The sequence below is a fragment of the Lagenorhynchus albirostris genome, chromosome 3, assembly GCF_949774975.1.
Source record: "Lagenorhynchus albirostris chromosome 3, mLagAlb1.1, whole genome shotgun sequence".
Lineage (NCBI taxonomy): Eukaryota > Metazoa > Chordata > Mammalia > Artiodactyla > Delphinidae > Lagenorhynchus > Lagenorhynchus albirostris.
Genome location: NC_083097.1, coordinates 100,788,472 through 100,860,560, shown reverse-complemented (window position 1 = coordinate 100,860,560; position 72,089 = coordinate 100,788,472).

Sequence of the window (72,089 nt, the reverse complement as noted above, 5' to 3'; positions counted from 1 at the left end):
CTGGTAGGGTTTTGCCCTAGCCTTGTGATCAAGGTTTTAGTTGCCAGCTTCCAAGCTCACTAGTGTCCTCTGAGATGTTTGTGATCCCACTGGGTTTCCAGTCCCACGGTCCATGCTGCCCTTCACAGCTGAGTCCTTTCAACATGACCATAAGACCACTTTGAATCTTACGGTCTTCCATTAGTACTTCCTCATCTCTCTGGGGAATGGGAATGTTGAGCACTGTTGTCTTATTGAGCCATTCAGGGGCCCAAAGGAAACTTTGGTGGGGGCTGTGTCAGCCTACCATGGCTTCATTCGTACTCTATTGCTCCCTGTAGATTTAGCCTTGATGGCTGCAGGTGCGGGACCTGTTCCATGTCTCCTTCCAAAGGGCTGCTGCACCTAATCATCTTACATTTCTCTTTAGATCTCCTCCTCTCCCCAACTCTGAGAACCCAATCCAGGCAAGGGAGGGGGAGAATCACACAGCCTTTCTACCAACACTTTTGACTGAAGGGCAAAAATACCCACAAAAAAACAAAAACCCTAGGGTGTCTGTCTTTACTTCCTTCCTCACACTTCCATTCTGCCCCCTGGGAGCAGAGCTACTCTCAAGTCTCATACCTGAATAGGAGAGAGTCAGAGGAAAAGCATACAGTTAATTCCTCCCTTATCCCAAGACAAGGGATATCCCAGAGGAGGGTGGGGTGAAACTGTACAAAGTTTAAGGAGAATGAGGGGCAAAATGAGAAATAATATTTATTTGGAGATGAGGAGGCCATTAGTACCTTTAAGAAATAAATTTCAAGCCTCTGGTAGTCTGGGGATGGAGGAAGCATGGCTGGAAGGCAAGGGGTGTATGTGGTTGGTGAGGAAGTTTAACACCTCATATTTATTGAGCACTTACTATGTACCAAGCACTGTTTTAAGAGCTTTAGATGGTTTAACTCACTTATCTTCAAAACAACTCTATTTCCCCTCCACTTAGAGATAAAGAAACTGAGGTTCACACAGGTTAAGTTGGTTGTCTAAGGACAACCCACAGTTAGTAAGTGGAAGAGGCAGCCTGGCTCCTGAGTCCCTAAATGTTGCTACAGTGAGGACTTGGTAAAAGATCAGAGGGAGGACTATCTCAAGAAGAGAGCAGAGTTCAGGAATTTAATTTTTGAATTAGGATACCTGGACAACTGTAGAGAGAGAAGAAGGAACTGGTGGAGTAGGAAGAAAACCTACTTTTAATAAACATTTATTCAATCCCTAACACATGAGAGAGAAAGGGAATAAGAGGTGATAGAAAAAGTAAGTATGAGACAAGACCACAGTAAAGCAGTATGCCTGGGTAAGGGGTGGAGGTGCCTCTCCCTGTGAGAAAGCCCGAAGGAAAGTCTGAGTGAAGTACTGAGAAACTTTGAGCTCGGTAGGGTGTTGGGACAGCTGGAGAGGGGGCCATGAACCATTGGCAGGATGGCTTTGATTTCCTTGTTGTATAGACATCAAGGTGGCCAAGAGTGAGACGGAGAGCTGGGAATCTTAGGGCTGTGGAAGCTGTCTAGAGTACCTCCTGTGAGGAATGCAATAAAGTCAAACAGAAAGAAAGGAAAAATTGCTGAGTCACAGTGAAGTATTATGATTATGACCCAGTTATGTACCAGACACTATACTATGGACATTATATACCTTTCCTCACAGTGGCTTTCCATGATAAAGATGATTACCCTGATTTAACTGAGGAGGAAAATGAGAAGCAGAGAATTCAAGTAATTTGCTCATGGTTATTCAGCTAGTCAGTGGTGGAACTTATACACAAATTCAGGTGTTGTGAAATCTGGGGAGCTTCCCAGTCCAGCACAGGTAGTGGTGACACAGGGCACCAAGAGATGACATTTCAGGCTGTGAGAAGGAATAAGACCACCAGAAAGAGACTCTAGATAGGGTGGAGATGAGGGCCTGTCTTTTGTCAAAGTCCATGTGTTTCTACACCCTGAAGGTATTAACAAAGAATGAACCTGTAGTAGTCAGCACACTTTATGCCTTTTTCATGTGAGTCTTGGCAACTTGAGAGCAGAAAAAATAGATGGTAAGAGGCATCCAGAGTGGGAAACTGATGTGGAGGTAACGGGTAGAAATGCTGGAGACTTCTGGTAACTTCAGATCCTCTTGAAGTGTAGTAATGTGTTATGTCACTTCAAGTTAGTTCACATTCAGCACCTTTGAAATTTAAATTTTTGGTCTAAATTTTTCCATTGTGCTAATTTTTGGCATTTCAGATATTTTTCTCTGAATTTTTTCATCTTTGAGATCACACTGTGTAGCAGGAGACCATAGGTTTAGTGGCCATGTACATCTTGTAGACAAGACTGCATCTTCAGAACTGGTTGGGAGTATGTTTTTCTAAAAATTCCGTTGTTGATGTCTGTTTTCTTCTCATGGCCATGTAGATGAATACATTTTCATCCTTTATTTTATCTTTCTAAGCAAAATAAAATATGATATCTCTTCAAAAACATTTAAGAAGGAAAAGGAAAAGCCAGTTTGAAAAAAAGGTCAGCAAGACACAAGGAAGTGTGATATTTGCTGAAAGTGCCTGTCAGAAGAGTCTGAATAATGTGGATGGGCCAACGGAAACAAGATAATTAAGGCGAAACTCATTCCCCCAAGATAGCTGAAATGTGAGTTTACTAATCCTGAGAGGTAGGGGGCCAAATGAGGTCTAATTGTATCTTATTTAACTTGGCCTTTTAGATGGATAACCCTTGGCTCTCTTTGCAAATATCACACTTTTGTCAAACTGACCTTATTCTAATATATTTTTCTTCTTTTTGCAAATGTGAAGTATTTTTGATCATACAATAGTAACTCAACTAATAAGGTTTTCAACTACAAATGTAGACTATGCTCTAACAGAAACCATGTTATCAGCAGAAAGAGTTCCATTCCTTATTAGCATATTCTAGCTTGAATAGTTTTCACAGCGGGACTTTTAAAAGGGCCCGGAAAAATAACTCAAGAAATACTACTTTTGCAAAGATTCACACACTCAGTTTGAATATACTGGAAAAATACGAGACTAGGTCATCCAGATAAATAGATGTTCATAATTAGGAAAGAAATTTTGAAATATTGTCAACCCCAGGTAGTCTTCTAGTTGCACTACAGAAAAACCCAAATTAGACATAGTTCTCAAGCTACTTGTCTTAGGGTTCATACTGAAGTATATAATATTTTCTGAAGGAGATTTAACTTATTTTTAATTGAAGTACAGTTGACTTACAATGTTGTGTTAGTTTCTGGTGTACAGCAAAGTGATTCAGTTTTACATATATATTATATATATATATATATACACACATACACACACATATATATACTTACATATATATGCTTTTTCAGATTCTTTTTCATTAAGGTTATTATAAGATATTAAATATAGTTCTTAATTTTATTTTTCTGGTTAGGGTTTCCCTGGAAGTCTTAAGGTCTTGGGTCCAGGTGATCAGAGTTGGCCATCAACTCACAATGTGCATTTAGACAAATCACTCATTCTCTGTGGGACTCCATTTCCATTTCCCATTTACAAATGACTGTTCTGAATTAGATGATTGCCACCTACCCACACCCCCACCTTTAACTGTATATAACACTTATATAACACTATTTGACTTTGAGCCTTTGTGAATAATCTGAAGTTGAATTAAAGTTGAAAGGAGAAAGGTGGTCTCTCAACGTCTTTAGTTTTTATTCTATCTTTTTTTTCAGGGGGGTGGGGAACCTTAAAAAACTTCAAGAGAAGGCATTTCCCTTGAAAAACCAACATGTCATGTCCTAGGAGAACTGGGATCTGCCCTGGGTTCTTGTGGGAAATACTTCAGACCTGGATGAAAGAAGAAGAAAGGATAAAAATGAAGGCAGGAAGGACAGAGATGGTGGGAGCTTTGGTTCTGAGGATTCGTAATTGTCCTTACTCACATAGACTGAATTCTTCTCTGCCTATTTTCCTGGGTCTTGTGTAAGAATATCTTGAAGAAAATATTAACAGTGTGAGTGACCTTCGCTGGGTTTAATGATTCACTGATTGTAAAAAATATTTTACCTGGAATAACAACGAGTATGTATTCCTAGAGCCTATACTTGTGGACCTGGAAGGAGGCCGCCCAAAAGTGTGCTAAAAGGACAAGGGAAGCCTGGCTCGTCTATATTTATCTAACCAGATAATTGAGTGAACTAAAAGGTCTTTTATTATCCTTGTGTGGATTACGTACTTCGTAGGGTATCCACAGTCATTATTAAAACCATGTGTATTCCTGTCTTACTTCTGAGCACCTTCTCTGAAAATCAATCCATACATGCTCAGGAATACAAACCACACTCATTTTAGAGTCAATGTAAACAAACATAATTAAGGAGGCAAATTTACTTCAGAAATTATCTAATGCCTTCCACATTAAAATAGAAATAACTTTTGGCTGTTCCCTTCTATTTACGTGGATAATTGTTAAGTTCAGATCTGATATTTCTGGAAAAACAAGTTAAAAAATCTCAACAGGCTTGATCTAGTCCTTCATTCCCCATGTTTCCCACAGTGACAGGTAATTCACAGAAGTTACTATCTCAGAATTTTAAATACAACGTTCTTAAGACTGAGTCAAGATAATCTCATACAGATAAGATTATAGGTAAAACTCATAGTTAGAGAGGTGGTGCTGAAGTGACCACAAACTCTCACAGGATCAGAATACTTTTGTTATACAGGAAGAAGGGACTTGCAGTTTTAGTCTTGATTATCAAGAGGAAGGAAATCAAATAGCTTTGAAAATTCTCATTAAAATTGTACTTTAATATATTTTCCCCAAGACATAAAGACATATAAACTAAGTAAAATTTCTTGATCCACACTGGGGTGCATATTAGATCACGCTTCTTGTGTTTACTGCTATTTCTTAAAGCTAAAAAGGGGCTAGATTTTACAAGGTCTTACTTATCTCATGCCGCTATAAATATTTAGTCCACAACAGCTAATCCTTTTCATGGTCAAAACCATTTTAGGTTGTAAATATTCTTTAAAAAAAATTAATAAATTAATAAAATATGAAAGTGAGACCTATGAGAGTAATTTTATGAAACTGTATTTTAAGAAAATTTAAGAGTATCAACTATCTCCTTTAATAACCATTCTTATTTATTAAATATTCTTGCTTATTCTATTATGGATCATAAAATTCAACTAGTATGTCAATATCCTTTATATTTTGCTTTAATGCTATTAAAATATTTCAAGTTAAATTTGATTTATTTAAAAAATATTTAAATTTAGGATCCATAAATAAGAATTCATAAATCCATAAATATGTTGTTTTAGTTCATTTCATTTTAAAATTATTTTTAAAATATTTAAAGTTTGATTATATAAGCAACAAAAGAATATATTCTCACACCATTGTAAAGCAATTATACTCCAATAAAGATGTTAAAAAAAATATATTCTCCTGGTAAAAATTAAAACTCTAAAGATATGGGTCAAGTTTTTTTGACTAGCATGTGGAATCTAGGTCTCCTACGGAGATGATGTGAGCATTGCTGTCTGCTTAGTGTGTATCCTTCCAGATAACTGCTCTTTGTATATATATTTCCTTTGCAAAGTATAGAGTATTTTGGAGTATGTTTAACATAACTGGTATGAAATGGCTGAGCTATTCCATAGCTTGCTTTTTCAATTGGTAATATGTCTGGAAGAGTTTTCCCTGTTAGTACATATTATTGACTTCATTATTATAAGCTGTTCCTTAGTACTTTACGGCATAGCCGTCAAAAAGTCATTTTCTATTCTAATTTTAATAGGTATTTTGGTTGTTTCCATTTTGTTTACAGTGATGAAGAAAACTGCAATTCATTGTGTGCCTCCGTACGACTGCCAAGTCTGAACAGCATCATCAACAGGCTTTTCTTCCTGAAGCTTTGGCTCAGCCAATTCTAAGTCTCCTAAAGATTACTTTTTACCCTCAGCCTCTATCAAGGCATTTTCACAAACCAAGACCATTCTCTCTCTGAGAAGCATTTTGAGAACAGCTGTTAAAGCAATTTAAAAACTTCCCACCTCATTTTATCCTCAGTGCTTGGCACTTGAAATAGCAAATAGTTGATATTTGATAAACATTTTTGCTGAATGAATAAATGATATATTTGAGGCACTAAGAGCATTGAACTGGGAATGAGAAGAGCTAGGCTTTTGTGACTTGGGTTTGTGATCCTGGATATAGGAAAAATTGCTTCCAACTTTTTTTCCCTCCTCAGAGATAGAGGATGGTCAACCAAGAGGTTTCAAAGGTCTTGCCCATTGCTCTACCTTGTAGTTCTATCTTTTTAAAGGGGGCTAGGGGTGCTTTCCCCAGTGCTGTGCACTTAATAGATGCTAAAGAAGTATGTGAATATATCATAGTTTATCTAATATTCAATTAGATATCGAAAGTATCGAAATGTAGCCAAAATTTAAATACATGTTTATAAATTCACTTCAAAAGTGTGGGTAAGATGAAAAAGTCAAAGTTTAAGGCAATCTGTCACACTAAAAGAACACATATTTATGAATCTAGATATTAATCCTAAATATTAAAGGCAGAAAATATAGATTCTAGGGATCAAAGGGAAAAAAACCATTTGGTGATCATTTCTTAGGGAACTAATATACTTCTTGAAAATAGGTGATCCTTGGGGAATTCCCTGACAGTCCAGTGGTTAGGGCTCTGTGCTTTCACTGCCGAGGGTGTTGGTTCAATCCCTGATTACGGCGGGGGGGGGGGGCCTCCCGCAAACTGTGCAGCACGGCCTAAAAGAAAGTGTCCAAAAGGAAAATAAGCATGAAAATATTTTTTAAAAAGCCTTTAAAATAAGGAACCTGTGATTAACTTCTCTTTTTAAAAAAGAAAAGTATATTCATATTGGACTTGAGGCAATAAGTTGCTTATTAGGTGCGTCCTTTATTCTATACTCTTATATATTGATTTCTGTAAGAAGGTAACTGTCTACACTGATTTTTTTCTTTTTAATCAAATGCCCCCGTCTAATTGCTATACATCAAAAGAATCCATGACACTGTCTGTTTCAAGTAAGTTAGTTCCTTCAGAATTGCTCTACAATGCTCCCCAGAGCCAGGAGAGCTAAATTTAGATTTATAAATTATGAGGAAAAAAAGGGATACGTATGCATATATAAATGACTCACTTTCTATAAAGCGGTCTCCTACTTTGTTGTGAGAGTAGAGGTCAAAAGAGAGGAGGCATACTTTACATAAATTCTTTTACTGAAAAGAAAGTCTTCGGGAATTTAAAAAACTAACAAGTGAAAGATGTACAAAACCCCAAATTCTCCTATCATTGTGTAGTTGGGTAATTTATTTTTATGATTTAAAATATTTGAACCGGGCTGCCCTGGTGGCGCAGTGGTTGGGGGTTCGCCTGCCAGTGCAGGGGACATGGGTTCGTGCCCTGGTCCAGGAGGATCCCACATGCCGTGCAGCGGCTGGGCCCATGAGCCATGGCCGCTGAGCCTGTGCGTCCGGAGCCTGTGCTCCACAACGGGAGAGGCCACAACAGTGAGAGGCCCGCGTACCACACACAAAAAAATAAATAAATAAATATATATATATATATATATATATATATATTTGAACCTTGAGCATGTTAAATATTTTTACTTGAATGGAACTCAGTTATGATTACTTAAGTTACTATTTTCTTAAAGTCAATATGGCTCTGACTGAATCACTAGAGTTTTATTTGAAACTATATGATCAGAGAGTTCCCCTAAGGGTTTTATTCCTTCATCTTTCTTAGATTAGTGTATTCTTATTATTTCCTCAATAACAACAGTCTTTGCTTAAGAATTCTTGTGTAGGGCTTCCCTGGTGGCGCAGTGATTGAGAGTCCGCCTGCCGATGCAGGGGACACAGGTTTGTGCCCCGGTCCAGGAAGATCCCACATGCCGCGGAGCGGCTGGGCCCGTGAGCCATGGCCGCTGAGCCTGGGTGTCCGGAGCCTGTGCTCCGCAATGGGAGAGGCCACAACAGTGAGAGGCCCCCGTACCGCAAAAAAAAAAAAAAAAAAAGAATTCTTGTGTAAGAGTAACGTGGTAATTGTGTCAACACTCACTCTTATATTGTTTTTCATTAAACTATTAGAATTTAGCCTTAGGTGCTCAATGGTCTTTGAAAAGGTTAATTTAATAAACATGCAATAGTCTGTTAAAAGATAACTTTATAGATTTTAGAAAAGGGAAACAGAGGGATTCAGTTGCTTATTCGTGTTAATACCGTGATTTCATTGCAAAAGCAAAAAATATATACAATGACATTTCCTTCTTCCTGATTATTTGAAGGGTAGCTACAATTTATTGAGGGCTTACTGTGTGCCAGGATCAATGTTAAGGTAGGTTAAGCTACTATAATGAGACTGAACAATAAATTAGTGGCTTAAGGAATGTTGAAATTTATTTCTCTCAGGTAAGAGTCTGGACTAGTTGTTTGAGTCACTCAGGGGCTCAGGCTCATAGCAGTCTATGTGGTCTCCAACAGTCCCTCTGGGGCCATTCCAGTCAGCAGGAAGTGGAAATTCAGTGTGGCGGATTGTGCTGTGCAGTGTTTATGGTCTAAGAAGTGTCATTTTGCTTAAATTCTATTCGGTGGGGTTTAGTCCGCTGGCTGCCCCTGGCTGCCAGAAGGTCTGGGAGATGTAGTCAATGGCTGGGCAGGTATTTCCCAAGTACAATTCTACCACCAAGAAAGAAGTGGAGCACAGTTGGCAGGTTCTGCCATGGTGTTTTACATAATTATCGGATTTAAGTACTACTCTGAACAAATAGGATTTTTTTTTTTTTTTTTTTTTTTAGCGGTACGCGAGCCTCTCAGTGCCGTGGCCTCTCCCGTTGCGGAGCACAGGCTCCGGATGCGCAGGCTCAGAGGCCATGGCTCACGGGCCCAGCCGCTCCGTGGCATGTGGGATCTTCCCAGACCGGGGCACGAACCTGTGTCCCCTGCATCGGCAGACGGACTCTCAACCACTGCGCCACCAGGGAAGCCCAAACAAATAGGATTTTATAGAAACTAACCCATTACCTATCCAAGGTCATACAGCTTATAAGTGATAGAGTCAGAATTTGAACCTAAGCCTGTTTGGCTCCAAAGTCCATGTTCTTACTCTCTACGCCATACAGTATAACAAAAGTTGGAATATACCCCAGTCAAATGAATTGCAAATACTCCTTTTCTCCAGATTTCTTAGAGCCATAATACTTACTCTGCATAAAGAATGAACAAGTGTGTTGTTTGACTTGGCATTTAATTGTCAGGTTCTCATTACAACCACAGATGCTGCTCTAAAACAGTTCAGGACATTCTGGAAGGTTTCTAATTTAATTCAATTACTTTCATTTTAAATGCATTTGTTGCAGTCCATTTTGCTGAGCTGGGTTGGCCAAATCTACACCTATTCCCAATCATCTTCCTTGCTTTCCTCTAACTCAGAAGTGGAAATCTGAAATTCCCTAGACCTGTCTCATCCAGTGGTGATCACCAGGTACAGTTCTACCAGTGAGATATAGAGGGAAGTATTCTAAGACTGGCTTCCTTTTGCAAATAAAAAGACAAAGACCATCAACTAGAAAGCTTTGGGCCTATTTGCCTTACTTTTGCCTCAAATGTGAATGAGATTTCTTCAGGTGCTTGGTCACCTCATTATCCTGAGGATAAAGGTCTATATGCGAAGGATGAGAAGTGGGAAGATGGAAAGCTTCTGCTGGACCTGGATACATCCACCCTGGAGGGCTCATCTCTTATGGTATTTTCTATTATTTGCTGCAGAAAGCAAATACAGTGAATGTCTTACCTCCAATTCCATTCCCTTCCTTCCTTCTTTCCTTCCTCCCTCTCTTTGTCTCTTCCTTTCTTATTTTTCAACTTCAGACAATGGCAAGTTGAGATCAGTCCAGAATTTAGTGTTCGCCTCTGTCACGTATTTCAGTAGGTTTGGGCCAAAGGGTGGTGAGGTAGGAGAAATCGACAGCGTGAAAGAAACTACTCCCATTCTCCTTTTTTTCTTTGCAATTCTAGGGATTATAATCCTTACTTATCCAGGCATCTTTATATAATAACTTGGGGGGAGGAGCAATTCTTTTGCTTTTAACCTCTAGGAATGGCAAAAAAAAAAGCACAAATCCTTCCTCTTTTTGGTAACGCATCTTCATTTCCTCACTGGACTTTTGTGAATGGCTATTTAATTACCTTGTGGTAAATATTAAAAAACAAACTTCAGCTTCTGAGAGGAATTTTGTTAACTGAGTTTTAAATGCAAGTTTCTTGGAGAAAAGGAATTCTCCGTCTGAAAAGAATCTGAGTTTCTAAAGTTAATTTTTGTCCCTTATTTATTTATTTATTTAAACATCTTTATTGGGGTATAATTGCTTTACAATGGTGTGTTAGTTTCTGCTTTATAACAAAGTGAATCAGTTATACATATACATATGTTCCCCTTTATTTATTTTTTTTAGAAAACTATCTTTCTGTTTGTGAAGTTGTCCTTGTAAGCCACGTAAGGACACTGATTTGAACACTGAGAAGGAAGGAGCAGCTAGAACTCAAGGGGTGGGAACTGGTTTCTCCATGCTCTTAAGGCAGTTGTCTTTGCGTGTTTCTGATGAGGCAAAAATTATGGTCCATCAGAGGGGACTGGCACAATGGAGGTTTCTCTGCTTTGGTCTGTTAGGTGGTTAGCGGTTCCTGGTTTCTGGAGATGGGATCTAGACATTCCACTAGACATACTTCTGGGCAGCCCTTTTTGACCTCTCTCAATACTGTTCCTTTCTTCCAGGCTATCACAGAATAATGCTGAGGCTGGCAAGTATGCATGTTCTCAACCTAAAGAAACTGATTTGGTCCTGGGCCAAGTGTATTGCTATTACCTGAATGAATAGACCTTATTCTCTTCATTTGGAAGGTTTTTCCACATGCTTGGGGAAGGAAAATATTTAAAAAGGCACATAGTACAGAAAATGCTTTAATTTTCTTACATGTGTACAAAAGGTATTTCTTATTTTGCACTTCAGATAACACACGCACATATTTCTCTGCACAACTTTTGGATACTGGAGCAAAAAGGAATAAGAGAAAATGAGTCTAAGCAGAGTATAATAATTAATAATAGCAAAGGGTCAGGGCCACTGTGTGACTTTGAAGGTTGTACACTGCACAACTCTAGGGGGTGCTATTCATGTAGATTGTGGTGTGGAAAGTGTTCCATAGAGTTATGCAACATGGCTGCCCTGCAAACAATTCAATAGATTCACTATGTCATGCACTATTTTAAGAAGAGTCTACTCAATTTATCTTCACTACAATCCTATGAAGTAGATCCTAATATCTTAACTTTACAGGTAAGAAAACTGAGATACAAAAAAGTTCAAGGTCAAAGAAATGGCAGAGCTGGGATTTGAAACCAAATCTGGCTTCATAGTCTCGGTTCATAACCACTTTACCCTACTGTACCTGAGCTAGTTAGTACAGATCCAAGGAAAACATTCTCTGTTCACTCACTCATCACTCCAAAATGATTTTTTGAGTGTTCTGGGCATTGTGCTAGGTGCTGGGATAAAGCAGTTCAACAACCCCATTTTCAGCCCAGTTTAAACTCAGAAAGTTATAGGACTGTCTTTTCCTAAGTTTTTAAAACAGTGGTATTGTCATGAATTTCTGAGGTGAGCTGAAGAAAGAGAATAGTGTGACTGATTTGTTAAGGTCCTTTGCATGCACAAGAGCCAGACTGAGATACGATTAATGACATTCTAGATACTTCCTGCTGTAAGACTCTCTATTACTCTCCTGATTCCAAAGTGAATAAGCATGAATGTTACCCTCCGTCTTATCCTCCTCCTCTTTCTTTTCCTCTTATTCTAATACTACCTCTCTCCTCCTCCTCCCATCTCATCTTATTGTCTGAATGGGAACTCACAAGAATGACCCAAATCTTCCTTACTAGCGAAAAATGTGTCAATTCAATAATCTCAATAAATTTATAAAAATAACACTAACTGAAACATATAGACATTTGATTTCTGAAGGCAGAGACTCAAATTGTGTTTTGTTAAATAAACTGGGTGACCTAGACTCACTCTTTTATGGTCATACTAGTAAAATATGAGCCAAGTGAACTCACAGAGGGGGCAGTGTGGGAAAAGAACAAAAACATATATAGAGGCAAAAATCCATCTGTAATCACCATGTTCCTTGTGCATTATAGTCTCAGGCCAAAGAACTTCTCGGTGGACATATTTTTCCCCTTAGGTTGATCTATATTGACAACCACCCATGGACACTAATTTTTTAAGAGTAGACTGTGGCTTGAAGGAGGAAGAGGCAACCCTGTACTATATTTCACTGAAGCCATTTGCTGTGAAAATAACGGTATTGCCATCGCCACTCAATGGTCAATACCTTTCAGTATGAATGCGGGGAGTGACATAAATTATATTTATACCAGCTTCCTTGAAACTGTGACAAGGTGGAGATAGGGGGATGGGGAGGCCCAGGTTGAATTATACCCATGTTCTCTAGCTGTTGTTCAGGAAAAGAAGGTGAAATGGCAGGGCACACCACGGTGCAAATGTAAGCAATATTTAACCCAGTCTGTTAATAAAGAGCAAGGTTTGCTTGCTGGTGCCCCAGTAAGCCATGCCTCATAAGCACTGTGGTTTCCAAAATTATTCCAAGTTAGGCACTGCTACAAGTAAAATACGCTGCTGGCTGTGAAATAATGAGAGGGATAATAAATATATAAAACTTGGAATCTCTTGACGAAAAATGAAAGCGATTTACTGAACCTAACCAGTCAAACACAGATGAAAAACCCCCAGTGTGCTCACCATGACTAATGCCCTGGCCTTCCATATGAGAAGCTCAGATTCAATTTCCTATTCTGATATCTTGTTGTGGAGGCAGCTATGATTGGGATCATTACTGGGACAGCGAGTTCATCTGGTGTTGGTAAGTGTGTGGCTCCAAGGTCCAGGTGGGAAAGAATGAAAGTTCAAAGCCATGGTGTGCGAACACGTACCCCAGAAAATGTGTCTCTATTGTGCAGATATTAGAAGGGACAGTGAATGATGGTAACACTGAACTTGATATATCAGTATGGAATACTGTTGTTAATTACCCTTCTGTTCCTCACAACCCTGAGGGAAATAGTCAAATGGGTCTCATAAAATCATATAACAGTCGAGGAAACAGAGGCTCAGGAAGCCTTGCCTAAGGTCTCATGACTGGTAAGTGGTGGAGCTTAGAGAAAAAGCCTGATCTTACCGCTGTGTAGAGCTCTCCCTTCATCTCTTCATTGTTACTGTTTCCCTAACCTGCTCTTAAACCCACATGCACAGGCGCGGGCACTTGCACGCGCGTGCGCGCGCGCACACACACACACACACACACACACACACACACACACACACACTCTATGGGGTATGAGCAAACCAGGCATCCTGTCTAAATTAATTTATTTCATGAGATCATTTCTCCACACTCCATTTCACATTGCCTGTGGAGACATAAACCTAGTCTTGAGTAAAAGAATGAGGACTTTGGTCCCTAATTTGGCCCTAAATGTCATGCAGAAAATGTTTTCTTAACTCAATGTGAGCCCTGGAAGGCTTGTTTGCTTGACTTTCAAACACTGCCAGCCAGAAGACACATCATCCTAAAAGACTTTACAGAGAAGGCTGAATCCTGATGGAAAATTTATGCCTGGGAGGATGTTACTGTACAGAAAAGATTTGGCGGGGGGCACATAAGGCTTAATAAAAATTCTTCCTCAGCTGGAAATTCTGGCCCATGGGTTCCCAAGCAAGCTTAATTTTGTAGATGTTAGCTATTATGAATGACCATAATGGTTGGTACAGCCTCATCTCAAATTTCTCAAGTAGAGGAATGTTTCTTAATTAATCATTAAGAGCAAAATAGAAGAATAAAGCAAGAGGAAAATTACATGTTTGTCTTATTGTAGATAACGTTTTAAGCTCTTTGACCCTGCTGAGCCCACAGAAACATGTCTGTGACACCAGTAAGTAAAATAAATTGCCAGGTCATCACACCTTGCCCATATCAGACCTCCTTTCACATTCAATAAATGATGTGTCATTAGAGGTGGGCCATTAGCATTGTGAGGGAGGATGTTTTAGGAGCTCTTTTTCTTTCTCTTCCGAACATTGGAGCTGTGGCTGAGTGCCACGGTATTCTAATCTACCTGTCAGGAGCTTCAAACAAGATGTTCTGATGGCTTCTGAGTGTCCATTCTGAGGTCCCTGTTTGAAACTAGCCTCTCTGTCATCAGTGTGGTTCTCAGGGCCGTAGAAGCCAGTGGCTCCATCCCACGTAGGTAGGATGGTTAGTGGTACACAATAGGACATCTCCCCAGTTTTCACATAGCTATGCTTTTAGAAGAAGGCTCCCAGTGCCTCTTTAAAAAGCAGACACACGACGTCTGGAAGTGACAATAATCCACAATCTCTTATTTATACCCCATAACAGTGTTTCTCAATTATAAGTATATGTAAGGATCATGTAAAGTGCATCTAAAACACAGATGACTACTTCCCTCCCCCAGAATCCATTAGGTTGGAGATGGGCAGATATTTTACATTCTAGTAAATTCCCATGTTATGCTGCTGCTGCTGGTAGGGGCTTTACACTTTGAGTAGCACTGTTCTAGAATCAACTTTTCAGATTAACCAGTTGCCTAACGGGGATTTGAAGGAATGGGAAAGAGGTAGATTGTGATGCAGAAAGGAGAATGAAAATTTTTTCAGAATTTGGGAATGGTGTAATGGAGAACCAATATAAAAGCAGGTCACCCAGAAGCAAGCCCTGGGAAGCATGTGGGAGAGAAGGAAGAACAAGAGAGGAATGCAGATGGAAGAGGATCTCATCGAAAATGTCCACGCTTCACATATTTAACCAAGACCAATGCTGGTACTGACAACTGCCACCCAAGCCCTTCTTGTTTTCTCCACCTATGAATGGAAACCCTTCAGAACATTGAGTGCCATACCTTTTGACAGTAAACTTTAAGAATGACAAACCAATCAGCAAGATGTGAATCGATGATTATTCTTGAATGACTAGAAAATTCTACCTGCCTTTAAAGTTGAATCTATCCAGATGAAAGATGGGAGGAAACTGGAGTTGGGGGGGCATTGCAGGGGAGGGGGTGGGAATGGGTTTCTGGGTGCACTTTGGGCTGGGACGCTGGGATGCTGTATCCTGTTCTTCTGAATTCACTGAAGAACCTCAAACATGGATCTGCCTAGTCGGGGTCTTCAGTAAGCTTTGATTGACCATATTGTCCAGACTGGCAAAAGTTCAGTGCTGCTCTTTGCTGCTTCAGAAATAGAAAGATTGAGAACAACTGCCAAGTCTTTGAAGTGTGTGCCTGTGGGGCTGGCCCTCACAGCTGCTCAAACCTGAAAATAATTAAGTATTTCACCACTGCAATGACTCAGTTGGGGTTAGAACCTCACCAGATTGGAGCTTGACTATTTTTAATGCATCAATTTCAAAAATAGTTGAGAGGTGTGGCTCAGAATATAACCCATCCAGAAAAACTCATGCCTTCCTGTAGTTTCTGGCAACCCAAGGCCTCTATGGCAGCCCACGCACCCACCAGTCCTGTTGCTAAAGCAGCACCCAATTCTTTAGACTTTCCTGATTTTTCCCTGTTCCTCCCTCATCAAAAATTGTCTCCTATGCCCTAAAAATACACTAAAATAGTAAGTGACTTTGGCTAGGTAATTTGATGAACACCATGGTTGGCTTTTTCTTGTTGCTCATATCTTAGCTTACTAATTACCTTTTCACAGAAACTTTCCCTAATCATGCAGTGTAAAGAAGCAGTCCTTTTTAAAATCATCTCAAACTGTTTTATTTTTTCCACATCATTTACTACTCTCTGAAGTGGCCTTGTTCTCTTATTTATTTACTAGCTCCCTCCCCACTTTCAGTGTAAGCTCCATGTGGGCTGAGATCTTGTCACTCTTGTGACAAGCATCTCCAGTGCCTAGACCCGTGTTTGGCCCACGGCAGATGCTCAAAGCTATTTTTTGACTACATGGATGTATTCAAGCCAAGGTGGAGACTAGTGATGTCTACAGGTTAGCCCTACAAGATAAAGCACATTTTAATAAGACCCTTAATTCTCTAACTAAAAAAACAAAAAAAATGTGGACATTTCGGGTTCTTCAGGGAAGCCTGAGCGTAGCTGTACCACTTCACTCATTGCTCAGCCACATCATGGTGGTGACTAGCTCGAGCCCCATACGGATGCTGGCACGTTCCATCACAGAAAGCACTTTCTGGGAGTCTCATGAAGGTGATGGAAAGAGCTTGTCAGCCCAGAGTCACCCGCCCCCATCCTATAAGTGCCTCCCTAGAGGGATTTTTGTCTGACGGTCATTAGGTTATAGATTTTAGAGGAAAGTGACATCATTTCAAAGCTTTGTACTAGGGTAAAAATAAGCTATAAATTCCAAGTACACAAACTCTTCTTATCTCTGCCTAAAATGAGTCTCTATTCATCTGTTTTAAATTGAAGACATGCACTTTCCTTTACTGTTCATGTCCTTTCTGTTTCCCAAAAGACCAGAGAAGGGAAATAACAGGAGACAGTGATTGTGCTCTTCTTTAGGATCTGTGGTGATACCTTGTTTTGCTGATGGCCAGAACTCTTTAAAGAGTTTGAGAAAAGAGAAAAATCTAAGTTCTGAAAGGTGTTTCTCAGGGATAATACCTCCCCAAGACTATGGCCTAGAACAGTAATTTACAAAGTGTATCATTATCAACTGTGAATTTGTTAAAAGTGCACATTCTCCAGCACCACTCCAGACTCAAGGTGTTGGTAGGGCTGGGTTCCAGGGTGGGATCCAGGGGAGAATACATTTTTTCTTTCTTTCTTTTTGTGTGTTTTGGAGTTTTGGTGGCTGCCAGTGTTCTTTGACTTGCAGCTGCATCAGTCCAATCTCTGTCTCTGTGGTCATATGAATCAGAAACTTGGGTGTGGATAGCCATTTGTGTTCTTACTAGGTAATTCTGATGCGTGCTGAAGTTTGAGTACCACTGTCTAGAACCTTGCGACTCAACATGTGACCTGCAGTCTGGCAACATCAACATCACCTGGGAGGTTATTAGAAGCACAGAACCACGGGCCCTGCACCAGACCTAATGAATCAGAATCAACATTTTTAACAAGATCCCCAGGGGATTATTATGAACGGTAAAGTTTGAGACACACTGGATCTAGAATCTACTGGCATGTCCTGGTAATAAGTCATATGAAAAACTGAGGATATTAAAATATTGTACCTTGCTCTTGCACTGCATTTGTAGGAGGTAAGGTTTTACTTTTCTTTAACATTTAAAGAATAAGAGTAATCTAAATTTCTTTTTCCATGACAGTTTTTTTTAAGGTGTACTCTTCAGATAAATCATCTGGAGTACTTACTAAAATTCACATTCCTTGTCCATACCTCAGTTCTATTAAATTGAAATTTATGGAGACATGCCTTGGAATCTACATTGTTAACAAGCATCTTGGTGATTCTTATACATTTTGGTCTAAAGGTGGTAAGCTTTTGTTTTGGAGATAGTTTTCTCTATTTTAAGCCTTGAGATGTGTCCTTGAACATTAACATTTGTAAATTTCCAATGGCATGAAAACCAATGCTATTAAATGGAAAATACTGAATAAATTTTATTATAAATTAATAATTTGTTTATAATTTTAATAATTATAGAGCGTTACTCAGGGCTGTATCCTCTTCCTTTAATATTTCTGATATTAGCAGATTTAAAGTCAAAAAGTTAACTTTTCTGAGAAACATAGTAATCCATAAAGGTCTTGGAGAAAGGGCCCCCATTTGTGTTGGCTAAGAGTCTCTTTTTCTCTTGTTATTATTTTTCCATCAAATTGTTTTTCTATCAAGAATATAAGCGGTCATGAAAAATTAAAAATGTGATCCAGGAGAACTCATCCCTTCATCCTTGTTCATGCCTTCCTTCCTTCATTTTGTTGAAGTTGCATGAGAGCTGCCAAGACATCCACATTGGTTAACAAATGGCTAATTGAGAGTCACCCATCTGTTGATGTGATTTTGGCCGTTTTCAGATGGAGTCAATGATCATTAGATTTTGTTTCCCCTTATGGGGGAAAGCTGTGACATACTGATTACCTGACAGTGTTAGAAAGATTTCTGACTTATTGTTCATGTAGTCTAAATAGATCTTTCTTAAGGTTAGTGGTCCTGTCTCACTACTAGTTTCTATCTAAATCCATAGTTTAATTATTTTTATAATTGCATACAGATATTGTAGTTTTTAATGGTAGTGGTGTATAAATTGTGGTTCATACACTGAAGTATTACAGAAATAAGTAATTGGCACAATTTGATGATTTGCCTTTCTAAGCTTAAGGAATCCCCCCCATACTGTGTTTTCTCATATGCCTGTGATCTCTCTGCTATATAAAATATAGAAAAGCATTTTCAGGGTGAGAGGGAAAGATGTAAGAGTGATGCTCTAATATTTTCATGGTGGAAAGCCTTGACTATACTTGGCCCAGAGAGAGTAGCCATGAAGCAGTACACACACAGTGACAACCAAGCTTTGAGGCCTGACATGAATGTAGCTTTTCTGTTTGGACAGTATCTAAGCAGCATTAGTGTGGGATATTATAGTAGCTGTGTAGTGCTATTCTTGCTTCTCTCCTCTACTTTCTTGTACTTAACAAATGATGACCCCTTCTCCTTGTGAGATTGGCCTCTGATTAAGACTGTGATCCATATGTAGATGAGTCTACTTTCTAATAACTGTCTCTTTTTTAGAATGAACATTTGGGTCTTATCTAAGTCTATAGGATGACTTGGGTTTCTTCAAAAAATTTAACAGCTCATATAGCTCAATATCAAAAAAACCAAACAATCTAATAAAAGATGGTCAGAAGATCTAAATAGACATTTCTCCAAAGAAGACATACAGATGGACAAAAGGTACATGAAAAGATGCTCAACATCACTAATTATCAGAGAAATGCAAATCAGAACTACAATGAGGTATTACCTCACACCAGTCAGAATAGACGGCATCAAAAAGCCTACAAATAATAAATGATGGAGAGGGTGTGGAGAAAAGGGAACCTTCCTACACTGTTGGTGGGAATGTAAATTGGTACAGCCACTATGGAGAACAGTATGGAGGTTCCTTAAAAAAATAAAAATAGAGCTACCATATGATCCAGCAATCCCACTCCTGAGCATATATCTGGAGAAAACCATAATTCGAAAAGATACATGCACCCCAATGTTAATTGCAGCACTATTTACAATAGCCAGGATATGAATGCAACCTAAATGTCCATCAACAGAGGAATGGATAAAGAAGATGTGGTATATATATACTATGGGATATTACTCAGCCATAAAAAAGAATGAAATAATGCCATTTGCAGCAATGTGGATGGACCTAGAGATTGTCATACTAAGTGAAGTAAGTTAGACAGACAAAGACAAACATATGATATTGCTTATATATGGAATCTAAAAAAAGGGTACAAATGAACTTATCTACAAAACAGAAATGGAGTTACAGATGTAGAAAACAAACTTATGGCTATCAGGGAGTAAGGGGGGGAGGGATAAATTGGGAGATTGGGATTGACATATACACACTACTATATATAAAATCGATATTTAATAAGGACCTACTGTATAGTACAGGGAATTCTACTCAATACTGTTATGGTCTATATGGGAAAAGAATCTAAAAAAGAGTGGATATATGTATATGTATAACTGATTGACTTTGCTGTACATCAGAAACTAACATGACATTGTAAATCACCTCTCCTCCAATGAAAATTAAAAATAAAAGATACATGCACCCAAAGTTCATAGCAGCACTATTTATAATAGCTAAGACATGGAAGCAACCTAAACGTCTGTCAACAAATGAATGTATAAAGAAGATGTGCTATACAATGGAATATTGCACAGGCATAACAAAGAATGAAATAATGTCATTTGCAGCAACATGGATGGACCTAGAGATTATCATACTAAGTAAAGTAAGTCAGACAAAGACAAATATCATATCATTTATATGTGGAATCTAAAAAAGTGATACAAATAAACTTATTTACAAAACAGGAACAGACTCACAGACATAGAAAACAAACTTATAGTTACCAAAGGGGAAAGGTGTGTGGGACTGATAAATTAGGAATTTGGAAGTTACATATACACACTGCTATATATAAAATAGATAAATAACAAAGACCTACTGTATAGCACAAGGAACTATACTCAATATTTTGTAATAACTTATATGGGAAAAGAATCTGAAAAAGTTATATCTATATATATGTATAGATAGATAGCTGAGTCACTTTTCTGCACACCTGAAACTAACAAAACATTGTAAATCAACTATACTTCAGTAAAAAAATAAATCAATTAAAAAAACCGAAAAAACCCAACCAAACAAAAAATATATAGGATCATTAATTCTGACACAAAATAAGCACTTTATCATTAAATTATCTTATAACTATATATACAACATATTTTACTGAGTGTCTACTATGTGCCAGGAACTGTGCAAAGTACTGGGGATATCATGCTTAGCAAACCAGATATTGCCTTTGTTTCCATGTAGCTTAGACTATAATGGGAGAGATGGGCATTAATTGAATCATCACACAAATAAATATGAAGTTATAATGTGAACCATTATCAGGCTGGTTCAGGAAAATTTCTTAGAAAAAACAATATTTGAATTGAGATTTGAAGGAAGGGTGGGAGTTAATTAGGTAAAGGGGAAAGGATGAGCAGTTTGGGCAGTGCAGGCTCTGGGTGGGATGGAGATTTGCAGGAACTGAAAGAAGGCCAGTGTGATGATCAAGTGGAGAGCTGTGGGGAGTGTGACAGGAGTGAGGTTGGAGACACATATGAGGGATACATTGTGCAGGGTCTGTAATTCAAGTAAAGGACTTCAGTTTTTATCCTAGGATTAATAGGAAGCCATTCAAGTGTTTTAGGAGAGGGATTAGAGGGAAGCAAGAGAAAAGGACCTGTTTAGGAAATCATTTCAGTAGTCCACAAGGAAGAGGACAGAAGTTTGGTCTAGAGTATTTGTGGTGAATACCAAGAAAATTAAACAGATATTGTAAGCCATTTAAGAGGTAAAATTGATGAATTTTTATAATGGATTGAATATTTGAAATGACAAAGAGAAAGATGGTACTTTTTAATTTTGGAAAGATGGGTACTACGGAGTGCCTAGTTTTAGCGGAGGGGGATCATGAGTTGAATTTTGAGCATGTGGAATTTGGAATGCCTTTAGGATGCTTAAGAAATGATGTGAACTGGGCAAATGTCTATATTAAGTGTTAATATAAATTTGTATATAGATGGCACTCAAAGCAATGAAAGTAGAAAAATTTACTTAGTGAAATTGCTAGTGTACAATGAAAAGGCAAACTCCCAACATTTAATGGCAGAGAAGAAGCGATGAGCCAGCAAAGGAGAAAGAGAAGAACTAGCCAGAGAGGTAGGGAAAAACCCAAAAGAATATAATGTCTTTGAAGTCAAGGGCATGAACTGTTTTGGGAAGGTGCCAATACGGTAAAACATCCCCAGTAAAGTGATCACACGTACAGAAGATTTGAACATGTTTCATGTCAGTAAGAAAGATGGAGAGAGAGATGCTGAATATACAGGAAAGAGAAGGGATTCTAGACAGTGAAAAATTCCTGAGAACATAAGAGGGGAAGAGATCTAGAGCTTAGGTTGATTGTTGGCCTTTAAGAGGATGAGGAATAGTTCTGCTACAGTAGTAGTCCAACTCTGGGCTTATACCTGAATCATCTGGAAGGCTTGTTAAAATACAGATTTCTCTCCCTCTCCCTCCCAGAGTTTCTTATTCAGAGGGTCTGAAGTGGGACCTAAGAATTTGCATTTCTAAAACTCCATAGATGATGCTGATGCTACTGGTCGAGGCCCTACATATAGTAACTGGAGGTCAGGTTCCTATAGGTAGCTTCTTATGTTTTGGTTAAAAGTAGATCAGGGAGTCCTTGCTGAAAACTTCTGTAATTATTTTGAAGGAAGAGATGAGGCTCTTTTCAGAATAGGAAAGTTGTGGGCTTGAGAGCAGAGAAGTATGAAATAGCCTTTGTGGAGAGTAGGAAAGAAAAATGGCCTAAGAAATATGAAAGAATTGCCCTGAAGGGTTGAAGGTCCTCTTGAGGTTGGTGGTCATGAATTCAGTCATTTCCATCTGCCCTGTTTTGGGGTTTTCTGAAAAAAAAAAATGTGGCTCCTCAGATGCAGGCCTGGAGAAACTGGATTATTCGTTGTATCTAAGATGAGCATGTTGCAAAATGTGTAAGATGAAAATAGGGGAGCGCAAGGTATTTGGCAAAGGTTTTTACAAGAGTTATTGAAATGATAAAGAAAGCAATCCAAGCTGGATGTAGGGGAAAGTGAAGAGAGGAAAGGACTAGTGGGTTGGGAGAGAGTAGAGGCATCTTGAAGGCTTGAGGCTCCAGTGAGGTCAGGAGGCAGGTTTGGTGGAGGTGTTGAACAAAGGTGCTGGGAGAATGGAAATTTGTGTTTAAAGTGTGGGATATATGAATTAAAGATTGTAGAGGTGGGATAGCTAGGGGTGATGATAAAGCGATCCTGTGAGAAAGTGACTGCAGATGAGGAAATTAAGGAACTAAGGGGACAGTATGTTGAATGGACTCTTTTTTCTCTTTTTTTATTAGTGAAGTATAGTTGATTTACAATGTTGTTTAGTTTCAAGTGTACAGCACAGTGATTCCATTATACATATATATATATGTATAACTTTTCTTACATACATAAAAATTATAAATCTTTTTTAGGTTCTTTTCCCTTATAGGTTATTATAAAATATTGAGTAGAGTTTCCTGTGCTATACAGTAGGTCCTTGTTGGTTATCTGTTTTATGTGTAGTAATGTGCATATGTCCATTCCCAACCCCTAATATATCCCTCTCCCACCCCACCCCACCCCACCCCACCCTGCCTGACTCTTTTTTATTTATTGATTTTTTTATTTTTTATTTTTGCGGTACTCGGGCCTCTCACTGTTGTGGCCTCTCCCATTGCGGACCACAGGCTCTGGACGTGCAGGCTCAGCGGCCATGGCTCACGGGCCCAGCCACTCCGCGGCATGTGGGCTCTTCCCGGACCGGGTCACGAACCCGCGCCCCCTGCATCGGCAGGCGGACTCTCAACCACTGCGCCACCAGGGAAGCCCCTGCCTGACTCCTGAATACAGCACCTGAAGTTACCTGAAGGATGGGAATACTTGAGTTGGAGAGCAACATGGTGGCCTAGGGCCAGAGCTTTGATGACTGAGGGAGAATAATGGTGAGCGAGGGGGAAAATTGATGAAAAGAGCAAAGATAGGAGTAGACAGAAGTGTTTTTTTTTTAAATATAAGATTGGAGGAAGACTACTCTGAGAGAAATGTCCTCATTGGAGATCGAGGCTTTATTTAAGGCCTGTGGCAAAGGGGCAGTGAGAGAAGAGATTCAGGATTGGGGATTGTTTGCTGGTTATGGACTACCATTCGTAGAGAGGAAAGGAAAACAGGTACTATTGTCTCCCTTTTTCTTTTTAACAAATGAAGAAATAGGGGCTTAGGAAGCATGAATGGCTGTCTGAAGTCTGCTAAGCTAAGAGGCAGTGAAGCCAGGACCAGAACCCAGCTCCTGTGATTGCTAGCATAGTTCTTTTTCCACTCCCTCTTGAAGCAGCAAAGCCAAATGATCAGGCAGCAAAGCCAAATTTTGCAGGTCTCTGTGTCTTCCTGTCTCTTCAAAGACATTTGTTGTTTCATTTTTTTCTGATTAAAGTTTGTGATGACAAATTTTGGTTTGTTAACTGTAAACCCTTTTAATAAATGCTTTGAGTGGCTCTAAATGATTCTCTGAATTCTAGCATCATTTATTTCAAATGAGCACATTGGAAACTGAGAACTATAATAGCTATGAGTCATGTCTTGGAGAGGAAAGAGAAAAGAGCAGTGAGGATAATATTTTCCCACCAAAAAGCACTTAAATTCTCCTTATTCAAGGAGCTCATGTGCACATGTGCTTAACAAATACTTTTGAAGTAACATACTCTCCCCCCACCCCTGCTCAAATGAAGAGTAAACCAAATTATAGAGAACACATAGGTAACATAAATATTTTCTTAAAATAATTTATGGATTATTTTTCAAAACTATCTCAAAGTACTAGATTTAAATCCATGCTTTCAACAGCATCAATTTTATTTTATAAAAATGTATTTGGAGCCTTCCCATGCATAGACTACAGAGCCAATTAGGCTGGGGTGGAGGAGCGCTAAAAGAGGGACTGGAGTTTCTAAACAAACCTGAAGCTTGTGGAGCCAACTTGAGAATCTAGGGGGTGACCTTCAAGGTGGCAGAGGAGTAAGACATGGAGATCACCTTCCTCCCCACAAATACATCAAAAATACATCTACACATGGAACAACTCCTACAGAACACCTACTGAATGCTGGCAGAAGACCTCAGACGTCCAAAAAGGGTCTTGGTGCTCCAGCCAGGTGTTGGGCCTCAACCTCCGAGGTGGGAGAGCCGAGTCCAGGACGTTGGACCACCAAATAACACCTGGCCCCATGTAATATTAATTGGCAAGAGCTCTCCCAGAGATCTCTCTCTCAACACTAAGACCCAGCTCTACTCAACCATCAGCAAGCTCCACTGCCGGACGCCCCATGCCAAACAACTAGCAAGACAGGAGCACAACCCCACCTATTGGCAGAGAGGCTGCCTAAACTCAGACTCAGTTCACAGACACCCCAAAACACACCACCAGATGTGGCCCTGCCCACCAGAGGGACAAGATCTAGTCCCACCCACCAGAACACAGGCACCAGTCCCACCATCAGGAAGCGTACACAAGCCATTGAACCAACCTCATCTGCTGGGGACAGATATCAGAAATAAGAGGAACTACGAACCTGTAGGCTGCAAAAAGGAGACCCCAAATACAGTAAGTTAAACAAAAAGGGAAGACAGAGAACTATGCAGCAGGTAAAAACCCACCAGACTGAACAAATGAAGAGGAAATAGGCAGTCAACCTGAAAAAGAATTCAGAGTAATGAGAGTAAAGATGATCCAAAATTTTGGAAATAGAATGCAGAAAATACAAGAAACGTTTAACAAGGATTTAAAAGAACTAAAGAGCAAACAAACAATGATGAACAACACAATAAATGAAATTAAAAATACTCAAGAAGGATTCAATAGCAGAATAACTGAGGCAGAAGAACGGATAAGGGACCTGGAAGATAGAATGGAAATTCTGCCACAGAGCAGAATAAAGAAAAAAGAATGAAAATAATTGAGGACAGTCTCAGAGACCTCTGGGACAACATTAAACAAACAAACATTCGAATTATTGGGGTCCCAGAAGAAGAATAGAAAAAGAAAGAGTCTGAGAAAATATTTGAAGAGATTATACTTGAAACTTCCCTAACATGGGAAAGGAAATAGTCAATCAGTCCAGGAAGCACAGAGAGTCCCATACAGGATAAATCCAAGGAGAAACATGCCAAGACACATATTAATCAAACTATCAAAAATTGAATACAAAGAAAAAATATTAAAAGCAGCAAGGGAAAAGTAATAAATAACATGCAAGGGAATCCCCAAAAGGTTAACAGCTGATCTTTCAGCAGAAACTCTGAAAATCAGACGGAGTGGCAGGACATATTTAAAGTGAAGAAAGGGAAAAACCTACAACCAAGATTATTCTACCAGCAAAGATCTCATTCAGATTCAAAGGAGAAATTAAAGCCTTTACAGACAAGCAAAAGTTAGAATTCAGCACACCAAACCAGCTTTACAACAAATGCTAAAGGAACTTCTCTAGGTGGGAAACATAAGAGAAGGAAAAGAATGCAAAAACAAACCCAAAACAATTAAGAAAATGGTAATAGGAACATACATATCGATAATTACCCTAAATGTAAATGGATTAAATGCCCCAAGCAAAAGACACAGACTGGCTAAATGGATATAAAAACAAGACATGTACGTATGCTGTCTACAAGAGACCCACTTCAGAACTAGGGACACATATAGAGTGAAAGTGAGGGGAGGGAAAAAGATATTGCATGCAAGTGGAAATCAAAAGAAAGCTTGAGTAGCAATACTCATATCAGACAAAATAGACTTTAAAATAAAGACTATTACAAGAGACAAAGAAGGACACTACATAAGGATGGAGGCATCAATCCAAGAAGAAGATATAACAATTGTAAATATTTATGCACCCAACATAGGAGCACTGCAATACATAAGGCCAATGCTAACAGCCATAAAAGGGGAAATTGACAGTAACACAATAACACCCCACTTACACCAATGGACAGATCATCCAAAATGAAAATAAATTAGGAAACACAAGCTTTAAATGACACATTAGACCAGATGGTCTTAATTGATATTTATAGAACATTCCATCCAAAAACAACAGAATACACTTTCTTCTCAAATGCCCATGGAACATTCTCCAGGATAGATCATATCTTGGGTCACAAATCAAAACTCGGTAAATTTAAGAAAACTGAAATTGTATCAAGTATCTTTTCCGACCACAATGCTCTGAGACTAGATATCAGTTACAGGAAAAAGCTGTAAAAATTACAAATGCATGGAGGTTAAACAATATGCTACTAAATAACCAAGAGATCACTGAAGAAATCAAAGAGGAAATCATAAAATACCTAGAAACAAATGACAATGAAAACAAGACAACCCAAAACCTATGGGATGCAGCAAAATTAGTTCTAAGAGCAAAGTTTATAGCAATACAATCCTACCTGAGAAACAAGAAAAATCTCAAGTAAACAACCTAACCTTACACCTAAAACAATTAGAAGAAGAAGAACAAAGAAAATCCCAAAGTTAGCAAAAAAGAAATCATAAAGATCAGATCAGAAATAAATGAAAAAGAAATGAAGGAAACAATAGCAATCATCAATAAAATTAAAAGCTGGTTCTCTGAGAAGATAAACAAAACTGATAAACCATTAGCCAAACTCATCAAAAAAAAAAAAAAAGGGAGAAAACTCAAATCAACAGAATAGAAATAAAAAAGGAGAAGTAACAACCAACACTGTAGAAATACAAAGGATCATGAGAGACTACTACAAGCAACTATATACCAATAAAATGGACAACCTGGAAGAAATGGACAAATTCTTAGAAAAGTATAACCTTCCAAGACTGAATCAGGAAAAATTAGAAAATATAAACAGACCAGTCACAAACACTGAAATTGAAATTGTGATTAAAAATCTTCCAACAAACAAAAGTCCAGGAGCAGATGGCTTCACAGGTGAATTCCATCAAACATTTAGAGAAGAGCTAAACACCTATCCTTCTCAAACTCTTCCAAAATATAGCACAGGGAGAAACACTCCCAAACTCATTCTACGAGGGCAACATCACTCTGATACCAAAACCAGACAAAAATGTCATAAAAAAGAAAACTACAGGCCAATATCACTGATGAACATAGATGCAAAACTCCTCAACAAAATACTAGCAAACAGAATCCAACAGCACATTAAAAGGATCATACACCATGATCAAGTGGGGTTTATCCCAGAAATGTAAGGATTCTTCAATATACGCAAATCAATCAATGTGATACACCATATTAACAAAGTGAAGGATAAAAACCGTATGATCATCTCAGTAGGTGCAGGAAAACTTTTGACAAAATTCAACACACATTTTTGATAAAAACACTCCAGAAAGTGGGCATAGAGGGAACCTACCTCAACATAATAAAGGTCATATATGACAAACCCACAGCCAACATCATTCTCAATGGTGAAAAACTGAAACCATTTCCTCTAAGTTCGGGAACAAGACAAGGGTGCCCACTCTCACCACTATTATTCAACATAGTTTTGGAAATTTTAGCCATAGCAATCAGAGAAGAAAACGAAATAAAATGAATCCAAATTGGAACAGAAGAAGTAAAACTGTTGCTGTTTGCAGATGACATGATACTATACATAGAGAATCCTAAAGATGCTAGCAGAAAAGTACTAGAGCTAATCAATGAATTTGTTAAATTCGCAGGATACAAAATTAATGCACAGAAAACTCTTGCATTCCTATACACTAACGATGAAAAATCTGAAAGAGAAATTAAGGAAACACTCCCATTTACAATTGTAACAAAAAGAATAAAATCTGGGCTTCCCTGGTGGTGCAGTAATTGAGAGTCTGCCTGCCGATGCAGGGGACACAGGTTCGTGCCCCAGTCCAGGAAGATCCCACATCCCGCGGAGCGGCTAGGCCCGTGGCCTATGGCCGCTGAGCCTGTGCGTCCAGAGCCTGTGCTCCGCAATGGGAGAGGCCACAACAGTGAGAGACCCACGCACTGCAAAAAACAATACAAAAAAAACTACAAATATAACTACCACATGACCCAGCAATACCACTACTGGGCATATATCCTGAGAAAACCATTACTCAGAAAGAGACATGCACCACAGTGTTCATTGCAGCACTATTTACAATAGCCAGGACATGGAAGCAACCTAAATGTCCATCAACGGATGAATGGATAAAGAAGATGTGGCCCATATATACAATGGACTATTACTCACCCATAAGAAGAAATGAAATTGAGTTATTTGTAGTGAGGTGGATGGACCTAGAGTCTGTCATACAGAGTGAAGTAAGTTAGAAAGAGAAAAGCAAATACCGTGTGCTAGCACATATACATATGGAATATATAAAAAATGGTTCTGATAAACCTAGTGGTAGGACAGGGATATAGATGCAGACGTAGAGAATGGACTTGAAGGCACAGGGTGGGGGGAAGGGGAATCTGGGAAGAAGTGATAGAGTAGCATAGACATATATACACTACCAAATGTAAAATAGATAGCTAGTGGGAAGCAGCCGCATAGCACAGGGAGATCAGCTTGGTGCTTTGTGACCACCTAGAGGGGTGGGATAGGGAGTGTGGGAGGGAGACGCACGACAGAGGAGATTTGGGGATATATGTATACATATAGCTGATTCACTTTGTTATACAGCAGTAACTAACACAACATTGTAAAGCAATTATACTCTAATAAAGATGTAAAAAGAAAAAGAATCTATTTAGTACTCAAATTTCCAATTGCTTCATAAATGTTATTTTGTTTTCCAGTTTGCTCCTTTGACTTAGAGTTCAAATAAAGTCTACAACTTGCAGTTTAAAAAAAAATGTATTTGGGGAATGTTATGTCCATGTAAAATTTGGCATCATACAGCTTTCCACAGCTAAATATCTGGAAGGGTGATTAAAATGGACTATTTTAGAATGGATTTATCCCTGATTCAGGCATGTGCACATTTGTGTGTGTGTGTGTTGTGTGTGTGTGTGTGCCCGCACATGTATGTGTCCCAAAGTGCATGTCTTAGTACAGTGAAAACCATCTATGAAAATGTTGGCTACTCTTTGAACCAAACTCCATTGATAATTAGTCAGGAGTTACTTGTATATTTACATCCGAAGTTAGTCTAGGCCCGTTTGAAGCACTGATAGAACTCAGCTGTTATTCACAGAAGCATTTGGTTTGTTGAGACTGCTGGAATAACTCAACTGCTTCCATAGTAAATACATTACTCTGTGATGATATTTAATAGGCTCCTGACATCCATCAAACAAAGTAGCATGTCACACTTTGAGGCAGAATACTCCAGACAGTATTTCAAACTTAATTCTCCAAGTGGAATGAAAATAAGAAACTACATTTGATAAAAAGGAAGTATTGAGTTGGCAGGATTTGTGAAAAATTCTTTATACAGCTTGCTAGGCAAACTGGTAGTCTAACCTTCTGGAAAAAGAATTATGTTGCTCATTAGAGGTTCAATTCTACCTTCATTATTCACTCATTGTTCACGTTAGAATCTATGTTCTGTCCAGCATTGTACATGCAAAAAGTAAGAGAAACAGAATGAAGCTTTTAATTTAAAAATCCTCAGTGCTGGGCTTTATTTTAAACTGGTAATTTAAAAGCAATAAATATTTTAATTTTATACTTTGTAGAAGTATAGTTCATGTCCTTTCTTTTAAAGGCCGAACCAACTGAATAATTTAAAAACAGCAAGTTTCTAATTGGCAAGAAGATGAGACATACATAAAGTAAAAAGAACAAAATCAAGATTTTTTTTTTTTTTTTTTTGCGGTATGTGGGCCTCTCACTGTTGTGGCCTCTCCCGTTGCGGAGCACAGGCTCTGGACACACAGGCTCAGCGGCCCTGGCTCACGGGCCCAGCTGCTCCGCGGCATGTGGGATCCTCCTGGACCGGGGCACGAACCCATGTCCCCTGCACTGGCAGGCAGACTCTCAACCACTGCGCCACCGGGGAAGCCCCAAAATCAAAATTTTTAAAAGATGTAAGAGGTAGGATTTAGTATGGTGTGAATGTGACATGCAAGTACATTTATAGAACTTAGTTTGGACTGATTTGATTATTTCTACAACAAAATTTCTACCCTTACTGCTGAGAACTAATTAAAATTACATATATATAATTATATATTTATATATATTTATAATTATATATAATATATATAATTAAAAGTGGGTATATGAATGTGTGTTTATGTGGGTTTATTTACGTTTAACTCATACATTTTTTTAGTCCTTTTTTGTCCTTTTAGTAACATTATTGGTTTTTAAGGTATTTTTAGTTTTTCTTTTTTCTCTTTGGTACTTGAATTTTTCCTTTATAAACATTCATAAGCTATAATATTCTTGTGGCGGCTATCATTTAACTAGCTTTTTTCAGTCCTTTGACTCTAGTTTCCTAATTGAATTTAGCAGAGTCTCTAGAAGATGAGATTTAACCTGCTTGGAGCCCTTCAGAAAGGTAGATATTGCAACTCCCTTTATTCCCCCCACCTCCACCCCATTACCACTCCCTTTAGTAATTCATATCTTTAACAATTCTGACTCAGTAAAATTTCCCTCATTTCTTAACTAAAGCTCAAATAGGAATCAATCAGCCTTTGTCCATAAATCATCTTCTCCAATTTTTTGGATTTCTTTTGTGGAGTCTCTCCAAAGTAATCCTTTAATGAAATGTGAAAATAAATAAAACAAATGAATGCAGAAGAATCACCCTCCAATTCTTCAGAAATCTTCTCCTCTTTGGTATATCACAAACATGGGGGTTCGAAGGCTGAGATCTGAGGCCAAATGGACTAAACTCCCAATTCCAGGTTAGTCTTTTACTATGGGTGATCATGACTTTGTGAAGTCTCAGTTTTCTTATCTTGAAAATGGGGACAATAATTTTTTTTCCCATTTGAATGTTTGAGGATTAAATGAAGTAATGCTGATCATACTACTGGGAACTTCATAAGTGCTCAACATAAATTAGATAAAAATCCTAGTTCAGATTTTGACTTAAAGTATATAGTGGTATTTAATGTAGTTTGGAGATAAAATATCTGTGTAGAGAAATAAGAAGTTCTTATTTAACATGCTTCTGGGTGAATAAGTTGAATGTAGGGGATTTTAACTTATGAGTTCATTTTCAAATAAAGCCTTTGCAAACTACTAGGAATTACAAAACAAAACTCCCTTATGAAAAACTATACTCCATATATAAACTATATGTTGCAGAAGCTACCCAGAAGTGTTGTATAAAGATATTCACTTTTCTAAAGCTTATTCAACTACAATTGTGACACTATACGGAAGTTGAGTTCTCACTCCTAGGCAATAATATTTTCATTTATATAACATTTTACGAGGCATTTTTACATACATTAGCTCATTTTATCTTCACAAAATTCTTGTAAGACAGAGGAAATCCAAACTTATTATCTGCAAGATATCATCTTATTTTGCAGGTGAGGAAAACCAAACTCTGGAGAAGGTAAGTAACTTGCCTTAGGACACAGAGTTCCTAAGGAAGAAGAATTCACTTTCTGTCACTAGTTCTTGGATTCCCGCTCGTCCCCACCTCCACCTTCATGCTGCCTCTGCCAGCCTCAGCAATGACAAGGTTCAGACTTAAGTACAAGAGGTCAGAAAAGGAAAGGTGTTTGATCTTACTCTTACCATCTTCCAGGCCCTGTGCTTGGAAGGGGTCATGAGACAGGCAACCCTTTAATTTCCTGCCTCTCTGGACTATACTTGTATATAGAAATGGTTCAAGATGTCACATGAGACAGAAATGGGAGTGCTCAGGGGTGGGAAAGAGGGGGTAAGATAGAGTTTCAACATGGAGAGGGAGGAGGGCAAGGGTTTAGAGAAGGGGAGGTAACAGTAAGGAGAACATGTCTACCCTGCTTTTTTTTTTTTTTTTTCTAGCCATGAAAGATCCTCCATGCCTGCTAATTCTGAAGCTTCTGCTTCAGAATTATTACTGTAGCAGCTAGCAAGTAATAATGACTTGCTCCATCTTACAGAGCTGATTTTTTTCCAGGATCCATGGGAGTGAATAAAACCTTGTAATAAAATCTTTACCTAACCCAACAACAAAAGGATGAATAACCCAATTAAACCATGGGCAGTGTTGTGATTAGACAGTTCTGCTAAGAAAGTACACTAATGGCTAAACACATGAGAAGATGCTCAATATTATCATTATGGAAATGCAAATCAAAACCACAATGAGATACCACTTCATACTCACTAGGATGGCTAAACTAAAAAAAACCCAAAAAGGGGCTTCCCTGGTGGCGCAGTGGTTGAGAGTCCGCCTGCCAATGCAGGGGACGTGGGTCGTGCCCCGGTCCGGGAGGATCCCACATGCCACGGAGCGGCTGGGCTCGTGAGCCATGGCTGCTGAGCCTGTGCGTCCCACGCCTGTGCTCCACAACGGGAGAGGCCACAACGGTGAGAGGCCCGCGTACCGCAAAAAAAAAAAAAAAAAAAACCCAGAAAACAAAAAAAAACACATAATAAGTGTTTGTGAGGATGTGGAGAAATTGGAATCCTCATGCATTGCTGGTGGAAATGTAAAATGGTGCAATGGTTTTAGGAAACAGTTTGGCAGTTCCCCAAAAAGTTAAACATAGAGTTGACATTTGTTCCAGCAATTCTACTCCTAGGTATATACTCAAGAGAACTGGAAACATGTCCATACAAAACCTGTACACTAATACTTATAGCAGCATTATTCATAAAAGCCAAAAACTATAAACAATCCAAATGTCTATCAACTGATAAATGGATAAACAAAATGTATATGGTATATTTGCACAATGGAATACTATTTGGCCATAAAAAGGAAAGAAGTACTGATACATGCTATAACATATATGAAATCTGAAAACATTATGTTAAGTGAAAGAAGTCAGACACAGAAGGCCACATATTATATGATTCTGCTTATATGAAATGTCCAGAATACACAAATCTGTAAAGACAGAAAGTAGATCAGTGGTTGCCATGGACTGTGGAAAGGAAGAATGGAGAATGACTCCTAATAGGCATGGGATTTCTTTGCGGGAAGACAAAATGTTCTGGAATTAGATCGTGGTGATGGTTGCACAACTATATGTCTATACTGAAACCACTAAATTGCACACTTTAAAGGGGTGAATTTTATGATATGTGAATTATATCTCAATAAAAAAATCCTTTCCAATAGCTAACATTTATTAAGGGGTAGTGCTAGAGACGATGCTATGAATTTTATGGATTAGTTTATTTAATTCTCATAAGAACCACAGGAATATGTACTTTTACTATTTCTCTCTTACAGAGGAGGAAGCTGAGGCTTGCACAGACTCAATAAGTTGCCTCATGTCACATGAATTTTGATGGCAGACACTGGTTTTACCACATAGTGCTTCCGTGATAAGCATGGCTAGACCTTATATATTTCCTGTTCTCTCTGTACTGCAGTCACTGGGTTCAACTTTGGTGTTTTTAAACTTTTGCTATTTTATTCTTTCAGGATTCTACAATTGGATATTCTACCAGTCAGGAATAGGAATAGGTCTGAACAGTGGTCCACCTCCCACCCCAGTAAAGGATTTTATTGAAGGCTGGCTTTATCCCTCATTTGTTCAAATGTCATTCCCTTGGAGCAGCCATCTTGATTCCCCAATCTAAATGAAAGGCTTCCCATCAGAGACGTTCACTGAACTGTGCACTTCTTTTTTTATAGCACCTATCACAGCCCAGAGATTTAATATTTGTCTCCTTCCCTAGATTACAAACCTCATGATGTCAAGGACCATGTCTATTTTGCTCACTCAGCAAGTAGCACCAAGCGCACAGAGTAGGCGCTCAATAAGTATCAACCGAATGACTAAACACCATCACTGTAAGAAGACGCCTACAATCTTCACACTCCTCTACTGTCTCCCACTGTACAGAGTCCCTCTTCAGAAATTTTATATATCATTCCTCGGGCTTCTGGATCCAGTGCTTGAACTTGGCGTGGGAGTGCTTCAGAACCACAGCTGGCTCACGCTGTTGGAAAGTGACGCACTAGTGGAAAGTTTGGCTTTGGTTCTAACCTCAGGGGCTTCACTAAAACATTTCCTATGTGTCGTGCTCCTCCACTCTGACAGGGATTTTGGCTTTTACCTCATCTCTTGCCTCCGTTAGCCCTCATGACTGCTCGTAACAGCATTTCCCATTAACTCCCTCATGATCCTAAACAATTTGACTCCTAAAAATCTACAACCACCACTAAGTGGTTTAATATGTACATTGCAATCTTCCTAAGATATAAATAAGCAAAGTATTGCAGAAATGTTAATTGCTTTAGGTTATACAGCAAATAAGTGATAAAAACCAGAGTGGGAAACTACTAGATTCTGAACACTTTAAGCCCTCTGTTTTTGTTTGTTTTTTTTTTTTTTTTGGCGGTACGCGGGCCTCTCACTGCTGTGGCCTCTTCCGTTGTGGAGCACAGGCTCCGGACGCGCAGGCTCAGCGGCCATGGCTCACGGGCCCAGCCGCTCCGCGGCATGTGGGATCTTCCTGGACGGACCAGGGCACGAACCCGTGTCCCCTGCATCGGCAGGCGGACTCTCAACCACTGCGCCACCAGGGAAGCCCACCCTCTGTTTTATATAGTTAAGTTTTCCTAATCATGCCCAGCACAGTGCCTGGCACATATTAAGAGCTCATTAAATATTTGTTGAATGAGAACCCCAAATTCTTGCTGGAAGGGACTCACACTCCTTTCTACATCAGCTGATTCTTAAACTCCCAATATATCTCCCTTCTACTAAACTTTCTAAGCTGTATAAGTTTTTGGGTTGGAGTGTCCAAATTTTAAATGTACCTAACTAAACCCATCAAACCAACCCCACTTTCTCATTTTTTTGTATCACTAATATTGGCACCAACATTTGTTATCCATCTTTGGTTGAAATCCATCTCTTCAATTCTCCAATCTCATTACTACACACAAGCAATGGTCAAGTCCTATAGATTTTTCTTTTTGGCCTCATCATGGGGCTTGTGGCATCTTAGTTCCCCGACCAGGGATTGAACCTGGGCCCTCGGCAGTGGAAGTGTGGAGTCCTAACCACTGGACCGCCAGGGAATTCCTAAGTCCTATAGATTCTGCTTGCACAATACCTCTGTGTTTTCATTTCAGTTCCCACTGCCATCCAGGGCAGATTCTCATTACCTTTCAACCAGACTTATCTTAATAAATGTTTCTGATTCCGTATACCTAAACTCTCCCAACTCCAATAGTGTCTACATACCGTTTCTAGATTAATTTTTTTATTCTGATATATTCTTTAGAAAAACTTTCAATAACTCCTTACACTATTTTGTCCAACTTTAAATTTCATGTAATTCAAAGTTGTTCAAAAATAATCCCAACTTACCTTTCTACCCTTATTTTTCCCTTCTACGTACACAAATTTCTCTGAGCAAGCCAAAAGAAATGCCTCAGTATTCCTTGGACAGAACTCATTTCCTCTCTCCATGCTACCTATGATTTATTCCTTATGTTCAAATACCTGCACCTTGACCTGAACAACTCAAACGAAAGCTCTTTCAGGAATTTTTTCTTGACTCCTGTCACCAGATGAAGTCTTGCCATTTTTGACTCTTCTACAGATCTTTTTATGCCTCTTCTGTGGCTTATCTACCTGGTGTTATAGTTTGGTGCAAGTGTCATCATCTCTGGTAGATAATGAGGTCAGAGTCCATAACTTATACAACTTTGTAACCTGTACACCAAGCTAGTGTCTTGTATAGAGTGAGCAATTATGGAATTCAAATAGCTCTCTTTCTTTTATGATCCATTTCTTTTATTTACATACCAGAAAGATCTATTTCCTTGTATTCAACATGTTAGAAAGCTGATAAACCCACCTCATATATCTAAAGCTCACTGCTCAGCTCACTCACATGCTCCATGTATACGAAACTGTCTTCTAGCTTCATGTAATTGAGTAATAATTAGAAAATACCAACTTTTAAAGAGGGCATAGCATATGGTAACTAAAAACTTTAGATAGTTATTCCTAGTTCCAATTAATTTTTAACAGGAAAATAATGAGAGGAAAACTTAAACATTTAAGGGTACAACGGAGGAGCCAATAGACTAGCCTCAGTCTATCCAACGGAATGCAAGTTTCTGGCTCCAAAAATTATTTACAGTTATCTTTTTTGCTGCTTTTGAGCAGCAGTGACTGGCATTAGTGGGATTCTCCTCTTTTGGGGATGAAAAATGAAGTTTGAAAGAATGTTCATTACCATTCGGGTATGTGGTGACCAAACTGATTTTTCATCTGCCAAAATGTGTATACTGGCTTCTGTCTCATCTACAGACTTCTGGAAGTAAAAGTAGTTGATCAAATTAGCTCAACTATAATCTCCCACTAGTTCTTTTATTATTGCAGCTTGTTAACCTTAGTACACTGTTTATTTAAACCATGTGGATGACATCATGAAAACCACCCCCAGTTCATCAAAGCATGATGCAGACTATGAGAAACAATTTGGTTTCAAACCACTCTAAGATACCGTCTTTTTTTCTTTTCTTCTCTATATTGAAAGATAAAGTGTAAAAGTTCTAAGTTCCTAGTCATTTGATTTTTACTCCAGCTGTCCCTCCCCCAGTTAAATGGAAGCATTTTCATGTCATTTAGAATGAAGAAAACTAAAATATTAAACAACTTTGCTTCAGCCCTAGAAAAGGAGAATTGATGATAGAAATTATTTTGATATTCCTCTTATCCTTTATTTGCCAAGTTCACTTTTTCATGCTGTATAATGGTTTCCTGTATCACTGCCTGCAAGATAATGCCCAACAAGGTACTTATGCTAGAATTAGTCATGGGACTAATAAGCTCTTTTCCTTGGGCTAGGAAATATATTCTTTCTTGGCGTCCTTATGTTCCTCTATAAGCTCTGATCTGCTTTGATTAGAACGGTTGGTGTATGTATATACCATTCTCACCTCCAAGGCATGCTAAGTTCCTTGTCTTCTATGGTGTTTCTGCTGTCACAGTTCCAACATTATTCCAACACACAGTTCCAACACTATTCCACAACCCAGCTTCCTCCTTAGCATAAATATTAGCACTTAAGAAGCCTAATTTTTGAATACTGGTAGGAGACAAATGGATTGGTAATTCAGAAGTGAACTGTTGCTTTACTGGTGGCACAAGTATGAGCCAACACTCCAGAAGTAGACAAGGAATACAAATAAGTAATACAGTCCATGATAGATTTACTCTGTGGGTACTTGCAATTTCAATCATCTTGGATGATAAATCTACCCTTTAGATTCTGAGAATTTGTTAAACTAACTAACCCTATATGTGTTATTAAAATTGTTTTAGGTAGTATGAGGGGTTAAAAATGTATAAAGTCATGGTTATTGTCCATAAGATATTGATAATGTAGGCCAGCATTTCCAAAACTGTATTCTTTGGACCACTGGTTCTAAGATATGCTCTGTGAAAAAAGAATTCCACGTACAAAGAAGTTTGGATTCCCTCTTGAAAAATCATAACGTATGAAAGGCCCTGAGAAATCTGGAAGAGAAGAAATATGTTAAATCTGTTTAACCTAGAGTTTATCACATTTATTTGACCATGAATCACTGTTTTCATGCAATATCTCTAGACATCTCATGGAATGTGTTTTGGGAAATGCTAGCTCAGTACACTTGAGTACAGGGTACTTCTTTGGTATTGCCCACAGAAATATCCACAATAAGATTTTAGAAATATATGGTTAAATGAATATATTGTTAAACCCAGGCAGTTAGAAAAGAGGTTCCTATATTCCAGTCCAGAGACAGGTGTCTGCTGTCTGCATTAGTATTTCTTGGGAAAAGTGTTATAAATACAAATTCCTAGGCTCTGTTCCTAAAGTTTCTAATTCAGTAGGTTTGAGGTTGGGTCTGAGAACCTGCATTAAAAATTTCTCAAGTGATTCTCAGTCATGGATAGTTTAGGAACCTCAAATGAAAAAAAAATATGAAAAAAAAATGAGGCCCAAGTTGAGCATTTAGTGTCTCTTAACTCAGGTTGTACATTCTCTGGTCACAAACTAAGTCCTTTCTTTGAAAATATATGTCCATTGTAATCCATCTAGAATGTGAATGAACCTGGCCAAGTCCAAAACACCGAGCCTGCAGGTAAGTCAAGTTACCTTCACATATAGAAAGATTTCAGATTTAGCACAGACTCGGGGTTTTGAAGAACTTGGATTGGGCCAGGAGAAAATGGAAATAATAGTAATTATTTATTTATTTAAGGTTGAACATCCCCTCCCCAGTGTGGATTAATAATGCTGTAAGTTGCATCATTGCTATCTATAATGACTGGTAAATGCAGAAAGAACTAATGAAAAAGGGATGTGAAATATTTCTGGAATTGGGAGTTTTTTGGATTGGTCTTTAAGATTGCTACAATGATATTGCTGGCCATATATATCCTCTCCAGACTACAAGAAGGTGACTTTAAAACTTAGAAGTCTGGGACTTCCCTGGTGGCATGGTGGTTAAGAATCTGCCTGCTAATGCAGAGGACACGGGTTTGAGCCCTCGTCCGGGAAGATCCAACATGCTGTGGACCAACTAAGCCCATGCACCACAACTACTGAGCCTGTGCTCTAGAGCCTGCGAGCCACAACTACTGAGTCTGCGTGCCACAGCTACTGAAGCCCGAGTGCCTAGAGCCCATGCTCCGCAACAAGAGGAGCCACCACAACAAGAAGCCCACGTACCACAATGAAGAATAGCCCCCGCTCGCTGCAACTAGAGAAAGCCCGTGCGCAGCAACGAAGACCCAATGCAGCCAAAATAAATTTAAAAAAACCAAAAAAACCTCAAAAAAACTTAGAAGTCTGACCTGACTGTGAAATCAAACCTTGGGTGTTAAGACTAAGAAGATAAGATGACTCTTTTTTCGACATCAGCATTGTAAACATTATAAAACAGAAAACAGCAATAAAAATTTCTATAAGACCATAAACTTTATAGGGTCCCATAACCAAAAAAGTTCTCTATAGAAACATGTACTGAAATGGTCTCTATATTTTATAAGACAAATATCTGAGGTCATTCCTGATTTGGCTTTCTTCTTATTAAAATCTTTGTTATTTTTCATAATTGTTGATAATCAGAGTTAATTGATAGTTTACCTTCTGAAACAATCGAAAGCAAGATCTTATAGGTGGTCAAACCAACCAAAACTCACCTAACTTTTTTTGATAGCCTTTAAGATTATTTCCCAAGGATAAACAATAAAGAACATTATAAGGATTGCATATTAGTGGGTTTTAAAAAAAAGTGATCATTATGTGCTACCGCCTCCCCTCCCCCTTATTTTTCTTACATTAGTTTTAAAAGCCAGCTTTAAAAAACTTTAAAGATTTATTAGCAGGCTACAATTTTACTTTTTTTTTGGCTTATTAACCTAATTTGGACCTTTATCATGAGATTATATTATCGTAGAATAGATCCTTTAGAATTGTTTCCTTTGATTGGTTAAATAATTTGATTATTCCATACAATTGAATGCTATGTAGTGATTAAAAGTGATTATATAGCTCCATATTAATTGACATGGAAAGATATTCATGAAATAAAAGGAAAAGGAAAAGATGTTCGAGGTACATGGTTAAGTGAAAAAGCAGAATACAAAACAGTATGATTCCACACGTTTAGATTCTACGTATTTAAAGTATAAATTAAAAAAAGGAAATAATAGCTAAAGTTTGTTAACCTGAGATGATGTGCCAGGCATTGTTCTAAGCACTTCGTATACATTAACCTACTTAATTCTCACAACCACCTATTAAGGTGCCCTCTCTTATGCCTTCCCCCTGCTTTGAGAAACTGAAGCACAGAGATGCTAAGTCACTTGCTCAAGGTCACAAAACTAGTAAATGGTAGATCTGGGTTTTGAACCCAGGCAGTCTGTTTCCACAGCTCACATTCTTAACCTCTTGGCTATAAGAAATGTACCAAAATAGTAATGTTGTTAGTTGAGCTATTTTCATTTGCATTCCTTTATGGACTGTCACAATTTCTTCTTCAGTCAGCATGTATTACTTTCAAATTAGAAAAAAACAAAGTTTTGAATGAAAATGAAGAACTCCTCCTCCCCCACCTAAAGAACATAGTAATAAATACAACAGATCCTCGAATGACATCATACTATTTAATATTTAAGTTTCAGTCTAGCAATCTAAACTAAACTCTTTAAGGATTACATATTATCTTAGCACTACAGATAAGGATATAAAAACTTAGCAAAGTAGTGAGTTCTCTAGTTAAAGATGAGTCAGTGGCAAAGAATTGCAATATAATCCAGTATCTCTAAGGACCTGAATTATACTTTAAAACTTGGATAGTGATGAATGGATGATACAATTTTTTGAATTTATTATTATAAAAGGTCCTAGGGCACAAGCCTACAAGATGAATGTGCCATGCTCTGCTCAACTCCTGTGAACTAAAAACACTGCCTTCTACCTTACCTGCTGAGTGGGCTCCCGCCTACCGATCCGTGATAGCCTCTCACTGGACAACAAGAAAAGGTCTTTAAGGGTACTCTGAACTCAACCCCCAAGTCATATACCAACTCTAGTAGGAGGTTCTTATAAAATGCACCCTAAATTCACATTGTCACGCTTCATAATTGCTTAGTAATGTAGAAAAATAACTGTCCTATCAGTTTGATGACTCTTCTGTTTTATTATTTTCAAATGAGAGAAATCCCTTCCTCCTACATATTACAGTTTAGCTCTAATTAGTTCGATCTAGAAGAAACCTCAGGGAAATATAGTTTCATTCTTTAGATAATCCAATTTAGCCCTTAAATAGATATCAGATTACCATGTACAGCACTGAAAAGCTTCCAGGGTCCTTGAGAAAGTACAATTGAAGCAATATTTATTGAGTAAATATTATATGTATTTGTACCAGAACTGTGCTAGGAGTGTTAGGAAAAGAAAAGAATCAACTCTTCTATCACTCCAGTTGATTACTTGTGGTCACAGATCAAGGGACAGTTAGAAATTGCAATTTAGAAATTGGATGATTCTAAATAGAGAGAAGGGAACGGTTAAGGTGACAAGTGATAACCAGGAGGCTCAGTATTGACAGTTTGACTTGTACAGTCATGTTGTTTGCTATTCCTTAAGTTGAGGAAGAACGTGTAAATAAGATAAAGTTAGCTATTTTTCTAATAAGCATAATATATACATTGCAAAAAATTTAAACTATATAGAAAGATAGAAAAAAATTATACAAAAATTTTCACTGCTCAGAGATAAAAATGGTTTTTTAGTGTAACTTCAGACTTTTTGTTATGCATATTTCTTGCAAAAAAAGAAAAACAAGATGAAAACTGTTTTAAAAATTGGTTACTGGACTTCCTTGGTGGCGCAGTGGTTAAGAATCTGCCTGCCGATGCAGGGGACTGGGTTCGATCCCTGGTCCGGAAAGATCCCATGTGCCTAGGAGCAACTAAGCCCGTGCGCCGTAACTACTGAGCCTGCGCTCTAGAGCCCGCAAGCCACAACTGCTAAAGCCTGCGTGCCTGGAGCCTGCGTTCTGCAGCAAGAGAAGCCACTGCAGTGAGAAGCCTGTGCACCTCAACGAAAAATAACCCCTGCTCGCCACAACTAGAGAAAGCCCGCGCGCAGCAACGAAGACCCAGTGCAGCTCAAAAAAAAAAAAAAGATTAGTTACTCACTTAATAGCGCTTGGAGTTTTCCTGTTAATAAATATAATTCTACATTATTATTTTTTAAATAGTTGTTTATTTCATTGTAAGAAAGGGTCATAATAAATTATTTAATTGATCTTGTCCTTTTGGAGATTTGGGTTATTTCAACATTATTGGGACATTATATACAATGCCACCGCATGCATACAAACATACATATACACACTCGTAGAAATATGCATCTACGTATGTATATGTTGATATTTCTATGATATGTATATGCATACTTTTTGCTCTTTCATTTAATTATTTCCTTAAGAATTTCCTTGGAATTGTGGTTTCTGAGGGTAAGAACATTTACATCTTGATAATATTGCTGGATTGCTCTCCAAAAAGGTAGAACCAGTTCACCCCCTGGCCCACAAAATTAGAGTGCCTGTATTGAGACAAATCACTAATCCTTGGTGTTATCAGTTTCTAAACACTTGGGGTTGTTCTAGGTAAGAAAATTAGCTTTATTTTGGTTACAACTAAGGTTGAACATCTTTTTACATGTTTATTGGCTATTTATACTCTTTCTTTTGTGACTTGCCTGCTCCTGGCCTTTGCCCACATTCCTACTGAGATATTTATGTTTTCCCAATAGATTTTAAATTATTTATGTACTTATTATTTAATTTTAATTTGTCATATACATCATCAAGCTTTCCCAGTTCATTTTATCTTTACTTATGTGCTTTCTTTCTCTTTTTATTTTCAGACAGAATTTTAAAATTTCTAATTAAAAAAAAGATGACTACAGATAAGTTTTCCCAGGGAGCCTATGTTGTTATTATTCTTTCTTGATTTAATTAACAGAAAACAAATCTAAGACCATTAATGAAATGTAGGAGTGCTTATGCGGGTTGAATAATAAATGTATTCAGTATTTTATTGTTGTAAGCAGATGATATTCTCTAAGTATTTAGCCATTATTTAAAGTTTGAACTAGAATGTCTTTTCCCTGTATGTGTATTATAAGACACACACTTTTATACTTTTCTAATTTAGTATGTGTTTATATATACATATATCTAGCTTTACATTTTAGGCAACTGTGAAGAGTAATACTTACATGGAAACACACATACAGATTTTTTAAAATTTGATACTTTGTATACTTTTGCATATATTCATAGATACACATGTATTACGGCTTAGCATTGTCAGGGAGCATTTATCCAGCTCCCAGAACGTAGGAACTATAGAAAGTAACACGGCCCTAACATGGTTAATAGAAATGGAAGTGTGTTACAAGCAGTTATTGTTAACAGAACTTGCATTTGCACTATTTTTTAAGTATAAAGAAACTGACCTTTTTACTTTGGTAACTGAAAGGTAGCAGAAAGGACAATAATTCAGCTATGGGCCAATGAAAGAAGTTTTGGTGAATGCTTGCCAAATGCCTACATGCACCCACTTGCAAAGCAAGTAGTGATCTTGCTGCACGGCCCAGCTCCATGTGTTCAAATTTCCTCTGAAGAAATCATGAAGTGAGCTGCCACCCACAATTCAAGTCGGTTGTATTTTACCTCTGGCTTTTAATGAAAATGTAAAACCCATGGGCCCAATTCTCCCTACTTGACTATGTACGTGTAAAGGGTGAGTTGAATAGAAATAATTAAGGACAGATTGGGAACTTTCAGAAAAACTAAACTAGGGATTAACTCAGATGCACTAAGAGTTGTTTTAGTTCTTTTTGACCCTCTCTTATAAACATAGCCTGTTTTAGAAACCTTGACTGCCTTGCAAAGTTGAGTGGTCATCTCCCTGTGAGGTAGGTTCCTAAGAATTCAGTCAAATACGAGACCAAGAGATAGAAGTAATAGTATGTTTAGTATTTGAATTATTACTTTCAGGACATGTTATATAGACTCTTTAAAAGAAAAAGGGTTTCATGCGCACCATTCTGATTCATTTGGGGGCCATACTTTTATTGCCACGTGGACTTTAAGAGACTCCAAGCTCATTTCAATTGCTGGTGCAAGGGTGTAATATATTTTAGTGATTTGGCATTTGTTTATTATTACTGTCACTGAATCTGCACATGTGAAATTTATTTTTAGTTAATGAATGTTATTGTACATGCGTGGGCTTCTCAGATGCCAGAAGGATACACCAAGACCCCAGTGTCAATTAAAATTTGAATTTGAATAATGGTTTCTGTACTTTATTTATCTTTTCTTCTGGGTAAATTTTATAGAATTTTGGGTAAATTCTTTCACCAATCTAAGACATAATCTTTTAGAGGGTATATGCAAGATACTAGCAACTGGTAACATATAAAATATAAATAAAATGTAAATAATTTTTTGTTACAGATTTTATGAGAGATCAGAATAATGACATATTCTTTTTTTTATATAATAAATTGATGTTTTAAAATCTTAAAAACAAAGTATGGTCCATAAGATAATAGACTGAAGTTAAGGAATTTGAAGAAGGTGATAATTCTGCATCCATAATACCTTGCATGGGTGTGAGATTAGAAGGCATTAGGTTTTCAATAGTGCTTAGTGGAACTGTGCACAGTGAAGGCTGTCCTCTTGGTTCTATGTTTAAATTGGATCTCATGAGGTTTCTGTGTGGATTTAATGAAATTACACATAATGCTTCTAGCATATTGCCTTACTGGCATAGAGCAGGGGCTCAAGAAATGTTCTCGTAAGTTAATGACCCAGGCTTACCTGATACTGGCACCTCACTACTAGCAATTATTTTCCCGATATTACAGATGAAGAAACAGGTTTAGAGACATTAAGAAACTTTCTCAATTCACATAGTAAGTTATAGATCTGGGATTCAAACTCAAGCTTGCTGACACTTGAACTTACCCTCTATGATATTCAGCAATGTTCCCCAAAATTTGGTACCTTTACTTCTGGTAGTATATATGAAATTATTCTAGGCGGGACACAAATACAGCTTTTAAATGCAATTGTATGTATGTGTATATCTATATCTCTCTAAATATTCTTTTTTACTAGCCTCACCATCCATTTATTTTATGTTTTGTTTCAGTGGAAAAGCATCAGAGAAATTCTTATTTGAAAAGAAAAGTAGTTCTTTATAAATAAAATATTTGCAGTATCCCTGAAGCACCTTTACCATTTTTGCTATTTATTTTTAAATAGTGGCTTTATTGAGATATAATTCATATATCATCAGGTTCACCCTTTTAAAATGCACGATTTTTAGTGTATTCACAAAGTATTCTGATCGCTGCTATCTAATTCCAGAACATCTTCATTATCCCAAAAAGAAATTCCACAGGCATTAAGCAGCCAATTGTCATTCTCCCCTTCACCCAGCCCCTGAAAACCACAAATTTAATTTTTGTCTCTATAGATTTACCTATTTTGGATATTTCTTATGAATGCAATCATACATTACATGGCCTTTTGTGTCTGGCTTCATTCAGTTTGCATAATGTTTTCAGCGTTCATACATTTTGTATTATGTGCCAATAACTGATCCCTTTTTGTGGCCAAATAATATACCACTGTGTGGATGTACCACATTTTGTTTATCCATCCAACAGTTGATGGCCATTTGGGTTGTTTCTGCTTTTTGGCTTTTATCAATTATGCTGCTATGAACATCCATGTGCAAGTATTTGTTTGAGTGTCTGTTTTCAAATCTTTTGGGTAATATATCTAGCAGTGAGATTGTTGGTCTTATGGTAATTCTACGCTTAACTTTTTGAGGAGTCGCCAAACTGTTTTTCACAATGGCGACACCATTTTACATTCCTATTAGCAGTACATGAAACTTCCAATTTCTCCATATCCTCGCCAACACTAGTTACTTTCCATTTAAACAAATTAGAGCCACACTAATGAGTATGAAGTGGCATACGTATTTATCTTCAAATATATTTGGAAGTATAATTATCACATTAGACTCATAGTATTGTTTGTTTCCCATTTATGCACTGATAAGATTTCTTAAATACACTTTCATTTAAGTGGAAAAAAGTGAATAATTTAAAGAAAGTAAGTAGGTAAATAATGTATGAATGAGATGTAGATATGGCAAAATTTGTAAAGGTGTAACCTGGGGCAAGTTACTCCATTTCTTTGAGCCTCAGTTTCAACATCTGTCATAAAAGGGGGCTCTGGACTGTTAAGTGGATTAAATGGGCTAATATTCATAAAGTGCTTAAAATGGTGTCTCCATAAAAGTATGCTAAATAAATAAAGTGGTATTGAATGACTGAAGTTTGAGAAACTCCTGTGTAACTTATGCTACACTCTGTATCAACCGGGACTGGCTTCTTCCATAGGGGGTATTCAGTCAATGTTTAATAAAATGAACGGCAGAGCGAATTTAAGTGTGGCGTTGAAGTTCCCCGCGCACCCTGGGTTTGTGTGATAAAAGGTGCTGCAGAAATGGAGAATTTTCTCAGGGTGCGAGTGGCGTGGTCCCACAGGCACCGACTAGCCACTGCTGACATTCTGCCCCAGAAAAATCCAAGCTATCCACCAGCACCAGTCATCACTCAAAATGCTGGTGCTTGCAGGGAGGGGTGAAAAACATCCATCTCTTTTCCTCCTGGATTCTTGGCTTCTTTCTCTTTCTCTTCTTTTTTTCCCCCTTCCTGTCTTCCTGTCTAACAATTTTCTAATTAATTGGTGGGGCTAGAATCCAATTCTCCCTCCTTTTGGCCAGGACAGAAAGGCAAGTACACTGTGACAAAAAATTGTGATATTTCAGAGTCTTTATAATGGTATTCAGCCTATATGTTGTTCTCTGGAAAGATCACGGTTGCAGTCAATGGTAGCCACTTGACCCTTTGGGAAGTGAAACATTCCAAACAACTCCCTTCTCTTACCAAATTCATCCTCTCACACTTGGATTTTAGAAATTAAACATCCATGAGTTAAATGGCCAAAAAGTGCTTGTTCAACTTGAGATCAGACATAAAGACTTTCCTTGAGGAAAGCAGGAGAGTTAATGAAGAAAAATATTTCCCTGATATAAAAAACACTTTAATTTTCATTTATAGAATTATGAGCAGTGTAATGTTCTCTGCTCAGCAGTGCCACTGTTTTATGCATCTTTACAGTTAATAACTTATTCTAGGTATTAAATCTGTCACATTCCTTTTACTTGGACCTGCAGTGAAGAATTTACAGCAGGAGACCCAGAACTGACCCAGCAATTTGAAAACATAACACAGATATGAATCCAATTATTCTCCATCTAAATGCTGACACTTATGCCCTGCATCAATATGCGACACCTGGACCAGTCATACTTAATATCTAACTCATCAAAGCCAACCCAGAAATACAAACAAAAGGATTAGTTCACACCCACCTTCAGAAGAGTTTGAATAATAAAAATAAAAAAATACCAGCCTGCGCAATGTAATTTAGATACTGACGTAAAACATATTTTTAAAAGTTGGTTAAAGAACAGAATATGTGCTCCCTCCTGGCGCGCTGGTCTTTTCCCCTTTACCGACTATTTTGCTGTGAAAAAGAAAGAGTTGCTTGTCCAAGTTCACAAAGCAAAACAAATCATTTGTGCAGCAGGAATATATCAGTGGCTTACTCCGCAGGTCTAAGTGTTCCTGCCAAATGTAGCGACCATTTCTGTTTTTATTCTTTGTAAAATCAGCAACCGGAGCTGCTGAAAATATTTTCCATATAAAAATGTAACTAGATCAAACAGTGGCCTTGTGAAGGGAAGGGGGTGGCCAGGGGAGTTTCCTTCAGAAAAAAATGTGAACTTCAAGGGTTGTGGTATAAATAAAAATTACTTTTAAGAGGTGTAAAATGAGGTATTTTATTTTACCACTCTTTAATGGAGAGAAAGGGAGACATTCTAGAACAGGCTAAAAAGTGACAAATAAAAAGATTGTGAATTCGTGATTCAACCAAGGAGGAAAGGAACCTTTTTCTAGCTCAGTAAAGGAAGCAGAAGATGAAGAGATATTAGCATCAGGAGAGAGAGCACGCACGTGTGCATCTGCACACACTCAAACCATGCTCACTTCCTTTCGTAAAGGTTAAAGTCAAAGTCAAAGCACGGGAAGCAAGTTGGTCACAAGACCTAGTTTCACATGTTTGATCAAAATGACTTTCTACGTGGAGGAAAAAAAAATATTTTCAGGATCTGTTTGACTTCTAATGGATGATAATGACAATGAAGGGACAGATTTTCCAACAACCCTCATGATAAAATTTCTTAGTCATCTTTTTACAATATGTGAATTAGACTTTGAGTTTTTATTCTGTTATATTTATGTTATGAGAGACTAATTCCCAATCTATCATGGTCACAAAGGGGCACAAAGCCAACACAATATGCAACAATCCAGAATCTCCAGAAGTTCAAGTAGAAACAAACAAAAAGGCTTAACATCAAAACTCAAAATGACAGCAAGAGCGATCCTCCTCCACCAAACACACAAACTCTATATTTTATGTGTTCATATTTTAACCCATAGAAAAATACGATCTGGAAAAACACCAAAGTCTTAGCAGTGATTATTACAATTTAGGGAAGCAGTGGGATTGGAGGATGGGGAAGGGGGCTTTTATTTTATTTTTATTAAAACATTTTTTTAATTGGAGTATAGTTGCTTTACACTGCTGTGTCAGTTTCTGCTGTACAGCAAAGTGAATCAGCCATACGTATACTTATATACCGTCTTTTTGGATTTCCTTCCCATTTAGGTCACCACAGAGCACTGAGTAGAGTTCCCTGTGTTATACAGTAGGTTCTCATTAGTCACCTATTTTATAATACATAGTAGTGTATCTATTCAATCCCAATCTCCCAATTCATCCCACCCCCGCTTTCCCGGGAAGGGGGTCTTTCAAATATAGTGCAGAAGGGAGTGAAACAAGCATTTATGTACATACCACTGAGGCTGAACAACTGTTAGTATATTGTGGTCTTTGTTTTAGATTCCCCACTCCTCCCCCTGCCCCCTTTTTAAAAAAGAAATAAAACATTACAGATACCATAGTGCATTGATCTATGTTTTTTGAAAATGATCTTGGAACCCACCCTAGGTTGCTTGGGCAACAGTCCAGCTGAGACTACTGGCACCCCCAACTCCTTGCTGGAGAGTCTACACCCAAGTTCAGCTTCCCACAGCACTCGTGGTCTCTAACCCAGGCAGCAGTTTGGCAAACTTCTGTGGGCCCCAGGATCTTCAAGTGAAGGGCAGCTAATTTTCCCAGACAACGCTGTAAACAGCTAACATCCAAAATCCTGACCTCCTGGCACCAGGCAGCCAGTGTACTCCCCAATTAATAAGGCAGCTTTCTTGCCTTACCCTATAAAAAAGCAGAAAAACAGAAGGGCAATGTCCCTCCAACTGCCCATAGACTCACCGATCTCTGTAGGATGGTAGAGTGATGGAGACGTGGCGTCTTCCCTTGCAGATCATGATTTCCACACGAGTTTTCTCTTTAAGCAATAAAGCCCATTTCTTAACACACTCCAGGTGACACTGTAGAATCGGTTTTCAACCTTGGTATAGGACAGTCGGTCATCCAGATGGGACTCACCTGACATGGCAGGTAATAACCATGAAAGAACCTAAACTGCAAAACAGAGAGTGTTTTTCTCTTTTGCACATATCTCAAAAATAAATCCCATTTCTACTCCCCGCTAGACGTGAGTAGCAACCTGAAGTAAATGTGTGCTCATGTTTTCGTACTTCTAGTACATATGAATATATTTATAGACTATATATAGAATTGTTTTTTGAGTTTTAAAAATTTACATTAATTCTCTTTCTGTAACTTCCTCTTTTTAGTCAACATTATATAAGACCTATCCATGTGGATTTTGTATTTCATTCAATCTGAGAGTCTCTGTCTCTTAATAAGCAAATTTAATCTAGTGACTTTTATTGAGGTTATTGATATTTATGATGATGACGATAATGTTTTCAAATTTCCTTTCTTTTTTTTTCCTTTGCTTTACTTCTCTTTTTTGTCTTGGTTTAAGTAAATTTTCTTTAATCTTATCTTTTAGAAGTAATCCAAAACTTGTTCTTTTAAGTGGCTACCCCTCAATTTTTAAATGCATACTTAATAAGTATAAGGTTGTTAATACAAGAAACTTAGAGCATTTTTACTCTATGTCCCTCATATTTTCTATGTATTGATGTCTAGTATTTTACTGTCCTTCCTTTTTTTTTAAACATCTTTATTGGAGTATAATTGCTTTACAATGGTGTGCTGGTTTCTGCTTTACAACAAAATGAATCAGTTATATATATACATATGTTCCCACATCTCTTCCCTCCTGCGTCTCCCTCCCTCCCACCCTCCCTATCCCACCCCTCCAGGTGGTCACAAAGCACCGAGCTGATCTCCCTGTGCTATGTGGCTGCTTCCCACTAGCTATCTACCTTACGTTTGGTAGTGTATATATGTCCATGCCTCTCTCTCGCTTTGTCACAGCTTACCCTTCGCCCTCCCCATATCCTCAAGTCCGTTCTCTAGTAGGTCTGTGTCTTTATTCCTGTCTTACCCCTAGGTTCTTCATGACATTTTTTTTCCCTTAAATTCAATACATATGTGTTAGCATACGGTATTTGTCTCTCTCTTTCTGACTTACTTCACTCTGTATGAAAGACTCTAGGTCTATCCACCTCATTACAAATAGCTCAATTTCATTTCTTTTTATGGCTGAGTAATATTCCATTTTATATATGTGCCACATCTTCTTTATCCATTCATCCGATGATGGAAACTTAGGTTGTTTCCATGTCCAGGCTATTGTAAACAGAGCTGCAATGAACATTTTGGTACATGACTCTTTTTGAATTATGGTTTTCTCAGGGTATATGCCCAGTAGCGGGATTGCTGGATCATATGGTAGTTCTATTTGTAGTTTCTTAAGGAACCTCCATACTGTTCTCCACAGTGGCTGTATAATTAACATTCCTACCAACAGTGCAAGAGGGTTCCCTTTTCTCCACACCCTCTCCAGCATTTATTGTTTCTAGATTTTTTGATGATGGCCATTCTGACTGGTGTGAAATGACATCTCATTGTAGTTTTGATTTGCATTTCTCTAATGATTAGTGATGTTGAGCATTCGTTCATGTGTTTGTTGGCAGTCTGTATATCTTCTTTGGACAAATGTCTATTTAGGTGTTCTGCCCATTTTTGGATTGGGTTGTTTGTTATTTTGTTATTAACTGCATAGGCTTATAAATTTTGGAGATTAATCATTTGTCAGTTGCTTCATTTGCAAATATTTTCTCTCATTCTGAGGGTTGTCTTTTGGTCTTATTTATGGTTTCCTTTGCTGTGCAAAAGCTTTGAAGTTTCATTAGGTCCCATTTGTTTATTTTTGTTTTTATTTCCATTTCTCTAGGAGGTGGGTCAAAAAGGATCTTGCTGTGATTTATGTCATAGAGTGTCCTGCCTATGTTTTCCTGTAAGAGTTTGATAGTGTCTGGCCTTACATTTAGGTCTTTAATCCATCCTTAGCTTATTTTTGTGTACGGTGTTAGGGAGTGATCTAGTCTCATACTTTTACATGTACCTGTCCAGTTTTCCCAGCCCCACTTATTGAAGAGGCTGTCCTTTCTCCACTGTACATTCCTGCCTCCTTTATCAAAGATAAGGTGACCATAGGTACGTGGGTTTATCTCTGGGCTTTCTATCCTGTTCTATTGATCTATCTTTCTGTTTTTGTGCCAGTACCATACTGTCTTGATTACTGTAGCTTTGTAGTATAGTCTGAAGTCAGGAATCCTGATTCCTCCAGCTCCGTTTTTCGTTCTCCAGGTTGATTTGGCTATTCGGGGTCTTTTGTGTTTCCATACAAATTGTGAAATTTTTTGTTCTAGTTCTATGAAAAATGCCATTGGTAGTTTGATAGGGATTGCATTAAATCTGTAGATTGCTTTGGGTAGTAGAGTCATTTTCACAATGTTGATTCTTCCAATCCAAGAACATGATATATCTCTCCATCTATTTGTATCATCTTTAATTTCTTTCATCAGTGTCTTATAGTTTTCTGACTGCAGGTCTTTTGCCTCCTTAGGTAGGTTTATTCCTAGGTATTTTATTCTTTCTGTTGCAATGGTAAATGGGAGTGTTTTCTTGATTTCACTTTCAGATTTTTCATCATTAATGTATAGGAATGCAAGACATTTCTGTGCATTAATTTTGTATCCTGCGAATTTAACAAATTCAGTGATTAGCTCTAGTAGTTTTCTGGTAGCATCTTTAGGATTCTGTATGTATAGTATCATGTCATCTGCAAACAGTGACAGCTTTACTTTTTTTCCGATTTGGATTCCTTTTATTTCCTTTTCTTCTCTGATTGCTGTGGCTAAAACTTCCAAAACTATGTTGAATAAGAGTGGTGAGAGTGGGCAACCTTGTCTTGTTCCTGATCTTAGTGGAAATGGTTTCAGTTTTTCACCACTGAGGACGATGTTGGCTGTGGATTTGTCATATATGGCCTTTATTTTGTTGAGGAAAGTTTCCTCTATGCCTACTTTCTGCAGGGTTTTTATCATAAATGGGTGCTGAATTCTGTCGAAAGCTTTCTCTGTATCTATTGAGATGATCAAATGGTTTTTCTCCTTCAATTTGTTAATATGGTGTATTACGTTGATTGATTTGGGTATATTGAAGAATCCTTGCATTTCTGGAATAAACCCCACTTGATCATGGTGTATGATCCGTTTAATGTGCTGTCGGATTCTGTCTGCTAGTATTTTGTTGAGGATTTTTGCATTTATGTTCATCAGTGATATTGGCCTGTAGTTTTCTTTTTTGTGACATCTTTGTGTGGTTTTGGTATCAAGGTGATGTTGCCCTCGTAGAATGAGTTTGGGAGTATTCCTCCGTCTGCTATATTTTGGAAGAGTTTGAGAAGGATAGGTGTTAGCTCTTCTCTAAATGTTTGATTGAATTCGCCTGTGAAGCCATCTGGTCCTGGGTTTTTGTTTGTTGGAAGATTTTTAATCAGTTTCCATTTCAGTGCTTGTGATTGGTCTGTTCATATTTTCTATTTCTTCCTGATTCAGTCTTGGCAGGTTGTGCATTTCTATGAATTTGTCCATTTCTTCCAGGTTTTCCATTTTATTGGCATAGAGTTGCTTGTAGTAATCTCTCATGATCTTTTGTATTTCTGCAGTGTCCGTTGTTACTTCTCCTTTTTCATTTCTAATTCTATTGATTTGAGTCTTCTCCCTTTTTTTCTTGATGAGTCCGGCTATGGTTTATCAATTTTGCTTATCTTCTCAAAGAACCAGCTATTAGTTTTATTGATCTTTGCTATCATTTCCTTCATTTCTTTTTCATTTATTTCTGACCTGATTTTTATGATTTCTTTCCTTCTGCTAACTTTGGGGGTTTTTTTGTTCTTCTTCCTCTAATTGCTTTAGGTGCAAGGTTAGGTTGTTTATTCGAGATGTTTCCTGTTTCTTAAGGTAGGATTGTATTGCTATAAACTTCCCTCTTAGAACTGCTTTTGCTGCATCCCATAGATTTTGGGTCGTTGTGTCTCCATTGTCATTTGTTTGTAGGTATTTTTTTATTTCCTCTTTGATTTCTTCAGTGATCACTTCATTATTAAGTAGTGTATTGTTTAGCCTCCATGTGTTTGTATTTTTTACAGATCTTTTCCTGTAATTTATTTCTAGACTCATAGCATTATGGTTGGAAAAGATACTTGATACAATTTCAATTTTCTTAAATTTACCAAGGCTTGATTTGTGACCCAAGATATGATATATCCTGGAGAATGTTCCATGAACACTTGAGAAAAATGTGTATTCTGTTGTTTTTGGATGGAATGTCCTATAAATATCAATTAAGTCCATCTTGTTTAATGCATCATTTAAAGCTTGTGTTCCCTTATTTATTTTCATTTTGGATGATCTGTCCATTGGTGAAAGTGGGGTGTTAAAGTCCCCTACTATGAATGTGTTACTGTTGATTTCCAATTTTATGGCTGTTAGTATTTGCCTTATGTATTGAGGTGCTCCTATGTTGCGTGCATAAATATTTACAATTGTTATATCTTCTTCTTGGATCGATCCCTTGATCATTATGTAGTGTTCTTCTTTGTCTCTTCTAACAGTCTTTATTTTAAAGTCTATTTTGTCTGATATGAGAATTGCTACTCCAGCTTTCTTTTGGTTTCCATTTGCATGGAATATCTTTTTCCATCCCCTTAATTTCAGTCTGTATGTGTCTCTAGGTCTGAAGTGGGTCTCTTGTAGACAGCAAATATATGGGTCTTGTTTTTGTATCCATTCAGCCAATCTGAGTCTTTTGGTGGGAGCATTTAGTCCATTTACATTTAAGGTAATTATCGATATGTATGTTCGTATTCCCATTTTCTTAATTGTTTTGGGTTCGTTATTCTAGGTCTTTTCCTTCTTTTGTGTTTCTTGCCTCGAGAAGTTCCTTTAACAGTTGTTGTAGAGCTGGTTTGGTGGCGCTGAACTCTCTCAGCTTTTGCTTGTCTGTAAAGGTTTTAATTTCTCAATCAAATCTGAATGAAATCCTTGCTGGGTAGAGTAATCTTGGTTGCAGGTTTTTCTCCTTCATCACTTTAAATATGTCCTGCCAGTCCCTTCTGGCTTGCAGAGTTTTTGCTGAACGATCAGCTGTTAACCTTATGGGGATTCCCTTGTGTGTTATTTGTTGTTTTTCCCTTGCTGCTTTTAATATGTTTTCTTTGTATTTAATTTTTGACAGTTTGATTAATATGTGTCTTAGCATATTTCTCCTTGGATTTATCCTGTATGGGACTCTCTGTGCTTCCTGGACTTGATTAACTATTTCCTTTCCCATATTAGGGAAGTTTTCAACTATAATCTCTTCAATAATTTTCTCAGTCCCTTTCTTTTTCTCTTCTTCTTCTGGAACCCCTAATTCAAATGTTGGTGCGTTTGATGTTGTCCCAGAGGTCTCTGAGACTGTCCTCAGTTCTTTTCATTCTTTTTTCTTTATTCTGCTCTGTGGTAGTTATTTCCACTATTTTATCTTCCAGGTCACTTACCCATTCTTCTGCCTCAGTTATTCTGCTTGATCCCATCTAGAGTATTTTAAATTTCATTTATTATGTTGTTCATCGTTGTTTGTTTCATCTTTAGTTCTTCTAGGTCCTTGTTAAAGGTTTCTTGCATTTTGGATCATCTTTACTATCATTATTCTGAATTCTTTTTCAGGTAGACTGCCTATTTCCTCTTCATTTGTTAGGTCTGGGGGCTTTTTATCTTGCTCCTTCATCTGCTGTGTGTTTTTCTGTCTTCTCATTTTGCTTATCTTACTGTGTTTGGGGTCTCCTTTTTGCAGGCTGCAAGTTCGTAGTTCCTGTTGTTTTTGGTGTTTCTCCCCAGTGGCTAAGGTTGGTTCAGTGGGTTGTGTAGGCCTCCTGGTGGAGGGGAGTAGTGCCTGTGTTCTGGTGGATGAGGCTGGATCTTGTCTTCTGGTGGGCAGGTCCGCATCTGGTGGTGTGTTTTGGGGTGTCTGTGGAGTTATTATGATTTTAGGCAGCCTCTCTGCTAATGGGTGGGGTTGTGTTCCTGTCTTGCTAGCTGTTTGGCATAGGATGTCCAGCACTGTAGCTTGCTGTTCGTTGAGTGAAGCTGGGTACTGGTGTTGAGATGGAGATATCTGGGAGATTTTTGCCATTTGATATTATGTGGAGCTGGGAGGTCTCTTGTGGACCAGTGTCCTGAAGTTGGCTCTCCCACCTCAGAGGCACAGCACTGACTCCTGGCTGCAGTACCAAGAGCCTTTCATCCACACGGCTCAGAATAAAAGGGAGAAAAAGTAGAAAGAAAGAATTAGTAGAAGTAGAAAGAAAGAAAGAAAGAAGGGAGGGAGGGAGGAAGGAAGGAAGGAAGGAAGGAGGGAAGGAAGGAAAAAACGAAAGAAAGAAGATAAAGTAAAATAAAATAAAGTAAGATAAAATATAATAAAGTTATTAAAATAAAAAAATAATTATTAAGAGAAAAAAAAAATGGACTGATAGAACCCTAGGACAAATGGTGGAAGCAAAGCTATACAGACAAAATCTCACACAGAAGCATACACATAAACACTCACAAAAAGAGGAAAAGGGAAAAAAATCATAAATCTTGCTCTCAAAGTTCACCTCCTTAATTTGGGATGATTCGTTATCTATTCATGTATTCCACACATGCAGGGTACATCAAGTTGATTGTGGAGCTTTAATCCCCTGCTTCTGAGGCTGCTGGGAAAGATTTCCCTTTCTCTTCTTTGTTCTCACAGCTCCCAGGGGCTCAGCTTTGGATTTGGCCCCGCCTCTACGTGTAGGTCGCCGGAGGGCGTCTGTTCTTCGCTCAGACAGGACGGGGTTAAAGGAGCCGCTGATTCGGGGGCTCTGTCTCACTCAGGCCGGCGGGAGGGAGGGGCACGGAGTGCTGCGGGGCGAGCCTGCAGCGGCAGAGGCCAGCGTGATGTTGCACCAGCCTGAGGCGCGCCGTGCGTTCTCCGGGGGCAGTTGTCCCTGGATCCCGGGACCCTGGCAGTGGCGAGCTGCACAGGCTCCCCGGAAGGGGGGTGTGGATAGTGGCCTGTGCTCGCACACAGGCTTCTTGGTGGCGGCAGCAGCAGCCTTAGCGTCTCGTGCCTGTCTCTGGGGTCTGCGCTTTTAGCCGCGGCTCGCGCCCGTCTCTGGAGCTCCTTTAAGCAGCACTCTTAATCCCCTCTCCTCATGCACCAGGAAACAAAAAGGGAAGAAAAAATCTCTTGCCTCATCGGCAGGTCCAGTCTTTTCCCCGGACTCCCTCCCGGCTAGCCATGGCGCACTAACCCCCTGCAGACTGTGTTCACGCCGCCAACCCCAGTCCTCTCCCTGTGCTCCAACCGAAGCCCGAGCCTCAGCTCCCAGCCCCGCACGCCCCGGTGGGTGAGCAGACAAGCCTCTCAGGCTGGTGAGTGCCGGTCGGCACCGATCCTCTGTGCGGGAATCTCTCTGCTTTGTTCCCCGCACCCCTGTTGCTGTGCTCTCCTCCGCGGCTACGAAGCTTTCCCCCTCCGCCACCCACAGTCACCGCCCGCAAAGGGACTTCCTAGTGTGTGGAAACCTTTCCTCCTTCACAGCTCCCTCCCACTGGTGCAGGTCCCGTCCCTATCCTTTTGTCTCTGTTTATTCTTTTTTCTTTTGCCCTACACAGGTACGTGGGGGGGTTTCTTGCCGTTTGGGAGGTCTGAGGTCTTCTGCCAGCGTTCAGTAGGTGTTCTGTAGGAGTTGTTCCACGTGTAGATGTATTTCTGGTGTGTCTGTGGGGAGGAAGGTGATCACTGCGTCTTACTCTTCCACCATCTTCCCGGAAGCCCCTCCCTGTCCTTGCTTTTTAAACAGTCAATATTTATTTATATTTGTCAGCATGTTACTGTTTTTCTGTTTTCTTCTCCTTATTGTCCTTGTAATAGTGTAATCCATCCCTTATTTCTGGGTTATTTTTTTTCCTTATCAAAGTATAACTTTTAATACATGACTTTTTAGTGTAGTTCTATGTATTAGTCAGGGTTCTCCACAGAAACAAAAGAGAGGGAGGGAAAGAGAGGAGAAGGGAGGGGAGGGGAGGGAAGGGGAAGGAAAGGGAAGGGGAAGAGAATTGGGAGGGGAGGGAGGGAGAGAAAGATTGAAGTGTTTCATGAGATCATGAGATTGTGGAGGAAACCCAGGGAAGAGTTGCAGTTTGAATTGGAAGGTTATCTACTGGCAGAACTCTCCTACTCTTTCAGGGAGGTCAGTTTTTTTCTATTAAGACCAACTGATCAGATGAGGCTCACCCACATCTTGTTGAGTAATATGCTGTATTCAAAATCTACTGGTTTAAATGTTAATATCACCTAAAAAATAGCTTCATGGAAACATCTAGAATAATGTGTGACCAAATATCTGGGTACCATGGCCTAGCCAAATTGAAACATAAAATTAACAATTGCAGTCTCTAGATAAAATAATCTTTTGGTCTTTGAAAATGATTTTTTTAAAATTCTTGAATAATAGTTTGGCTATTTATAGAATTCTGATTTGAGAATATTTTCATTCGCCTCTGAAGATATTATTTTATTATCTTTTATTGCTGCTAACTAGAATTCTTCTCTAAATGTGATTGCCATTCTAAGTAATGTCTTCTCTTTACAGATTTTCACTTTTAGTTTTGATTTTCTGTAATTTATTTATGAGTGTCTAGGCATCAATTTGCTTTTATATTTTCCTTGGGATTTTCCATGTTTCTTCAATCTCAGACTATGTCTTTCTTCAATTCTAGAATGTTCTCAGCCCTTTTTATTAAAAACATTTCCTCCGCCATTTGTTATAACAATATTTTCTTTTTAACCATGTTAACTGCAATGAGATAGAGAGACATGGTACTGTAAGTGTGTGAGACAGGTGAACTTGACCTAGTCAGGGAGACTGGGCTTCTCTCAGGAAGTGACAACTGAGTTGGCAACCGAAGGATGAATCAGAGCTTACCAAATGAGGGAAAATGGTAAGTGAACGCCAAGCAGAGAACTCATTGATGAGTGGGAACATGGCTCAAATAAGGCACTGAAAAATTGTGTTCTTGTGCCAAAAGCACAGTCATGAAGTAAGATGTGGCTAGAGAGGGAATCCGGATCAAGCCATGGGAAGGAGTTTTGAATTTTTCTTAAGAGCAAGAAGAAATGACTCAGATGTTAAAATTTGTTAGTGTTTGTGCATTTGCACTTAGAAAAGCATGGAGAATAGGCTGATGGGAGCCAAAATGGATGCAGGTAGAACAATTAAGAGGCAATTCTAGTAGTGAAGGTGCTTAGATTAGTTACTTTTGACTAGTTATTTTAGACTAGGGTGTCCTGTAACTATAAACTTGGTTTAAAAAAAATTTCCTGCCTCCCAAATTAGGATTTTAGGTTCTTTTAACTGATCAAATGTTTCAAAGTGTACAGACACAGGTACACAAGTTTCACCAGAACAGTATGTTTAAGAGTAGTTATGCTTGTTCTGCTCCAATTGATCCAGGTGCATCAAGTTTCAGTCACTGAATTACTTAATTGAATTAGGCAGCTCTGTTGATTGTATTCACCCGTTTACAACCATGCACAACTCTTTTTATTGTCCTGTGTAGACCTTGCATGTGCAGTGTTTTATATTGACCCTCCCATCTATCAAGGGAAAATGCCTACTAGCCAGTTCACTCGTCAATTCTTCTAAGGGACCATGGAAGTTTTATCATCAATGAATGTATAGATTAAGTCTGTAAGTTGGTAAAATCATATTTCTTTGACTTGAGATGCTATTGATTATAAGACTCACCATTATTTTGTATACTACTAAAAAAAATTGCTGCCTTTAAAACTATTATGTGCTTTCTAATCACTTAGAATTTTTATTTTACACTTACTGAAAGGGCTTTTAAACTTATTTATGCTCCTAGGTCTCTGTAGAGACTCCTTTAGCATTGACAGTCTAATTCTGAGGCATGTTAAAGAATACTCAGCTTTTTTTCAGCATTTCCTATTTGACTAGACTTGCTTTTGTATTTTTATGACTTAAGTCATATGACATTGTCACAACAGCTTTTTCTCAGTGCATAAAATTTCTTTGCTCTAGCCTCAGGGATTTTAAAATTTTCGCTTACATACATTACTGCCATGTGATAGTCTTTGTGTGCTTATCTCAGGAATAAAATACAGCATGACTTCATGCATGTGTGGTGACTATCCTTTCCTAGGTCCTATATTCTTGAGAAAATATAGTTTGGGTCATTTACTGCAATGGCAATTCTTTGCTGCAGTAACATCAAATATGCACCCCCCCGCTCTGTTTCTGTGCTGTTCACATCTATAATATCTTTTTGTTTCCAAGTTGAATCATAGTGTATATTTTTGAAGATATTTTAAAGTTAATATGAAAAGTCCCAACACTGCACATAATTCATTTGAAGTGCTGATAATATGAGCAGCAATGACTATGTTGCTGTATGCACAGGTGATGACTGCTATGTCAGGGCTGTCACCTGGCCAACAGGTATTTTAAGGTCGCACTGATTTTGATTTTTTATTAGTAAACTTATATTTTAGAAAATGTTTAGGTTCACAGCAAAATTGAATGGAAAGTACAGAGGCCCCATATACCCCTAGTCGCCCCCATATACATAGCCTCCCTCACTGTTGACCTCCCGTACTAGCATGGTACATTTGTTAAAATAGATAAACCTACATTGACACTTTATTATCGCCCAAAGTCTATAGTTTACATTAGGGTTCTCGCTTGGTGTTGTACATTCTATGGGATTGAGCAAATGTATAATGACATGTGTCCACTATTGTAGTATCATCCGGAGTAGTTTCACTGTCCTAAAAATCTGTGCTCTACCTTTTCATCCTTCTTTACTCCCAACCCCTGGCAACCACTAATTTTTTTACTGTCTCCAAAGTTTTGTGTTTTCCAGATGATACAGTTTGAGTCACACACTATGTAGCCTTTTCAGACTGGCTTCTTTTACTTAATAATATGCATTTAAGGTTCCTCCATTCTTTTCATGGCTTGATAGCTCATTTCTTTTTACTGCTGAATAATATTCCATTGATTGGATGTACCACAGTTTATCCACTCACCTACTGAAGGGTATCTTGGCTTCTTCTAAGTTTTGGCAATCATGAATAAAGCTGCTATAAACATCTGTTTGCAGGTTTTTGTGTGGATAAGTTTTCAATTGAAGGAGACTGATTACTGGATCATATGGTCAGAGTATGTTTAGTTATGTAAGAAACCACCAAACTGTCTTCCAAAGTAACTGTATCATTTTGCATTCCCACCAGCAATGAATGAGAGTTCCTGTTGCTCCACATCCTCACCAGCATTTGGTGTTGTCAGTGTTCTGGATTTTGGCCATTCTAATAGTTCCATAGTGGTAACTCATTGTCTTAATTTTCAATTTCCTGATTACATATAATATTGAACATATTTTCATATGCTTACTTGCCATCAGAGTCTTCTTTGGTGAGATGTCTATTAAAGTTTTGGCCCACTTTTTTTTTTTTTTTTTTTTGCTGTACGCGGGCCTCTCGCAGTTGTGGTCTCTCCCGTTGTGGAGCACAGGCTCCAGAAGCGCAGGCTCAGCGGCCATGGCTCACGGGCCTAGCCGCTCCATGGCATGTGGGATCTTCCCGGACCGGGGCATGAACCCATGTCCCCTGCATCGGCAGGCGGATTCTCAACCACTGCACCACCAGGGAAGCCCCCTGGCCCACTTTTAATTGGATTATTCATTTTCTTCTTATTAAGTTTCAAGAGTTCTTTGTATATTTTAGATAATAGTCCTTTATTGGGTGTGTCTTTTGCAAATATTTTCTCTTAGTCTATGGCTTGTTTCCTTGTCTCTTGACGATCTCACTGATTTTAAGACATAATTTCAAAGATGTAAAAATGTGGAAAAATGTGCATTTGTAGAATCAGTGAAATATAGTTCATGCAAACGTCTTAATGAATCTCTAATGGTGACCAAAAGGGGGGGGGGTCAGGCCTTGGCTTGTCATGGAAACTGGATGACATAAGGCTGAGTATAATAGCAATTTGATACCACAAAGCAATCATCTGTAATGATGAGTCAAATAGGAAGAAATATACTAGGAATTAAACATAAAATTCTATACTTAGGTTCAAACAAAATAAAACAACTCTAGAAGTATAATATAGAGTAGAATTGATTTAACAAGCATTTGGTGATGTTAAAAATTGCCTATAAGTTAAAAAATGTGAGGTTACTGCCAAGAAAAAAAAGATATACAGAAGAGTTGCATCTTACATGGTTATCAAAAGTCAAAAAAAGACAAGATTTTCACTGAGTCAAATACCTTGAAAATCTAAAATTTCCCATAAAGAGTGGCAATGTATCTAGGGGTGAGGAAAAACACCCATCTGTAAACTCTTGAATCATATTTAGCCCTAACTATAGGAAATATTAAATTTATGACCCATGAGTGTCCAGATTCACATTCTCATCTCATGTTTACTCAGAGGCATATTTAGTGGGTGGGCAATGTTCCTTTTTATTTGTTTTTGCTGAAACGTATAGTAGTATTACTGTAAGTCACATGAATGTGTGATGTAGCTTCACTATAATCTTAGACTTGATAAATACAAAAATAACTTGCACAGGGCAGGTGAAGGTCCTACACCCTTCTATGCTAGCCATTCTACATCTGGCATCCCATCCAATCCCGTGTGACGCATTTACAAAGAGTTGTTGACAAATGTGCAGAGAGCGGTATTATTAACAAGGAATTATCCTGATGACACAACACCTTGTTCTGTTAAGAAGAGCAATACTGAGCTTGGAGGAGGCAGCTTGAAAGCTGTCTTCAAATATTTGAAATTCTGTCATGTTGACGATGGATTAGATTTAAGATGTGTTCCCTTGAAGTCAATACAATACTCCACATGTGGTCAACTAGTATGCAGCTTGGTGGGAAGATAACCTCCCATTTTCTTGGGGACTGGAAATGTAACCAAAGACTGCCGGTGTTTTCTTGGCAGATATTTCACACGACTGGCTCATGTTACACCTTCAATCAACAAAAAAGTCTAGTTCTTTCCACAAGCTCTGTACTTAAGGCAGATCTGCCTAATTCTGTGCATGCAAAGTTAAGATTTGTACTCAGTGATGATCTTTACATTTCTTCTTAGTAAATAAAGTTTTATAAGCTTTGCTCTTCAAGTTGTTTACTGAGGATTTTTTTGGTAATACTAATTTTCTGAAATTGCTCTCCTGTCTAGCTTTTTGTAATTCACAAACAAGATATAATTGCTCTACACTTTTCATCCAAGATATTAAAGAAAAATATTGGACAAGATGAAACTCAGTGCAAATTAGTGAAGGACTTGACTAAAAGCTCCCTCTCATTTGACGGCAATTCATAAGTTAATGGTATTCTTCATTTTTCCCATTAGAATATAATAAATTAAGATATACCATCTTTATGGCTTTTCCTTAAAAAGCAGTGGAAGAATATGATAGAATAAAGAAATTAGCTTTCCTTGTTATGAATTATTCTTAGTGCAACCATGCTGGCTAATTGTAATCATTTCCTAAATGCTTCCAAATTATTTAAATATCCTGAAATTGCTTTTTGTTGCTAGAGATCAGTGTCAAATGAGTTTTATAGTTTTAATTTCTGGAATATATCTTTATCCTCCTTTTGAAAATTGGTATATTTTTCTATTTCTTACTCCTCTGGCATCTCTTCCATTTTCTGTGATTCCTCAAAACTCTCTGACAGACTTTGCATGAATGAACATGCAGCGTCTTTCATTTACTGAAGCTATGACTTGTCTGAGCTTAGGCACTGAAACTTAACCAAAACAGCATAATTATTACACTGATCATACATGGGGATTAATTTGTAGAGTCAGTGTATAAAGTGAAAGTTGAGTAGAGCCAAAAGTACTCTTGAAATCTCTTAAATTGCCCATATAGAACATGATTTTGGTATACCATTCTTTATATATATGATATGAATAGGTATACGATGAATATAGTACACTGAAATATACATATGTAAAATGTACATAGTAATAGATAATATAAAATAAAGAGTGTCTATGAAAAAATACAGTGCACACAGTACAAGGGCACATATGACTGAAATTTACTAAGGGGGAAAAAAATCCCAGGGTTTCATTCCAGGCAGACTGTGGAGCTTAAAGTGAATTCAATAAATGGGTGGGAAAGAGACTTTCAATTTTTCTGACTCTGAGTTCCTATTATAGTTGCATTCCCTCGAATAAAATACCCCTTCATGCCATTGCCCTGTCACTTGTCCTCTATCTTGGGCTTTATTTCTTCCTCAAGCATGTTTTTCTCTGCTCTGCTGGAGTGGTAGAAAAATCTCAAAGGGTAGAAGGTCAGAATATTTGGTAACCTTGAGTCAAAAAAGAATCCTGCCTGTCATGTGTGGCAGATTTTATTTCTCACTGCATTTCACCCCTCCCCACCCGCCCTTAAAATCTGGTAAGAATTATTATATGAAGGTTTCATCATTACGGTATCACGTTGGTCTGTGCCTTGACATCATTTAACCTGTTATTCACACTCCAAATCCTTTCTATTAAAAGGAATTCCCTCCAGCTGGAAGATGACATGAAAAAAGAATCTGTATCCCCAACCTCTTAAATTTCCTGGTGGTGGGACTAAGTGATACAAAAAAAAGTCCTGAAAGTTTGTTTAAAGAAAAGAACCAATTGCTAGAAACTTCCAGATTCAGAGAGCTCATATATCAAATTCTATCTGTTTGGGCAAAGAAATGTGCAACTTTGGGAGACTGCACAGATAATTCAGGTAAACATTTTCTTATGTGCCCCCGCTCCACCCAAGCTACTGAAAATAATATTTGAAACCAAACCAAACCTGAGTTGTTTGCATTTCCTCTATTCACTGTTCACTCTTCACAGAATTGAGTGTAGCTGCTCACTCAATTCTTAACACAAATACAAAACAAAAAATGTGAACTGTCTACCTTAAACACTACCCCAGAGACACAGAACAATATCATATGATGAAAAACCTGGCCAGGGCCAGTGAACATGGCACCAGGTTCAGTGTGGACTTGAGACGTATTTGATCTTCTTTGGTAAATAAGATACAGTGAAATTAAGGCAGTTGTATTCGGAGGAGGTGGGGATAGGGTGGCTGTGGACAAGGTAAAGCATCACTTTAAAGGGGTCAGTACAGCAGGAAAGAGGCAACAGAGAAAAACCCGCTGTGAAGTATTTCATTTTTGTGATTCTTGAACAATTTACAAAAGCAATGGCACATAAGGGAAATTTCTTTCTCTTTGGGGAATCATAAATAAAATCGTGGTGTAATCAAAGGACAGGGAAAAAAAGAGACTTAAGGTATTTAATTCTTATTTACCTCCTTCTCAATTATGTATGACTCCTGGGCAGGCGGGAGGGTTACAGAAAGCAATAACTCAGCCTGCCCCACTTACCAGAGGCTTCCAAATTCTGAGCCTGCTGCTCTAATTTACTGCTTTCTACTCAGTGACTAGAGAAGGATTTGAAAAGGTCTTCAGAAAAAAAAAGGTGGTGAGGTTTCTACTGGATTTGCTATCAGGGCTTGTTCCTCTCTCTGACTGATAGTGCTTTCCACAGTTTAGGTCTCCCCCACGGTCTCCAGAGAGCATGTGCTTCTGCTGGGGGAACTTCCAGAAGCTTCTACTTGACTCGAGGGCTGAGAGTCCAAAATGGAGACGGTGCTTCAACTGGCTGGGGAGGCCCTTTTTCTCCCACCCCTTAGCCTGGGATCCTGGCTGTAACTGACAATTTCTTTAAACCTATATATAAACACAATGCCCAATGAATGCCATGTGCTAGTACCTTAGCGGTGTTTACTGCGCATGATAAGGAAGAATATAATGTGGTGAAGAGAAAGGTTAGCCAGGATTCTGCAGATAAGGACAGATGACTGCCACTCAGCTATATCCCCCAAACCAGAGATGGACAAACCCTTGCTTCACGTTGTCAAGCCCACTCTTGTGAAGTGCAATTCTAAATTCTTCCTATGGGAAGATAGCCATTGTTCCCCTAGTCTTTTTGAAATGCTTCAGAAACAGACTTCCAAACATTTCTCTCCACAAGATCCTTTACTCATAAAGATACTGACTGGGCCTTATGCTTTGCTTGGAAAGCAATGACTTACTACACAAGCAATTGCCAGAGGTCCTTTCTAGGACTCTGCAATGATATCACCAATAAATTTTCAAACCACAATTTGATATGTATTATTAAAATCAAACACAATATTTTAGGATTAAGTCATATTTTCTAAATGCTCTCGTTATTACCTACCATCTTGTTACAGCAAAAGATCTTAGCTTTGCATAGACTTATCACTATTCGATAACACAAATAATGTACAGAAGAATCGTCACTTGCCTGAGGTAATTCAATGCTAGACACGAATCTGAAAAGTATGTTTCAACATTAAAAGCAAGAAACAAATGTGGATCAATGAAAGAATTTGTAAGAAGACATGGTATTGTAATTTGCTTCAATCACAATCAGTGATGGGAAAAACTGATCATGAATCTTGTGGTCAAAGTTTCAGCTTTTGACATAAACCATGTATTTCCCCAAGTCATTAGGAAAACAGGATCACACAATAATTTGCACCCAAGATATCTTCCACACAATATTAAGAACAAAGTTGTCTTAATAAAACAGGATGAGTTTTCTTTCCATATAAAATAGAAATTAATGGTATAATTCTTAGACTGCAATTAGAATTTGAAGCCAGTTATTTATTCTCTTTCACTTGGATGGAGAGTTAGGAAGCAAATATGACCAGACACTTGTGCCTGGACAAAATAACAGCTATATGAATGTGAATTTAGCAGATTGGCTGTTACTCCTGTGGGACTGGGACCAATAGGGCCAGGGCTAAGGTGAGGCAAGTAAGGCACCCAGGGGGCAAAGCTGAAGTGTGTTCACTCGACTCTGAGAGAGCCTGTCTCCTCAAGTTTTGTACTCCTCCCCTCAGTCCCAGCCCTGGGGAGAAAGTTCAGTTGTATGAGTAAGTGTACTGTATATGCTGAAAAATGCTTATATGTCAAAAACTAAAAGAAAGCATAGCCTTGGAAATCGTAATTCATTATTCTCTATTATCCTGCACTTACGTTAAATTTCCCTCTCCATCCTATAAAAGTCTCAGGTTAAATAAATTAAATTAATAAGAAAAATAAAATAATGCTGTTTTGGGAGTATTGAAGTAGAACCAATGGTAGAAAAATGACCGTCTGACATGGTTATTTAAACTTTCTTCCAAAGAACTATTTCGCTAGCATTTTCATAATGGCCACATGTTGTGGGTTGAGAGCAAGTTGAATTCAAGTCACACTTTTGTAGGTAGAAATCTTACCTATTTAATCTACTTTATCAATTCTTACCATAATAGTATAAGCAAGTCAGTTACTGAGGAACTAATTTTTGAAGTGATTGAAAATTTCTTCCTTAAGATCATGCAATGTTGGGATATAAATTGATCAAGGATCTCCTCAATGTCTTTCCAATGGTCTAAGAAGGAATAAGTCAGACACAGATTATTTCATAGTGAAAGGCTGATGGAAAACCTTTGAGGATCTTGTGAAGGTGAAAAAATGTTTTCTTGCAAATGGCTGATTTTGCATTCGCCAACTGCACCCACAGCTATATGCCAGAGCTACATTGGCACAACTGACTTACACCCATAAATTCCCTTTCATCAGGACAATTGTCACAACTGTCCCTGAAGCACAAAGATGCAGGTCCAAGTTTACAGATGGTCTCAGCATTTTTCTTTCCTTTCTAATTCTTTCTTTTTTCTTTCTTTGGGGATGTGCTTAGCCTTAAACCAAGGATTGTCTACTTTTCTTTGGAGCAGCAAAGATGTCTGAGATAGATATATATATATATATATATATATTTAAACTTTAACCTGTTAAGTTAGAATAGTTACCTCTGATGGTACTTTCTTAAAATAAAAAATAAACTGATAATTGGAAACATTTTAAGGCAACTTACTTATCAGTTTGCTAATTTTCTTCTCATTAAGTTTACAAAGAAAGATGTTCTGCTTTTTAAAAAGCTACAAACAACCATGAATCTCTATGTTTCAGCAAGCCCCAGGCAAATTACAATAACTACATATAAGCAAATTGTTTCAGTGTCAAGGGTTCAATACTAAGGGGGAGCAATGTGCTGACGACAGCAATAATTCAAATTTCCAAGTACGCTTGCCATCTTTTCTCTGCAGACAGATTTCTTCCGAGCCACAAGTGGAAGCTTCCCAGGGAGATGCAGTTTTTTTGTTGTTGTTGTTTTTGTTTTTGTTTTGTTTTTTGCAGTACGCGGGCCTCTCACTGTTGTGGCCTCTCCCGTTGCGGAGCACAGGCTCGGGACGCGCAGGCTCAGCAGCCATGGCTCACGGGCCCAGCCGCTCCGCGGCATGTGGGATCTTCCCAGACCAGGGCACGAACCCATGTTCCCTGCATCGGCAGGCGGACTTTCAACCACTGCGCCACCAGGGAAGCCCGGAGATGCAGTTTTATTCCCTCATGGCAGACAGGAGGAGGACGCTGTGAGGAAGCCGATGCCACCTGGCAGCAATGGTCGCACAGACTGCTGGAGAGGCACAGATTGGAACCCAAACCTCATCAGAGGGCAGCTGTGACAGTGGCATGTTTCAAAAATGTATTGTTAATTTCACACAAGGGGTCTTTAAAATAATTTGAAAGTCTCCTTGGATTTCATAGAGTGAAATGTTTAACACCTTAAAACATAGGTGTTTTAAGAGTGAACACCTCTTTGGAAAGCAAAGCACTACTTGCCTATTTTATGTACTTGAAGGCAGATAAGAACTTACAGTCACATTGTTTTTTTAAAATCTGCCGTTGATTATGCTGTTTTCAAATAGGCTACTATTGATAACTGACTTTCTCTTAAGAAACAAAAACAAAGCTAAAACAAACAAACAAAACCTGGGCATCTGGGCACTTCACAACTGAATAAAAAAGAATGTAAGTTAAATGACATTGAAGATATTCCCCCTAAGGTCAGCTTTCTTAAACCACTTAGAATCTTAGCAGCCAGTTTGAGTATTTGTCTTGTGCTTACCATGATGTTAGCAAAGGAAAGGGCAGTGCTAATGGAAGAAGTATATCTTTTGGAATCCCTCATGAAAATTTGAGAAATACCCATCTTCCCTGCTACCTTCATTAGCTATCCTCTTCCAGAGATTGTTTCTGCATCAGGCTTGATCTGCAACAGAGAAGGATCAATAGGGATGGCGCTTCAGGCCATAGAATCACAGATGTAGCAAGAATTCTGAGAAGCATCCACTCTCAATTTCAGCCTCCATGTAAATTCATATTTACGATTCACATGAATTATGGCCTCTGTAGCTTATTAGGGGTAAGAATATCTACTTCTTTGCCTCAGTGACTTTGTTCTTGCCACAGGTGGGTCTGGATTTTGTGGAACCTGAAGTTTACACAATTTGGGGGGCCTTTTTTTTTAAAATAAATTTATTTATTTTTGGCTGTGTTGGGTCTTTGTTGCTGTGCACTGGCTTTCTCTAGTGGCGGTGAGCCGGGGCTACCCTTCGTTGTGGTGCGCGGGCGTCTCCCTGTGGTGGCTTCTCTTGTTGTGGAGCACGGGCTCTAGGTGCACGGGCTTCAGTAGTTGCAGCACACAGGCTCAGTAGTTGTGGCACATGGGTTATTTGCTCTGCGGCATGTGCGATCTTCCCGGACCAGGGCTCGAACCCGTGTCCCCTGCATTGGCAGGCGGATTCTTAACCACTGCACCATCAGAGAAGTCCTGGGGGGCCTTCTTTTAACAAAATACTAAGGAATTATAAATAAAAAATTAAGTCCAGGGTCTTAAGGTTCTAAAGTTTAAGCTTCATCAACTTCATGGTCAAGCCACCTCAGGGTCTTACAAAAATGTCAAGGCCCCCTTCTGATGGCAATGCAGTGGGCTGGATTGTTTTTTACATTATAGAGAGAGCAGACGGGGTTTTGTCTGCATGTGATTCCTAAGAGTGTCAGGAAGACAGTAAAGCTTCTTCGTCACAGGAGTAAGATCTAAAGCCTATGACGTCAACATTTAGGGAAATGGAGAGTAGCTCGTCAAGTAAGAATAGATGACTCGATTTTTACTGTTTTCCATACTGTCTCTGCAAAATGCAGTTTTGAAAAGTCTATGAAGCCAAAGAAATAAAGAGTTCTGAGAGCACATTTGACCCTTTTTTAACCAGTCATATGGCTACTTGTTTTATCCTTTTCTAGTGTGCTAATCAGCCACTCTAACCTGAAAGGGCAATTTCCACTTTTAGCTACAAGGCTGTGAACTGAGTGTGAAGCAGTTGGTTAAACTCGATCATTACCGGTTGACAGCCTATCTATAAATTACTCTGATGGTCACTGCATAGTAGTGCCATCTCCACACAAGGACTCTCAAAAGCCTAGCATCACGCAAGGGGGTCCATCTCCCAGGGGGTGATGACAAGTCCGTTTAGGGCCTGACATACTCAGACACTGTCTTAATCAATTCAAAATCACTATGTCTAAAGTTTATACCTAAAGTTGACTCATAGTTCAGAAGTGGTAGAAATAGCCTCCAGAGTTGGCAGATACAGAGTATATTAAACTTCAGCCAGGATGGGGTCAGTACCAGGACATTATGTATAGGAAGAAAGAGTTCTATTCACCAGCATTTAACTGGTTCCCTTGATGGCTCAGTGGAATTTGACAGTTCTGTGTTTTTAGTTCTTTTACCCACACTTCCTGCCCCTTTGCGTTTTCTTAGGGGGCTCTTTTATACCAGTCTCTCTCAATCTCTTGCTCTCTCTTATGAAATAAATACATAATAAAATATGTGTGTGAATATTCCTTTTCTTTAATGTTTGCCTAGAAGAATAAAAACCCCACAAGGATTGTATCATTGCTCTGAACATTATTCGCTAAATACCATATTTTAGCACTTTATAGTAGAGATGATCAGTACCAATTGGCTAGATTCAAAAATAGGATCAGGGGCATGTGGATGGCAAGGGAATATAAATTAACACTCACACTTTATAGAACACTGTCAGGAATAAGTTCTGGCTGATGTCAGACACAGGTCAATGTTGAGGTTATCCAGAGATCTGCTAATACTAACCAGCCCTGGAACAGTACAAGGAACAAAGCTGTATTTTGCCAAAATGAAAGACCAGGAAAAGAAAAGCAGGACAGGGTCACTCTAAATCTGTAGGATCCCTCTTACCTCACAGAATTGTTATGAGGATTAATTGAGATTATCTACATGACTGTCTTCTATAAACTATAATTCCTTACTTAAAGTTTAGAAATTATAATTGTCTGAGGCTGGGACATGTTGAAAGGGTCATGGGAGAAGATGAGGGGAAGACCTGTCCTTAAACTTGAATCCCATTGTGATAGTGATTTCTTCAAACAAACGTTGCCTTGCCTACAGACAGGATCCATGAAAAAACTTCTGCTGTGGGTGGCGGGTGAAATTGGATGATGAATAAGATGCAGGGTGGATTAAGCAGTGAGTTGTACAATGTGCTTGGATGTGGATCTCACATATGGATCACACATGACATTCTTTGATCCATTTCAAATAGATATTAAGGACTCAGGACAGATTTTTACCATCACAGGGCTAAGCATATGGTGGGGGTACAGTTATATTTGCTAAACAAATGAATATACACCTGCAGTCTGGCCTGCCCTACTCTCCAAGTAGGGAGTAGTCACAAAAAAGTCCAAAAAAAATTAAAATTAAACAAAACAGTTTCTCTAAAAGGCAGATTTCTCCCCAATGAGAGGCTATCAAAAGATCCTTAGCTTGGTTGAGGTAAAGAACATTAAAAGAGCTTTTTCATATCACCTCTCCATCTGTCCGTCCATCCATCCATCTATCCAGTCTTCTATCCAATTACTCAATAAATAATTATTGAGTAATTGCTAAATCTCAGGCTCTCAGTTATATTCAGGAGATGAATGAGACATGATTCCTGCCCTTTGTTCCCTCACAGAGTACCTAGTTTTGCTGCAACCATCACCACCACTATGATGAAGGCAGTGGAAAGAGAACACACAAGGTACTGTGGGAGCACAGAATAAGCAGGCCTCACACAGTGCCAGACCCTGTAAGTGCTGGTAGCTGAAGTCTAATGCAATGGACACACACCCAACAGGGTCGTTAATTACTGGTGTCACACATGATGGAAGGTTTGACTTTGGATGTGAGCTTTACTGC